This window comes from Carassius auratus, unplaced genomic scaffold (genome assembly GCF_003368295.1).
Source record: "Carassius auratus strain Wakin unplaced genomic scaffold, ASM336829v1 scaf_tig00216332, whole genome shotgun sequence".
NCBI lineage: Eukaryota > Metazoa > Chordata > Actinopteri > Cypriniformes > Cyprinidae > Carassius > Carassius auratus.
Genome location: NW_020528515.1, coordinates 546,460 through 607,407, shown reverse-complemented (window position 1 = coordinate 607,407; position 60,948 = coordinate 546,460). Strand labels below are relative to the sequence as shown.

General features: G+C 37.9%; 5 protein-coding genes and 2 pseudogenes across 5 annotated transcripts; 4 read left to right on the top strand and 3 right to left on the bottom strand.

Annotated features, from left to right (window-relative positions):
* Positions 1–564: 564 nt before the first annotated feature.
* Positions 565–6,344, bottom strand: LOC113097592 (nuclear pore complex protein Nup133-like; annotated as a pseudogene).
* A 754-nt stretch (positions 6,345–7,098) lies between these two features.
* On the top strand, positions 7,099–7,659 carry LOC113097591 (TAF5-like RNA polymerase II p300/CBP-associated factor-associated factor 65 kDa subunit 5L; annotated as a pseudogene).
* A 1,632-nt stretch (positions 7,660–9,291) lies between these two features.
* Positions 9,292–18,070, top strand: LOC113097593 (calpain-9-like). Its single transcript, XM_026262855.1, has 20 exons — positions 9,292–9,591; positions 10,940–11,009; positions 11,771–11,889; positions 11,976–12,109; positions 12,221–12,389; positions 12,470–12,553; positions 12,628–12,713; positions 13,583–13,660; positions 13,887–14,047; positions 14,176–14,333; positions 14,423–14,631; positions 15,171–15,207; positions 15,334–15,414; positions 16,217–16,274; positions 16,357–16,421; positions 16,555–16,623; positions 16,751–16,829; positions 16,914–17,030; positions 17,195–17,253; positions 17,542–18,070. The coding sequence occupies exons 1-20, from the start codon at positions 9,385–9,387 to the stop codon at positions 17,566–17,568; spliced, it is 2,067 nt and encodes a 688-aa protein (XP_026118640.1). The 5' UTR covers positions 9,292–9,384; the 3' UTR covers positions 17,569–18,070.
* An 806-nt stretch (positions 18,071–18,876) lies between these two features.
* Positions 18,877–26,117, top strand: LOC113097602 (protein LTV1 homolog). The gene is made up of 11 exons (XM_026262865.1): positions 18,877–19,042; positions 19,388–19,519; positions 19,611–19,790; positions 20,748–20,835; positions 21,228–21,345; positions 21,506–21,722; positions 21,893–22,020; positions 22,091–22,236; positions 22,448–22,500; positions 24,990–25,190; positions 25,447–26,117. Exons 1-11 carry the CDS (start codon positions 19,040–19,042, stop codon positions 25,558–25,560), a joined length of 1,380 nt encoding a protein of 459 aa, XP_026118650.1. The 5' UTR covers positions 18,877–19,039; the 3' UTR covers positions 25,561–26,117.
* A 569-nt stretch (positions 26,118–26,686) lies between these two features.
* On the bottom strand, positions 26,687–37,346 carry ifngr1 (Interferon gamma receptor 1). The gene is made up of 7 exons (XM_026262866.1): positions 36,894–37,346; positions 30,714–30,846; positions 30,382–30,551; positions 30,153–30,298; positions 29,481–29,649; positions 29,084–29,226; positions 26,687–27,840 (listed from the first exon to the last, which is right to left on the bottom strand). Exons 1-7 carry the CDS (start codon positions 36,958–36,960, stop codon positions 27,535–27,537), a joined length of 1,134 nt encoding a protein of 377 aa, XP_026118651.1. The 5' UTR covers positions 36,961–37,346; the 3' UTR covers positions 26,687–27,534.
* A 16,282-nt stretch (positions 37,347–53,628) lies between these two features.
* On the top strand, positions 53,629–56,815 carry LOC113097615 (small integral membrane protein 28-like). The gene is made up of 2 exons (XM_026262882.1): positions 53,629–54,017; positions 55,632–56,815. Exons 1-2 carry the CDS (start codon positions 53,913–53,915, stop codon positions 56,052–56,054), a joined length of 528 nt encoding a protein of 175 aa, XP_026118667.1. The 5' UTR covers positions 53,629–53,912; the 3' UTR covers positions 56,055–56,815.
* Positions 56,816–57,430: 615 nt separating this feature from the next.
* Positions 57,431–59,593, bottom strand: LOC113097597 (lysozyme C, milk isozyme-like). The gene is made up of 5 exons (XM_026262859.1): positions 59,333–59,593; positions 58,683–58,940; positions 58,076–58,136; positions 57,811–57,858; positions 57,431–57,646 (listed from the first exon to the last, which is right to left on the bottom strand). Exons 1-5 carry the CDS (start codon positions 59,469–59,471, stop codon positions 57,571–57,573), a joined length of 582 nt encoding a protein of 193 aa, XP_026118644.1. The 5' UTR covers positions 59,472–59,593; the 3' UTR covers positions 57,431–57,570.
* Positions 59,594–60,948: the final 1,355 nt, after the last annotated feature.

Here is a 60,948-nt window from a genome sequence, read left to right as displayed (position 1 = left end):
GTAGATGTCTAACCAACTGGCATCTGCAAGCAAAATGCAGCCAAAACTTTTCCGAAACATTTGTGCATGGTTTTAAAAATTGACAAACTAGCGTTAGTTATGCATGAAGTTGAAGCTGAACAGTCCATTAATGACAAACACAAATGAGCTTTATTTCACAAAATTATCTTTTTTGTGCCTTTATAAAATGGTCACTTTAATGCAACTTTGTGCCAGCTCAAAATTAAATATAAGGACCATTTTGCATAGAATCCACTTACTTTGCCATCTCTTACCCTCCTCAGTCCCTACTAGCAAAGCATACCATTGTAATTACTGAATAGAATGCATTTATGCCACTTTAGAAGCACTTCTGTCACCTCTGCAGAGTAAATTTGGCTTAATTTGATATTTTGTTATCTAATGCAATGACGTTCAGACATCTTAGAGTGTGGCCTAACAATCCAGATAATTTTGGGTTCACCATCTTTAAGAAAACACCATAAAACCCAAGCTAACATCTCCATTTGGCTTTGTTATTCCTTCTATCTTAGTCTCGCAGAAGAACAAAAAACCATCAAGAACTGTCTTGCCATCAATGACAGAAATACAGTTTATTTACAAAATTCAAGCGTGGGATCACATGTAGTTATTATTTTTATGAACCAGTACAAAACAAAGTTGGATCATTAATAAGGCAACCGTAAGTAGAAACAGGAAGTAATGTCATATATGAGCTTTCAGGTAGTGCTCATAGTTGGCTCGCAGGAGGAACTCAAAGTACGGTTTTGATTTGAGACTCTCCAGCTCTTCTTGCTGAAGAAGATCCTTCACGTCAGGCAGGTACGACTGCAGAGACACACCTGTGGCCACAAAACACACGCTGACTGTAGAGGCAGCTTTTGCATAGCAATTCAATCACTGTATCTCCTAAAGTTGGGTTGACAATGCTCTGAATGCAAGATGCTATATAGTATACTTAATATCTGCTAAAAGCAAGTTTCAAATAAGCCTAAACCACTTTGAAACCTCAAGACAAGCTTCTAGAACAACTGAGAGTGTGTGATTAGTGAGTCACTGAACCTTCCTGAATGAGTTTCTGTAGGATCCTGATGAAAGTGCTGTCTCTGGCTGCTTCTAGAGGATCGTCGTTATCATCAGACGATGCCCAACTGCAACCAATCATCAGTCAGTCATTGCAGGAGCATTATAGTCAAGTAAAACAAAACCTCTTTGGAGTGAGTTTTGAGATGCTCACCTCTCCTTCCAGTCTTTCTTCAAGGCTTTACTGAAGATCTCTCGTTTAAGGGCATCAATATCAACCGTGTCCTCCTACAGGCGATGAAAGCACATCAGAAACACGTGTGCTCAGAAAAGTCACTTGTTTTTACCGCAGTCGATTATTGACAGATACCTCCTCCAAGTACTCCAGCAGATCGAGAGCTTTCTTAAAGTCGTACTCGTTGGCTCCACGGTTCTCCCTGCAGATGTACAGCTGGAGACGAGGAAAAGACGGACATAAAGTTAGGGAAATGAGAAGGAAGTGCACGAGCGAGCACAGTATTTTTGTGGTTTACTCACTTCGATGAGGTTTCGAGAGCTCAGTAAAGGCATGCTGTCCGGGTCCAGCTGCTTCTCGTCCAGCAGCGGTTTAGGAAGAGTCTCCTGATGAAGCAGAAACCGCTCCTGATCCACTATATCTGCACCAGACGACAACAATTATATATCAGAAATAATTAAGGCTTAATAGTTTACTAGGGCAGGGAAATGCATGTCCGATTCAAACCACAGCTCAGAGTTTCAACTCCCATTATTCTGTCTAAATGCATCATTAGCTCCAAGTTCTGTCGATGTACTAACACTAAAAATGCTCGTTGCAATATGACAAACAGAAAACTCAATATGAAAGAGTCAGTGTGGCTTCCGAACACATGTGAAGTCACATGACTGACCGTTGAGCTGTCTGCGCAGCACGGCTTCATTCATGTCTGACGCCAGAGCTGTGGGTTTGCTGAGGGCCAGCAGGGTCTTCTTGCTGAAGTATCGAGTCTCTGTGTTGGCCTGACTGTACAGGGTACGATGGGCCTGCCGTGAAGAAATCAAAGCATTTATAACACTACGGGTGACAGTAATCATGGGGTGTGCACTTTAGTGTACAAAACATCTAATACAAATGCAATATGTATTTATTTTATTCCTGTAATCTCTTACTCACTGATAGTCCTGCACATGTATGTCATGCAGCCAGCTGAGGTGATCGTGAGCCTGCAGGAAGCTGGCCAGCTGACGGTGCGTTGCTATTGGCTGAGACAGCAGCTTCCCTCGCTTGCCTTTCTCCATGTACCAGCGGAACAGGAAGTCAGCGAAGTTCTACAGGAAACCGGGAGGGCTGAGTAAATGCATTTGGCACAGGAACCGTAAACAACTGTGATTCCAGTATATTTCCTCTTAGAATTGCATTGCAAGAATTTCAAGTTGTCTGTGTGCAATACTCTTTAATTAAACAAAATTAATTCCTACGAATATTGCAATATTCACAACTAATATCCATTTAAAAGCTCCTTCAAACTAGACTTTCCAGAAGCATCTGTTGATAATATAGTAGCGGTTAAAAGTTCGGGATCCATAGGAATTTGTTATTTTCACACATCACATCTGATATATTCCACGTATATTCCACAGCTCCACGTGTGCGTGAGGATACGCCAGGCGCAGGATCAGCTCGGACTCCATCCGCTCCTCCTGAGGCTGAGAGGAACAAATCATGACCCTCATACTGATGGAGAACTGCTCTTGTGTTTACAGTAGGGATTCAACTAGACATATTCGTTAATGCGATACATCACGGTAATTAATATGCACGATATTGTTATCGTGGACACTTCTAAATACCGTGAATAATTATATAATCACAAATTATTCTGAATTTTAAATGCATTTTAAGAATACTATTCCCATCAACTGGTCAAAATGCACAACACCGCTGTATGCTGCTTGAAAGACTCGGTGCGCTCTGATGTAAACAAGCAGCATGAGGAACACCCGAGAGACGCACTGAATGAAAGCACATTCACTCTCCGACAGCAGATGGCGCTAAACTGCAGAAAAATAGCAGCCTTTACTCAGGAAACCCCATAAATAAAGCAGCTGCACTACTTTCTAAAATGTGCTATGGTGTTCATCACAGCCAAATACTTAAATACTTGAATACTTTGACTTAATAGGCTATTTATTTTCAAACTTTTTTTCTTTTTTCATTTTAATCTGGACTACAACATGATTTAAAGTTTTGATTCTTTATTGCTCATTCACACTTTACATTAGGGCTTCATTAGTTAACATTAATTAATTAATTAGTCAACAAACTGCTAATGAACAAATTATTCTGAACATTCATTAATCTTAGGAATCCCAATATTTATAAAACACGTTAAAATCGAAAGTTGCAACTGTGTTATTTAATGAGCTGACATGAATTAAGAGTTAATTGTGAATGTTAACACATTAATTAAGGTTAACCAATGAGGTCTTATTGTAAAGTGAAACCTATTGGTCTTTATAGTTCTTTTGCACTTTAATCAGTGCAAAACTTTTAACTTTATATATTTTTCTGTATTGCTTTATTGTATTTAAATGTTAAGGTATTTTTGTTATAATAAGTTATTTAAATTGTTATACTGTATTATGACCTCTTTTTTAAACTAAATTTCAATACCGTGTTAATACCGTATACCATGATAAAAGTATGAGTAATTAATCGCATCTGGAAAATTTGATACCGGCGTATCCCTAGATGCAACGATACACAAATCATGATTCGATTCACAATTTTTTTTTTTACAAAATGAGATCTTAGACATTATACAGTAAATTAAAATGTGTCCTTTTCTGCAAAAACAGAATGACCTGACGTTAGTTTTGTGAATCTCTACTACATGAACCCAAGAGCAGACGAGCTGAAGGAGGTGCAGGTTCACTCTCTGCCAGCAGGTGGCGCTTGTTAACAGCAATGATAGTGTTTCCTGGGTTACTGCTGTGAACACTTAGTGCTGTGAGGGTCAGAAACTAAACAGGAAGTCCTGTCAGGTGTGTTTACCTGTCCATGGGATGTACTCTGGCTCCGGGCTGCAGTTCTCTGGTGCTCTGTACAGAGATGCTTTGGTCTCTCGGTACTGTGCTGCTGCTTGAAGCATATCCTTCAACACAAAACATTTAAAATTGAGTATTTGTGACTTTAGTTTAAGTCTATATATATAAGCTGTAAGGATGTCAAGCTTTTAATCTTTCATCTTGTGGGCTGCACGGTGGACACAATGATTTCTGAAGGATCATGTGACACTGAAGACTGGAGTAATGATGCTGAAAATACAGCTTTGATCACAGGAATAAATTACATTTTACGATATATTACAATAGAAAACTTATTTTTGAATTGTAATATTATTTCCCAATATCACTGCTTTTAATGTACTTTTGAGCACATAAATGCAGCCTTGGTGAGCAGAAGAGACTTTCTTCAGAAACCTTTCATAAATCATAATGTTTCCAAACTTTTAACAAGTTTCAAGTTTATTCTCTCTCTTTATGGGATACAAATGATAAGTACCTAGATATGTTGATCCTGGCCCACTGATTCAAGATTATCTGAATGCAGGAATTAATAATTAAGAAAGACTGCTGTGCACCTTGACAATGTCATTGACGTTGAGCACCACCTCGGCCCACATGGAGGCATCCGAATGCTGTTTTAAAGCTTTTTCCTCCTCATCCAACAGACACTCAAAGATGGAGGAGATCCGAGACACCTGGAGACACAAATATGAGATAAAGCAGAGAAAAATACATATATTATACATACATATTCATGTATAGTCTGTCACCTCTCTGAAGAACACGTCTGCAGGCGTGAGGTTGGACGGTATGTCGGTGTCGCTCTTCTTCAGCGCTGACAAGAAAAGGCATTGCTGAAGACTGTGAGGAGGATGACAGAGTGTCTCATAGCTTGTGTCTCTGATGAGGAACCTGAAGCAGGAAGTCCATGAGGCAGCGGTGAGCTTTCATCTTATCCTCCAACTGATGCAGCAGAATCAGTGACGTCAGTGTGAATCCAGCGCCCTCTACAGGACAAAACACACATGCACAAACCCACTATTAACAACCTTTACCTTTGGATTTAACATTTCTCTCTCTTTTTTTTTTTTTGATAACACATATGTGTGCCTGGACCACAAAATCAGTCATAAGGGTTAATTTGTGAATAAATTAGCTTTCCATTGATGTATGGATTGTTAGGATTGGAAAATATTAGTGACACAAAAAGCTAAATAATTTTAAAGTTATTATTCTACAAAAAAAAAAAAAAAAAAAAAGCAATATTATTTATTAAATGCATTGCATTTTTAAGATGAATAATATTTTAATGATTTATATTAAATACTTATTATGCAATAATACATATAAATTAACTATGGAAAACAACTGATTTGTGTGTAAATATAATGTATTAATTACATAAATATATGGGGCATTAATAACATGATTTATTAATAAAGATTAATTAATAAAATACTTAATAAAAAAAAACACTTTCATGGTTTTCTTGATTTTCTATATTATCTGCAGTTCTAATTTGGTGAAGTTGTAGTTTATGGGGCCAGATGAGAGGTTTCCTCACTGTCAGGGACAGACTCGGCCCAGCGTGGGTCACATGCAGGGAAGTCGTCCACCAGATCCAGGTCAATCTGTGTCACGACAGCATCCAGCTCTGCACCTCTCTCTCCGTCGCTGGGGAAGAGCTCGTCCACCATCCTCTGAGCTCCGACCGGATCATGACCACAGAGCAGAGCAGAGCAGAGCGTCTGTGAGCACCCGTCAGGCCCGGACTCAGTCACTAACACAAGAGAAGGAAACACTCACCGGCAGAACTGCAGGAACGCTTGCTTCAGCAGCTTAGTTCGGTCCTCCTGAGCCACCGTGTCCATTTTAGGTGGTGTCTCTAACAGGGTACCCTGAAAAGATACTTCCTTAAATAAATCAAAACATTATAATTATATTATCCTTTTAAATGACATTTTTCAATGTATTTTTATTTATTGAATTTATTTTTAGTAGAGACTAGCTCATAAATACTCAAACTGAAATAATTAATAAAAAACTTCAAATATGATAAATAATTTAAATGTATATTTTATATATAAGTATAAAAAAAATATAAAAGCTGTGTTGCTCGTTTCACATGCAAATTGGGCATTTGGGGCACAACAGCAAATTTTTTTTCTAAAAGTCAGAAAATGGGAAGAATTTCACAAAAACTTTACCATTATACTACAACGATTACTACCAGCGAAATGTTTGGAATAATTCATATTTTAAGTGTTAAAAAAATAAATCAAAACTCTCTTCTGCTAAACAAGGCTGAATTTAACACTTTTTATTTTTACTAAATGAACAATGATATTTTATAAGTTATTAAAATAGACATAAATGCTAATAAATAACCATATTTACAAGATTTTTTCAATCTTGTAGGTTGGCACAGATTTCTGGACATTTTGAGTAAAATCAAGGAATTATAAACAAATATTTGAATTGTTTTTTTAAATGCTATTTCATCAAACATATTGTAAATATTGCATTAATTGGTCAAAAATCTGATTATTTGTGTGGCAATATCGATAGACTTCTATTATATGTGACCCTGGAGCATAAAAACAGTCTAAAGTCTCTGGGGTATATTTGTAGCACTGGATAACAATACACTGTATGGACCAAATTATTTCTTTTATGCCAAAAATTTGTACATAAATGTTTCAAAATGTAAGTTTTGATTAGTAATATGCATTGCTAAGGACTTCATTTGGACCACTTTAAAGGTGATTTTTTTTTTTGCACTCTCCAATTTTTTAAATAGTTGTATCTCAACCAAATATTGTCCGATCCTATACAAACCATACATCATTGGAAATATTATTTATTCAAATGTAAAAAAATACCCTTGTGACTAGTTTTGTGGTCCATGATCACATACTTGCAATTATATTAAGCACATTTTTAGGTGGTTTATTGTGTTTCCGTCCTTCTTGAGTTTTTCACGTGTCTTTGTCTGTAATCAGGCAGATGATGAGGACACCTCGGGCAGTGATATTAAAGACCCTGCGCGCTCACATCTGTCCTGTGTACGGCACGGCGTTCCTGACGGACGGCTCCGGCCTGCTGTCCTGTTCGGAGGACTCCAGCATGCACCTCTGGGACCTAAGCAGCTTCACGAACACTGTCCTGTAACGCAGCTACGCCCATCCCGTCTGGGACATCGCCTTCTCACCCAACGGGAAGTACCTTGCGTCGGCCGGAGAGGACCAGAGACTGAAGCTGTGGGACCTGGCATCCGGTGGCCTGTTCAGACACCTGCGGGGTCACAGTGACAGCATCACAAGCCTCTCCTTCAGTCAGGACAGCAGTCTAGTGACCTCCGCCTCCATGGACCACTCGGTGCGGGTTTGGGACATTCACAGCACCCCTGCGACGGCTCCAGCAGCGAGCTGATCGGACAGTACACGAGCAGCACTAGCAACCTCCTCAATGTGCAGTTCATGTCCTGTGACCTGCTGCTGCTGACAGGCACGGCGATGGAGAAACAGGAACAGTGAGAGTCAAAACACCCCAGAATCTGATGAAATGGTTAGGGTTCATTCAGGATAATCCCCCAGTCATCTCAATGGCAGAATGTGCTCCAGTTTATCTGAATTCATCCTATAAGTAAAATGAAGCCACTTATTATTAAGCACCATTGTTATTTGGTATGGTGACATTATGAGAAACCTGTACCGAAGTTCTTATTACTGTAATGCAAAAAAACAAAACAAACAAACAGTGAGATCCTGTATTTGATTCTATTGCCATATTCAATTAAATTGTCATTTGTATAGCGCTTTTTACAATACAAATCGTTATAAAGCAACTTTACAAAAAAATTATGTTTCTACAATATTTAGTAATAGCTTTTAAGTGGTGACTAAGTTTGTGCACGAATGACAGGATTTTTTTAAAAAATTAATACAAGACATAGTCAGCCAGACCATATACAACTGTATTTATTGTATTGCTCTTAATTTGTTGATTGAACTAAATAATTTGGGACATAATTTTCACAGTTTATTTTCTTTAATAGATGTTTTGCAATTAAAATGGCAATATAAAATATTACTTATAAATTTATAATTTACAGCATTTTTATCTTATTAAAGGAAAGACAAAAAATACTACCTTGATTTTCATCATCATCATCATCATCATCATCATCATTATTATTGTTGTTGGCATTACAATAAGAATTTGGATGACAATTGTCATTTTCATAGGGTTTATTTTCTTTGAGCAATATATAAATAATTTTTTCTTTTTTTTTTTTTGGCGAAATATGGTCAAGACATGTTCTTGATGGGTTTTTGTGAGATTCACCTTTTGTGTTTTGTAAAGCCAGAGTGTTGATGTTTTGGTTCATTTTTGTTATGGTGTGTGTTGATGCCTCTGAAGAACATTAGAGGTGAAGCCTGTTGTTTTCATTAAAAAAAACTATATTTTTCATTATTTCCGTGTCTGTATTTTTCAGTTTGGCTAATTTCTGTTGTGACGTTGCTGTTGTTTGTTGATGGCCTACTGTATGTTTAGAAAGGTAAGCACATCCAGCACTGTTCTCCTGGAAGTTCACCAGGAAGCCAGATAAACTGCATTCATCCTAGTTTAGGCAGAAAACAGTCCTGATGAAGCTGTCATGTATCCTAGTTTTTATTCCTCCTGTCACTAGGGATTGAGTTTAATTTTACTGCAAAAAAAACTAAATTCCTCATAAAAGCTAAAGAAAAATACAAACTATTAATATAAATGCCAGAGTTTGTCTTTTGTAGCTCAAGGATGGACTGAATGACGACTTTCCTTGAATCTGATTTTGCAACCTAGTTTTTTATAAAGCAAGGTGAGAGTCTCTGTTTTGGGTTTCCTTTTTGTGTCCTAGTGGTCAGCCACACAATCATGGGATGTTTGTCTAACAGTGACAGAAAAACATGACCTTTGTATTGTTTGGTTCTTTCAAGGAAATGTCTCTGCATCGCTCTGATACTTGTAAATATGTTTCTGTAACATTTCATATTTCTGATCTGATTCCTGCAGTAATACCGTAGTAAAGTTCTCGAGCAGGATCCGATCCACCTCCTCTCTCACACAGGTGTGGCTGCTTTCACCCAAACCAGTTCTGCTCTGGATGGGCGTGACGCCAACCTGACGAGCCTGTCCAGCGTGGCTGAATTCATCTCACACACACACACACACACACACACACATTCGAACTCAAGCTCACAGCTCCAGACGAGCGTCACCAGTGTCCTGTCTGTGGTTTTGGCCCGTTTGAAGATGCCCTACAGCGTGAATCTGCCGAGTGGCTCTGGCCAGGCGACCCTAGTGAACAGCACACAGGCGGACGGGAAGACGTTTGAACAGCTCCGCCTGGAGTGTTTGCAGAAGGGGAAGCTGTTTGAGGATCCAGATTTCCCAGCCGTGGATGACTCGCTCTTCTTCAGCCAGAGGGTCCCGGTTAACTTTGAGTGGAAGAGGCCGGGGGTAAGTGACCCGCAGTAGGCATGATGCTGCGAGATGACATGTTTGACTCCTGGATGAGGTCCATACAGTAAGTAGAGTAGGATGAATTGGGTAATCGGACACATTTATTTACTTTACTGAAATATCAACCAGCACTTGATCATCCAAACAACAAATGAGACCCCAATCACATGAAAAACCACCTGGATTTGATGGAGCATGATTTCAAAGTTTTTTCCATTCATATAAATTTGCACTACGGAGGAAATTAAGGGTGAATTTAATGGGTTCTGATGTAATCTATTAAGTTGACAAGTGTCTAGAACGGTCTAATCTGAAGCGTTTCCTTCTCTGTGATGCTCCTCCTGTACAAGTACGGATGGATGTTAGATGAATGAATAGAAGTGGTTTTACGGTTAGTAATTAATAATGGTTACAACTGTAGTATTATGCACATTCTTAAAACATTAACACCGTTTTTGACCTTCACATCACATGACTTTACCTTTGTGTGCAAGTTGCACGTTTAAGAATGGGATTCTGGCACTTTAAAACCTGTCGTGCAAGTTGAACCCAGCCGGCTGGCCGCCTTGTGAACACACCAGAACTCAAATCCCTGACATTTCACGTCCCTTTAAATGTCAATCACAACAGAGGTCGTATTTGTGCATGAAGGACATTTCTGAAGTCCTGAAGCCACTGGAGACTGTTGCATGCAGTAGGTCAGGAATGCCGAAGGAATTTTGGCATGTGCGGAGTGCATTGTTTATTGTCTTGAGCGACTGAATGGAAAGTGGATGTAGGTTTTCTTCTAGAATAGACTACTTGGTTGAGTTTAAGAACTGGTTGCCAGTAGTTGTAAAGAATGATCTAAGATGCTCCCCACCCCTCCATCATGCTTGTAAACCTCTGAATGAAACTACAACTGCATTTCATTCCAGGGCGTTCCTGCAGAGCGACCTTAGATATGCAGCTCTTGAAGATTGTGGGCTTGCGTTAGAATGTGAACACACCCCACACAGGCATCAAGGGTGGCGTTCACACATCTGTCTCTGTCTCTAATCAAACACTGCATTAGAGCTACAGTAACGGCAGATCATGTGACGTGTTGAATCTTCTGGAAATGTCTGTACAAAAATTGTAAAAACTGTTGTATAAACAACCTACAGTACCCAGCTCTTCTGTCATTATTGCATTCAGAACATCTCTTAACATGGATGGATGGATGTATAGATAGCATGACAGATCATTTTTTTTCTCTGATCTCTTCAATTCTGCAAGATGGATGATAGATAGAGGGAAAGCATACAGAAGGATGTTATTTGATTTGACAGACTGATATTTTCCCCTGATATCTGTTCAAATTCAGGAAATCTGCAAAGACCCAAAGTTCATCACAGGAGGAGCCACCAGGACAGACATCTGTCAGGGGCAGCTGGGTATGTTTTGCTGTCATTTCAGGTTAATAAAATGTTTTTTGACAAAATGAAACCCTAATCTGAGCAAAACACTTCCAATTGCCAAAGAATAAAATAATGCATCAGTGTTGGGGAGAGTTACGTATTCACATTTACATTGATTCATTTAGCAGACGCTTTTATCCAAAGTGACTTACAAATGAGGCCAATAGAAGCAATCAAAAACAACAAAAGAGCAATGAGTCTAAAGTCTCCGTTAGCTTAAATGCAGTACACGTAGCAAGGGCTTTTAAATAATATAATAAATAAAAAGAAAACGGATAGAATAGAAAAAGAATAGAGCAAGCTAGTGATACTTACAAAAGTGATGCATTACAATATTGCATGATTTACATTCCATGAAAAAGTAACTGATTTGGAAAATGGAAAGTACATTACTTTTGCATTATTTTTTGTTTCCTGTGCTGGGTTCGTTTAATAGTTTTTTTAATCCCAGAAGTTATATTTTTGACAACTTTAAGGGCCCTTTCTCACCAAAAGTGAAATTGATCAACTTTAGGCTGAACAAAATGCCAGTGAATAAATGGGAAAACAAAGTAACTTGCGATACTTATTTGAAAAAGTAACTCAGATATATAGTTGTAAATGTAAAACTAATGCCTTACTTTACCAGTCACTTGGGAAAGTAGTCTGATTACATATCTTGCATTACTTGCAATGCATTAAATGCAATGCTTCAACACTGTAATATGATCTCTTGCCCTTCATGTTTGGCCACGCAGGAGACTGCTGGTTGCTGGCAGCGATTGCCTCCCTGACCCTCCATGAGGAAACTCTAAAACGGGTCGTACCTCATGACCAGGACTTTGATCGCGGCTATGCTGGAATCTTCCACTTCCAGGTAAATCCCACTCTCTGAACTCTCTCTCTCTCTCTCTACAGCTTCCCAATGACCTCCAACCCTAACCATCTCCCCTTGTTGTGCAGTTCTGGCAGCATAATAAATGGCTGGACGTGGTGGTGGACGACAGACTCCCGTGTGTGAGGAACAAGCTGGTGTTCGTCCACTCCGCTGACCAAACTGAGTTCTGGAGTGCACTTCTGGAGAAGGCCTATGCCAAGTATGCACTTGAGTTTACAAAACAAGATACGCCTTGACGTCTTGTCATATCTGGTTTTGAGACGTCGAACCTGTTTGCGTAAGTCAATCATCTCCTGCGCTTCTCTCTCAGGTTGAATGGCAGCTATGAATCCCTGAAAGGAGGAAGCACCATGGAGGCGATGGAGGACTTCACGGGCGGCGTGGGCGAGATGTACGAGACGAAGAACGCCCCCACAAACCTCTTCCTCATCCTCAAGAAAGCCGTGGAGAGAGGATCCATGCTCGGCTGCTCCATTGATGTAAGCGAAGCTTTGTTGGATTCAAAGTGAGATCAGCAGCTGTTCCTAAATCCCAGATGTTTGTGTTTTGGTATCATTAGATCACAAGTTCTGCTGAATCTGAAGCTCAAACCACTACCGGTCTGGTTAAAGGCCACGCTTACTCCATCACTGGAGTGGAAGAGGTAACTAAGCATTTTCATAGACTCACTCTTGATTGTCTCTTTATTACCTCTTACGTCTTGTCTCGTCTCCTCAGGTCAACTACAGAGGATCAAAGGTCCAGCTGATTCGTGTTCGTAACCCCTGGGGTCAGGTGGAGTGGAACGGACCCTGGAGCGACAAGTAAGCATCCACTAATGGCAACACTTGAATGAAGTACATTTGATAAACATGATCAAAAACTCATAATAGTAGTCATTAAGAAACATCATACAGATGTCCATACAATTACCTATGTTTCCAACTTATTATTTTTTATGTGATTTCTGGGATGAAATAAGCTGGAAAATGCATGTAAACTCAACTGAGGTGGATAACTTTTTAATTCAACAAGAAAACATGCACAAAAACTATAATGGAAACACATTTACCGAATGAATTCATGGACGCGCAAGAAAAACACTTCTGTGACTCATGAACCTCAACTGTGTATTCAATAGTGCTGTCAAACGATTAATCGTGATTAATTGCATTTAAAATAAATGTTTTAAGTTACGTAATATGTGTACTTATTATGTATCTATAAATGCACGCACATACAGTAAATATTTCACAAATATTTGCATGCATTTACGTGCATATACTCACTTATATTATATATAAATATATTTAAAATATAAATATAATTTTTTTCTGAAATATATACATGCATGTGTGTGTATTTATATATACATTATAAATATACAAAGTACACACACATATATTATGTAAATAAAAACATTTATTGTGGATGCGATTAATCGCGATTAATCATTCCACAGCACTAGATTTAAAATAATTTGGTTTAATTGCCTCACATAACTCAATGTGTTCCCATGCATCAAGCACCTAGAATCCAAGATAACAACAGCATTACTTATTGTATTTTGTCTGTGCGCTCTGGGTTGCAAGTAATTTAATATGTAGAAAAAAAGAGCCACAACACTGCAGCAAGTTTATTATTATTTTATTTCTGATGCTCTTGTGTTCTTTCTTTAAATCTTGATTTCCAGTTCCAGGGAATGGAACGCTATCGACAGTTCAGAGAAGACACGACTGCTGCACAACTCTCTGGATGATGGAGAGTTCTGGTATGTGTGTGACCCATCACATTCAGAGCAATAATAATACACTCTATTTGGTGGTGCCTTTCAAAACACCCACGTGATGTAACAAGGGGCTTTAAAAGTGAACAGAAGAAGTTCATATCAGGTTGATTGCTCTTAAAGAATCGCTCCACATGAGAAGCAGGATGATCTGACTCGGCGAGCTCATTCAGATGTGTGCTGTGAACTAACATGACTTGCTGTGTTGCAGGATGGAGTTCGGGGACTTCAAAGCCAACTACGATAAAATCGAGATCTGTAACCTGACTGCTGACTCTCTGTCAGACGATGTTAGGAAGAAGTGGCAAGTCAATCTGTTCGAGGGCAACTGGATCAGGGGCTCCACTGCTGGAGGATGCAGGAACTACATCGGTCAGTATCATAGACTTCATCATAAAATGCTAACCCATGCTACAGTTTATGCATGAGGCCCAGAAATTGTACTACAGTTGTTTAGACCTATATTAGTGTTGCTCTTGATCTCGGTTTTCCCTTCTCAGACACATTCTGGACAAACCCGCAGTTCAAGCTCCGTCTGGACCATCCAGATGATGGTGACAAGATGTGCAGTGTCATCGTGGCCCTGTTGCAGAAGAACCGCCGTCGGCTCAGGAAAGAGGGGCTTGACTTGGAGACCATCGGCTTTGCCATTTACGAGGTGAGGGAGATGTAATACTGTGTTGGAAGACCTTCATGTAGTGCCTCTCGCTCCACTGAAGTCTGACCTGATCACTCACCTAACCTTAGGCTCCTGATGATCAAGATCACCAGGGGAAGGACTTTTTCCGCTACAACGGCTCTAAAGCACGGAGCCGTTCTTACGTCAACATGAGGGAGGTGTCCGAGCGCTTCAGACTGCCGCCGGGAAACTACCTGCTGGTGCCCACCACCTTCCAGCCGCACCACGAGGCTGACTTCCTGATCCGGATCTTCTCCGAGAACAAAGCTGGAGCCATGTATGTCCATGCAAATACTCCCCAGTGTTATCAGCAGGATTTAAAAAAAAAAAAGAAAAGTTCTGTCATTGTTTGCTCACATTTACTCATGCCTTTCAAAACTCCCATGCTGTTATTTTTCTAAGATTACAAAAGGAGAAATTTTAAAAGAATATTAATGCAGCTATATCATACCGAATGTATGACGCAGCTCCAAAAAAACAATTTAAATACTATGACAGTAGTTAATATGACTCATAGCATTATATTAAACTGTGCGTCAAATAACTTTTTATATAACAGCACGATTATTCACAAATAATCTTAGTTTGTGCATGTGTGCATGCATTTCACTAGCATTGCATTAATCATAAAAGTATTATAATTATAGTGAATTATTCATTCATGGTATTTTGGAAAACTATTTCCATAAAAAAAATAAAGTATTATGAGTCAGTGAGGTAATTCCTCTAAGTCCACTCAAATGAATACTCATTATATCCCGTAGATGTATTTTTTCACCAAGTGACTGAATGATGTAATGTGTTTTGTGTTTGCAGTGAGATGGGAAACACCATTAAAGCAGATCTGCCAGAGGTGAGTTGATTCATTTATAGTCTCGCTGGGAGCTGGGAAAGACTCATTTACTGGACATAAAATCATTTGAGATACGCTGATGTTGAATGCTGAAAGTGTGTGTGTATTTGTGTTTGATTTGCGAAGCCACCGAAGCCAAACCCACCTGAGGAGGAGACGGATGAGGAGAAGGGCCTGAGGAGACTGTTCGAACAGATCGCCGGATCGGTAAGAAACTGATCAACTCCAGTCTGTGTACTGCTGGGTTTCAACCCTAGATGACAAACTAACAATTAATCAAATCCTAAAAATGTGACGTTAAAGTAAACAATCAAATTTTAAATAAAAACAATCAAGATATCAAAAAATATGGGGTTCCATTTGTGCCTAAAGTGAGTCGACCGCTTTGTGCTTTGTTCTATACATTTGTCTGTGTCTAGTCATTGCATACTTGTTCAGGTAAATCAGTATATGTTGTCTGTTGACGTTGTCATCCTGCTGTCGTTATGTTCTGTCGTCCTAATGTCATGATGACAGTACAGACAACATTAAGATGAAAGAATAAGATGACAGTAAGGATGACAGAACAGGCCAACAGAATAAAATAAAATGATGAAACAAAACGACAAGAAGGACAACAGTAAAAACAACAGAGAAAAAGATGGCAGGACGATAGATTAAGACGACTCCAACAGACAACATATACGTCAACTTATACTGATTTACCTGAACAATTAGACAATGACTGTAGACAAAGACAAATGTATAGAACAAAACACAAAGCAGTCAACTGATTTTTTGCACAATTGGAACAGCATAAAAAAATCTTATTTGTTTACCTGCACGTCATGTGACCATTAACTGAGATTGGAGAGCCATGAACATAGCATGTGTTATTAAATTATTAAAACATTAACAAAGGAGTTAGGCTGGGGAAATGTTTGGGAATCCCACAACAGCCCGAGCTCGCCCTCCTCTGGTGTGATTGTGGATTACTGTGTGTTTTACACTGTTTCATGTCTCTGTGAAGGATAAAGCCATCAGCGCCAGAGAACTGCAGCATGTGCTGAACAATGTTCTGAGCAGAAGTGAGTCTGCCACCGTTTACAAGCATTTCAATCCAAAACCAGAAATACCATAAAGAGCTAACATGCAGCTGTCTCTCTGCAGGGAAAGAGGTGAAGTTTGATGGCTTGACCCTCAATACCTGCCACAGCATCATCAACCTGATGGATGTATCCTCTCAACTCATTAGTCTAAACTAACCCACTTCTGCCTCAAGTTTAATCACATTTAATTACATTTTACATCTGATACGTGAGTCTTATTTTGAGCCACTGTTGCTGAGTCTTCCTGAACCGAGTCCAGGCGGATAACACCGGAATGCTGGAATTCGAGGAGTTCAAAGTCTTCTGGGATAAGCTGAAGAACTGGATCGTAAGTTACAGGATCATACATTTACTTGTTAGCTTGTCATCAATGACCATCTTCCAGAACATCACCTTATTTCTCAGAATGAAACCTCCAAAGAGAAAGTGTGAACGTGTGTTGTGTGCTGTTGTAGATGCTGTTCCTGTCTTACGATACGGACCGTTCTGGGCGCATGTCATCCTACGAGCTGCGCAGTGCTCTTAATGCTGCAGGTAAACGTCATCATAGTGAAATTTAAACTGAATCATTTAGAAATCAGTGTTTTCTCTGACCTTGTTTGCGTTTTCTTCATTCAGGCATGAATTTGAACAATAAGATTTTGCAGTTGCTGGGTCTACGGTTTGCAGATGAAAATTTTGAGATTGATTTTGATGATTACCTGACATGCATCGTGCGTCTGGAGAACATGTTCAGTACGTAATGACGATGCATCAACTAAAAGTCTTATCTCTACTTTTGAGTGTATTTCTGTGTTTTTTCTTCTTTATTATTAATATTCAGAACATTCCAACACTCAAAACATGTTGAGTGTAAATAAAACCTGGTATTTAAATCTAGATTTTGACTTATGTTACAGGAGTCTTCCTGGCCTTAGATAAGCAAAAGAAAGGAGTGATCAGTCTGAACATGATGCAGGTGAAACATCACTTTTTTTTTTACCTTTTTGTAGACATAAAAAAGCATTGTTTATATTTATTTGCAATACATGAACTACAACAGTTCTCCACTTTGTCAAAAACGTAAGCTAGTTCTTAGTAGTTTCCTTATTTAACAACGTTAAGGCAATGTTTTAAGGCACATATTGCTTTCAAAATTCATGTTTCATGCATTTTGAGCTGCTTTCATGTGTTTTATTAAGTATTGTTACTCCTTTTAATAACTCTAACATGTCAATGTTATAAACAAATCTTCATTTCTTCACAGTTCCTGATGTTGTCCATGAACATATGAGGATTCAACACAATTCAGCAGGAACGATGTGATGCCACTGGATTTGGCTTATGGTTATGTGGAAAAGATTTTACACGTTTTTGTTTGTTTGTGGGGTCTTTCCCATTGCTATTGACTACAGATTTATCTGAAAGATTTTATATGATTACTTTCTCAAGTGTTGTGTTCTTGATGGCACGTTTACTGTTATTTTTCTGATTTGAGGCATATTCACCATTTATGGATGTTGCAAAATCTGTAATTATTGCAAGATGTATTATTCACAGAGCTGCTAAAGCGCCAAGTTTTCATCTTATAAAGTTCATGCATAAATGAACAAAATCAGGAATATAAATGAATTTAAATGACAATCAATCACTGCAACTATTGTTATTGAGAAGCTGAAATAGAGCATCAAATAACTGAAATATGTTTAATAAAAATCATTGTTTAATATTAAACAAGGTCCAAGCATTTTTTCAGTGATTCATCACCAGGAAGGAAATTTTTTTACAAAATGAACTAAATGGGCAGCATATTACTGGTTAATGAAATTAAACATTTTCAACAAATCAGTCAAACAAATAAATGAATAAACAAAAATGAAAAATATCATCTGATCAGATTAAAACTAACAAACGCGTTTCTTTCTTTTCTTTAGGCCTATATGTTGCGTGTCTTGTGTTTGTTTTTTCCTCTTAATTTGAAATTAATATATTTGCCTGATTGTTACATTCTGTCTAACTTAAGATGAACCAAATATATATATATATATATATATATATATATATATATATATATATATATATATATATATATATATATATATATAGATAGATAGATAGATAGATAGATAGATAGATAGATAGATAGATAGATAGATAGATAGATAGATAGATAGATAGATAGATAGATAGATAGAAAATATATTTGAATAATCAAAACAACAGGCACTGCAACAACGATAAAAACATTCAAACATATTGGAAAAAAAAATACTTATAAGTAAATAAAAGCTAACGTAATATATTTAAGAATATAAATATAAATGTTAACCGCATAATTTTTCATTTGTTAGAAATTTGGAATTTGCAGGCTAGCGTCTTAACGTCATCACCAGTACGTCAAGTCCCTCGGTTAGACTAAACCAAAACTGATTCAGGGGTGTTTTTCAACTACAACGGTCGCGGCTGGTAGCGCTGTCATTTATTAGATAGCTTCAGTATATAATGTTAAACCATATATATACAAATCGTTAACAGCACTTTATATATGAATAATAACTTGTTGTTTATAACAGATTTGTTGTACTATCGCTCCTTCAGTCAATCGGGATGGTATAGTCCAAAAATGGCCGCTGTTGTACACGCGTTTCGAGCTGACGGAAGAATTTCTGTTTGATACTTCGTTGTTCACTCTTCATAACATCGATACCATTACGTTCACTTCATACCTTAAATACAAACGCTTGGATATTCCTTAAACTATAAGAATGGTGAGTAACTTCAGTCTTATTTTGACATATTCAGCTATCAGGCCAGTAAGCGTGTAAATCACGTGTTACACTGTAGCTTATTAAACAACTTTCTCATTTAAACACAAAATACAATGCCTGCGTTCTAAAACAGACTCGTTTCACTCAAGATTTATGCTTTAGGTGTGAGTTACGTTTTAATAACACCGAAAGCAGTCTTATTGTAGTTTTGAATTGTAGTGTTGCATTATGAAACATTTGGCCCAAAACGCACAAAGATTAAATAAAACGAACCCAGAAGTGGATAAAATGAAAAGAACAGATTTATGTGTTGGCCCATTATAGTCGTGATCTGTTTGTCCCCAGCCTCACAAAAAGAAGAAAGCCTTCATCAATAAGAAGAGCGCATTGTCCTTTCACCTGGTGCACAGAAGTCAGAAAGATCCTCTGGCTGCAGATGAGACAGCTCCTCAACATGTCCTTCTGCCCGCTGCCAGGGTAAAACACACACACCCCACTGCTTAAGAAGTGTTAACACTCAAATATCACCCCCTGAACGTGTCCCTGATTTTGGCATTTGTTCCTGCAGGTGGAGGTGGAGAAGAGGAAGGAGGAACAGCGTAATTTCGGAGTGTTTTTTGATGATGACTACAATTACCTGCAGCACCTGAGAGAGGCGCCTCAGCCCGCGGAGCTGATCTCTGCTCCTCGCGTCCGCAGAGACGCTCGACCGAAACCTGAAGAGGATGAAGAGGAGGCCAGCATCCCTGTGAGCCCATTCACCAGCAGAAATGATAATTATATGACACCACTGATTAAATAACTTCCACTTAAATAGTCCACACAACCATGAAAAGACTCGCCCTCATGTCATTCTAAACCTGCGTGACTTATTTTCTAAAGTCATAAGTTTTTGTACTTTTTTAGGGATTTTTCCCTTACCTTGTTACACTTCTGTTAGTCCTGGTAAAAAATGACCAGCCTACAAAAATGATACATTATCACCAAATATTGGATTCTGTCTTTTAATCAACTTATTGTCTTTAAATGACTCAAGATTTTATGCATCTTATGCAACATTTTTGAGTGAGCATTGCCAAAATTATCAACCCAAAAGTGCTTTTTTCAATCAACAACCCAAGTGCATAAGCTCAGCTCATTAAGGCCTATGATCAATCAGCTTCAAAACAAAATACGAAACCTGTGCTAACTGAAAGAAAAGATTGATTCCAAGATTTGGTGGTGATATAACAACAAGAGACAATTGATGAGCTGTTTTTAAAAGGTCACACAAAAACACCGAATTAGGTAAAGGATTTTCAGCACGGGGTTAATTCTTTTGTGTTGACATTTCCAGTGAAATTGAGGAAGTTCTTAATAATAACAGTCAGCTAATAGTTTACATCACAGCTGTTAATCAGGTTTTGTTACTTGCTGATTCAAAATTCAAAAGTTGGTGAAATTAGGGAACAAAGATGTGTACACATCCCTGATTCTTTCATTATTACTTTTGGTAAATTTTCGATGGCATGAAAGATTTGAAAAGTTAAATGTGTTATTAGATAACCTTATGGTTATTTTGACTGATAATATGCATGCAGATAGAGTGAAGGTGACAACAAACAACATTACGGTCCGTTTGCGTCTCCTACAGTTGATGAGCATCGTTACACTTGTGTTTTGATGACATGCTGGTTTTATATGTTGATGTCTGTCGTACATGCAGACGGCCTCAATCAACCTGCCCTCGTCTGTGTTCGCGTCTGAGTTTGAAGAGGAAGTTGGTTTATTAAACAAAGCAGCCCCTGTTTCAGGTGAGATCAGAATCAGTCCTGCTCATGTCTGCACTCACAAACCTTTACTTTATTTCAGATCATACCTCACTGGCTGTCTTGATTCAGTGGTCAATTCATGAAGAAAACCAAAATAAGGCCTCAGACAGGGATTTTATTTAATAGATTTGTTACTCAATATTTCTGAAAGATCATGTCACACTGAAGACTGGAGTAATGATGAAAAAAAAAAACAGCTTTGATCACAGAACTACAGTTTGCAATTTATTGTTAAGTGGCAAAACCAAACCATAGTAAATGGTAATGTGACCTTGAGTTACAAAAAAGAAATCTATTTTCATGGAAAAAGGTTAAGCAAAAGAGCTGTATTTAAAGAGACCAATGCAAATGTAGTTTTGCGTCTTGGTTTCCAGGGCCGCGGTTGGATATGGATCCTGACATTGTCGCTGCGCTGGATGAGGACTTTGATTTCGACGACCCGGAGAACATCCTGGAAGATGATTTCGTCGTCAAAGCCAACGACGTCATGGGGTAAAACTGACAAATGCCAAAAGATTAGCGTGTGCCTGATAGCTTATCGATGATTGGATAAGTTAGATGTAAATTAAGCAAATTAACCAGTGGGATGAATCTGCATAACCCCGCCCACATCTGATGTCATCATCAATTTCCTTTTGGTTTCTGACCTCAGTGATGATGAATGGGAGGACACGGATGAGGAAGACGATGAAGACGAGGAGCAAGATTATGATTCAGAAGGCGGTCTGTCTGAGGATGAGGAAGGTGGCCGGAAAGAGTTCATGTTTGCCGACTGTGAGACGAAGAGTCGTTTCACTGAGTATTCGCTCACGTCTTCCATCATGAGGAGGAACGAGCAGCTGACGCTCCTGGACGACCGCTTCGAGAAGGTCAGCCAGCAGATCTTCCACACATATTAGTGTCTGCTCACATGAAGCACTAATCAATCTTTCACCTAGACACACACTACAATACGGCAATGTGAAATGTTTACAGTTCGCCACAATTGACTGTTTATGTTCCAGTGTCTATGACAAATAGTTGTCTGTTTGTTGAATAGTTTTACGAGCAGTTTGACGATGACGAGATCGGCGCGCTGGACAACGCAGAGCTGGAGGGCTACATCGAACCGGACAGCAAGCGACTGGAGGAGGTCATCAAAGACTACTTCATACAGAAAGAGAAAGAGTGAGTGTGTCACGGATCTGTGTGTGAGAGAACACAGCAGAAGAGCTCATCTCTTTGTGTGTGTGTGTAGATGTCAGAAACCAGATCAGCTGGGTCCTGCAGAGCTGCCCTCTGTGAAAGAGGAAGATGAAGAAGAGGATGGTGATGGAGAGGTGGAGATTGAGACGATGGTCATTGAGCCGCCCACAGAGCGCTGGGACTGTGAGACCATCATCAGTGAGTCTGGATCCATAGAGTCTCTGAAGGATTATGTGACACTGCTAAAAATTCAGTTTCAATTTTATTTTAGAGTGTATTAAAATAGAAAGCAGTTGTCTTAAATTGTAATAATATTTCACCATGTTACTGGTAGTTTTTGATCAGGTATTAAAGAATCCAGACGTCCTGATTATTCTTACCAAGTTCATTTTAATCTTTCTCTCCCAAGGTACATACTCCAACCTCTACAACCGGCCCAAACTGATCCAGGACCCCCCAAAGGTGAAGACAGCTTCCTTACATGTGTCATATTTATTCAATTGTTCACTCAAAAGTAGGAAAGAGACTGATCAGATTCACTGTGAGTAGGGTTGGGTATCGTTTTAATTTGATTGATTCCGATTCTTATTGATTCCTAGTTTCAGTTCCAATAAGATAAAAAATCCATTATAAAAAAAATAGGTCAAACATTTAGATGTCAAACATGTATTCTGTCTTTTTACAAAGCGTTCTGTTGCAGCTGAAAAACATGAGCAAAAATCAGCAGCCTACAAAACACTGCAAGAGGAATCTTGCCCGTGCTTTAAAAAAAAATACCACAGCTAAAACAACTAGATTAATATAAATTTCAAATATTAAATTGTTAAAGACAAGTAAACAGTCAGTAATAAGATAGGAAAAAACAAATCAATTAGCAATATCATAAATACAACTAAACAAAATATCAGGTACAGAAACTAATTAAAAGTTTAAAAAACACTGCATAGTTTTCTTTTTATAAATAAAATAAAGAATAATCAATTAAAGTTATTCAATATATTCAGTCGAGATCATAGAATGTTTTTTTGTTCTTTGATTAACATTAATGACAGGCAGCGCGTTTATTAGGCTGTTGTCTCTTTAAGCAAAAACACTGTACATGTGTTTCTCATTTCTCATCTGTTTACATTCACGTAAGATATAAAACGTAGCTTTCTGTATATTGGTCGACAAATATGAAAGAAGTCAGTTTCGGCTCGGATCAAGCCTTTTCTACAGTTGAAATACACGAACAGTCAGAGAACGGACACGTGTTGCAAATTTAGCCACTTTGTCGCTAGATTTATCGACTTTTCAGACCCCTCCCTATTTCCCTATTTCCATAAAAAGCGACTAGCGACAAATCTAGCAACTTTCTTGGACGAACCTTATTTAGTCTCTCCCCTTCTGCAGCACGAGAGGCACGCGAGCTCTCTCTCTCCCAGGGCGCGCACACGCCTCTCTCTCTCTCTCTCTCCCAGGGCGCGCACACGCCTCTCTCTCTCTCTCTCTCCCAGGGCGCGCACACGCCCCTCTCTCTCTCTCTCTCCCAGGGCGCGCACACGCCCCTCTCTCTCTCTCTCTCCCAGGGCGCGCACACGCCTCTCTCTCTCTCAGCACGCGCACACACCCCTCTCTCTCTCCCAGGGCGCGCACACGCCTCTCTCTCTCTCTCTGCATCTGCTCTTTTTATGCGAGCGCAGAGAGGAGCAGCACTTTCAGTAAAAAAACAAAGATATTCTGTTGCTTCTCACTCTATTTTACATGCCAGTATAGCTGAAATCACAGCACAACCATTGTCTTGTACATCGTATGTGTATTTGATTTCATTTAGACAATGTCGTGAATAGGGTTTTAGTGCAGATTAATGTTAGAGAGCTGGTTATCTAGTCTTAATGGACCGTGTTTCATTCATCAGTATATAACATTCATGCCGTTGTCTGACAACAGATGCATTAACATATATTAATAAAAACAGATTTTTTTAGAATTTGGCTTAATTAAAATGCACTAGGCTATGTGTGCATAGGGAGCCTATACAATATGACGCACTTACGTCATGAATTTCATCTGTCATTCTAGTGACATTAGAGTCTTTTCAGGCGGGGTTGATCCACTTTCCATTGAAAGATATTGGCAACACTGGAACGGGCACAAACCGGGAATCCTCTGTGCACGCGCTTGTGCATCATGTGCGCTGCACACAAACAGGTCGCAAATTCTATTCATTCCTGCACTTAATCGTTTTTAATCAAATTGAAATGCGAACGCAGCAATCGTGAAGCATAATCGAAATGCACGCGTCTTAACGAATATCCGCTGGTATCTTGGACATTTGGAACTGGTTCTAAAATGGAACTGGTTTTCGATACCCAACCCTAACTGCGAGTTACATTTCCAATTCAAATCCACTATTTTGCATGTGAACCAAATTTCAGACGTGGGTTGTGTCTCTGTTTTACCGAATATGTATATAGCACACAGACACAAGCAAACTTGCTAGATTTATAACAATCAGGCAAAAAAAATCAAATGGTGAGTTTGTAGTGAATTGAGCTTGTATTCATATTAATCCTAAGGAATAATACCTTCCATATAAGTAACTTTTGATGCATTTATTAATCAAGCTAATTCATAGTATATGTGACTAATAAAGCACACAGATCTGTTTTCTTTACTTGCTCATTATAATAGTTTGCATGCAATGTCATGACCACAGCACATTTCAGAAGTCATTAGAAGAGAACATGTTTGTTCATAAGGATGGATGGGGTTACATGAGTATAATTAGAGCTTAAAAACACAGAAACACCAAGAGATGTGGTCCATAGTGCAAACAGTACAGCATGGTGCTCGCAACACCTATGGGTTTGAATTCTGCACAAACTGATTTTATCTACATCTTGAATGCAAAGCAAGTTTCATTGGATGAAAGTGTCCGCAAAAAGCTTAATGTAAACATGTGTTTGCAGCTCAAGGAGATCCGAGTGTCCGCTAAGACAGGGATTCCTCTGGACGTCCTGCCGAAACGAGGCCTGACAACCAAACAGGTGGAGAGGATGGAGAGGATCAACGACTCGGACCTGCCCCGAGCCTCCACACAGCCCCGCTCACGGGAGGAGAGCGCAGAGGAGAGGAGAGCCAGGAAACAGGCCATCAAGACGGAGAGGAAGGTGAAATAATATTAAATATCAATCGAACTCACATTCTGTTGCGATTATCTAGTCATCTCTGGTTTATGTCCTGCCAGACATCAGCTAGTTGAGGAGAAGTGTGTTGGCACTTCAAGTTGTCACACCTGGGATTTATTATTTTATAATTAAATTAGAGGAAAAATCTCACCTTAAAAGAGGAAGAATGCTCTGTATTAACCACTCGGCCATATAACTACCTAAAAAGCACTTTTAATTTCCTTCATTGTTGTTTTAGGAGAGGAGGTCAGAGAAGAAAGCAAACAAACTGGCGTTCAAACAGGAGAAGCAGATGCAGGAGAAGCAGATGGTTCATTTAAGAGCAAACGTTCAGGGTCTGAAGCTCTCGTAGGACTGCGGAGATGCTCCAGAGACTACAGGACCTCACTGAAGACACGTCAGCTCACAGGGTTACACTGTCACAGTGTTCCTTACCAGAACTTCTATGTTTGTTTGCCTCACGCTTGTTGTCATGGAGACATAATAACAAATGGAATCTTCAGAAACTGTTCTATTTAAGTTTGATTGTTTAAAGGTAAACAGTCAACAGGAGTTCATTACTTAATGACTCAACATTTGTTGTTTGTACAGGATAGAATTAAAAAAGGGTTTCAATCAGTTATCAGTTTATATACATGTATTAAAAACAATTACTATTTTTTTCCCAATAGAATCCCAATCTGGTTTTAATAAAAACACAATATAAAACAACAACAACAAAAAACAATATTTTTTTCTTTTTAAATTGGCACATTATGTCAAACTATCAGATGCCTGTATCTAGATAGCATGGCTTTATAAATTGGCTTGTCAGTTCATCATGATGAAAATCTCTCGTCTTCTCCCATCATTATGTATTGTGCATAAATGCCATTCAAAGGATTGAACAATAAACAATTTTGACCTCAACAGTTCCTGTTTTCACCATGTAGTGAGCATGTTGAAGATCTGCTACATGACCACGCTCTAATGTGGTCACGTTGTGTCAGAATTACAGCAATTGGCAAAAATGTTCACATCTTTGTTGCAAGCTAATTGCAAGCTGGAAGTGTTTTGTAAGAGCTCTGACATAACACAAAACCCCCAAACTGACAGCGTCTTTAAGAGACTGCTAGGAGCAACTTAAACACACTCCTGTTCAAAGGTTACGGATCAGTGAGATTTTCTTTTTAAATGTTTTCGAAAAAAGTCTCTCCTGCTCACCAAGACTGCGTTTATTTGATAAAAAAAATAAAGTAATATTGTGAAATATTACAATTAAAAAATTACGGTTTCATATTATTAAAATGTATTCATGTGTTGTAAAGTAAAATTTCCAGCACCATTCTCCAGTCTTCAGTGTCACATGATCCTCCAGAAATGAATAGGCTGATTTGCTGCTTAAAAAAGATTTCTGATTATTATCAGTTGAAACCAGTTCTGCTGCCTTATATTTTTATAGAAACCATGATGCTGTAGTTTTTTATGAATACAGAAGGTAAAAAGGAACCGCATTTATTTTAGCAACATTATACGTTTGATTAATGCATCCTTGCTGAATAAATATTCCCCAGTTAAAAATGTTTGGTTCCAAAATATAACCAAACGGGAACCAAAAACTAACGTTAGGGGAACGTTCTGTGTCACTGGATCAGTTCTTTAAAAGGTATTGTACTGACCACAAACTTTTTGAACAGAAGTGTACAGTGTTCTGCTTGGTGTGACATTTTATTACAGCTCATTATAGCTGGTGCATTCATATTTATACAAAAATAAATATAAAGGTGAATTACTGTAATAATAAAGTGTTTTCTGTAATCAACACATCAAAGCCATGCAAGGATCTATTTGGTGTTGTAAATATTCCAAAAGAGCCACCGGAAGTCAGTAATTGTTTTGTAATGGCGGTAAATCCCATGAGATGTACAAGAATGCAGCATAAATCCAAAGACTTGAAGTCACATGACCTGAGAAGTGCTGGTAAAGGATGTTGTAAAACTTTGTTCAAAGGCCACAAGCTAAGACTGTTTGCACAAAAAATAAAGCTACGGTTTGTAGAAAAATATATCTAATGAACAAATAATGCTCAAAATTGGAAGAAAAAGGATAAAGCAATTCCCTAAGTTGGTGTACGAGGAGTTTCGTTTCCAATAAAAGGAGTGCTGAGATGAAGGCAAACGCCAAACAGGTTTTCCATTGAAAGCCCGGGGGACTTCCTTTCATGAGGCATGCGAGGGCTTGTGCTTGTACAAACAGTCCCATCCCATCTCATGTTTCCAGGACACATCTAGACAATAGCTATGGGGATTTTGCAACCATTATGGTGCTTTCCTTCACTTCTAGGCCTCTAAAGCAGTTTGGGTCCGTAACTATCTACCGTATCTCCAGGACTCATCTCCCGTTTTTGCTTGGGAGCATGTGGGCAGTCGTAAAAATCGGACAGGTCACTCTGCTCATCTTCAACAAGGTCATTAGGCCCATAGGAGTTTTTATCTTCTGAGTAGACTCCTTCCAGATCCTTGTTATCGGACAATGGTACCAGCGATGTTTGCTCCTCAGGGTCCTCAACCAGTTCGATCTGCAGATGTGGCTCCACTTTATCTGCCACCACACACAGTGTTTTCGGCAGGTGCGATTGTGTTTCACCGAAATCCTACCAAACCAGAAAGAGACAGTTTAGAGTCACTTATCCCTGTGCAGGAATGCTGCAGGGAAACATGCTCACATAAAACACCAGGACACATCTGACAAATTAAGTGCATGGTTTACCCAAGAATTTCTTTATAAAAGAACAATGAGAACCAAACATAAGATAAACCACTGGTGCACATTCATTCATCTTGAGTCCTTAAACTAAAAATTGTTTTGTAATTAATTATTCTTTCTGAGACAACATTTAATTTCCTTGCACTTTTTCATTTGCATTTTATATATTGTTTAACTATTTCTGTTAAGTTTAAGTTCTATTGCAGATTTAGTCATTTAAGTTCTTAAAATTTATTTTGTTTGTTTGTTTCCAAAACAACAATTCTTTTTTCGTAGTTTAAGATTTTCATTTTATATATTTTTTTAATTGCAGTTTTATTTTTAGCACTTATAGGACTTTTAATTTTTTTGTTTTTATTTCAGCGAGCTTCCAAGGCATCATTTTTAGTTCAACCTTCTAAGATTTTAATCTAATATTTGTAATCTAGTTTCAATGTTTTTTATTTTTGCAGCTTATTTTTAGTAATTATAGTATAATTTTTTCATTTCAGTGAGCTTCCAAGGGCATTTTTAGTTGGATTTTCATCTAATATTTAGATTTTATTTTATCTTAAATGACCGAAAGCAAATATTAATAATTTTAGTTAATAACAACACTGACGGTGACTGGTTAATTAATTGTATTTTTTAAAATGTTTTCTGGAGTACTAAATGGATAGCAGTCATCTTCATCCACCTTTTTTCTTCAAGGCAGAAGTAAGCCTATGGGCGAGACTAGCGGAAATAATGAGAAGAATAACAACATGCAGTAAACGGGAAAACTGTTGGCAATACAAACCAGTGTGTTCATAATTAAGATAATACTTTAAAATAGTATGGTCAAACACACTAATCTGCAACATCAAGCAGCAAAGCAAGTGGTTCTGTACAGCTAAAATTAGCTGGATGTGGATGATGCCAGAAGCCAGATCCAGATTTACAAACACTGTTCATTTGGTAAAAACAGTACATCAATGCTGCATTCCTGTTTGCACAAGACACATTAATATGATAAGAAGACAAGTGGAGGCTAATTATAGTAAAAAAAAGGAAATAATTTAGCATTTGCATAATGTTGTTTTCACTTTGTATCAATGTTTTACTGGAAAAGGTGCACTTAAATATCCAGAAATCGTCAAAAAGCAACTTACAAAGAAATGCGGGAACATAGAGGGGACCTTCTTCTTCATTTCTGAGTTGCACTTCTTCTCTAACAGTATAATGATGCCGGTTATGAACAGCAGTGTTAAAGTGACCCCCAGCACTGGATACAAGTACACCGTGAACGGAGTATCTGGATGGAAGAACGAAAAACATCAGTCAAACACATCGTCCTCAGCTGCGCATGTATTTACTGTTGGGTTTATCATTTAATATCCCTATAGCCATTAGAAGCCAGAAGTATTTAGAAACTCTCTATTACGACTAGCAAATACAATACATAATAAAGTGATCAAAACTACAGAATAATTGTATCTGTCTTTATTTCAGCTCTGTTCACATGGATTATCAGCCTTGTGAAGTGAACAGAAGACAAATCACACTTACATCTTCGTATGTCTCCTGTGAAACAGCTGCTTCTGGGATTGAAAATCCTCTGTCCAATATTTCCAGTCAGACTGAAGCAGTATTCGCCTCTGTGCTCAGAAAACACAACAGACGTCTCACATGATGCATTTTGCTTCATTTGACAGGTTTCACAGACTTTATTCTTCCCCTGTGGAGAAAAAAAAAAATTCATTCAAAATTAGCATTTTGCTATTATTTATGCATTCTGTTACACTACTGGTCAAAGATTTGAGGTCAATAAGATTTGTTTATGAAATAAAATAAAATTGATCAAAAGTGAGAGAAAAATCATAGTTTCCCCGAAAACTGTTTTCAACACTGATAACCAGAAATGTTTCTTTCATTTCAACATTTCTGAAGGACACTGTGACATTGAAGACATCACAGGAATAAATTATATTTTATAATATATTCACATAGAAAAGAGTTATTTGAAATAATAATATGTTCTTTTCTAGATCTGAAGATGTCATTAAATTTGAATCTGTTCCTCACACTGAGAAATCATTTGACTTCAGAGGACTTCAGCTACTTTTATGTAGCATTTTAGTCTTTATTAAATCTATAAATGATTATAATACAGAAAAAGTGAGTTTTTTCGTATTTGGTTGAAGTATTACTGCTGCAAGCAGACAGGAGAGTGAAGGGTACCTGGTCTGTTTCGATACAGTATTTCAGATCCTCGCTGAGGTCACGCAGAGCCGGTGAGTTTCTGTACAGATGAAGAGGGTTGGTGAACTGGACGTGAAGTCTGCCGTCTTTAGGAGAAAGTTCAACCTCAGGAAAATCCAAAGAACCTGAACACACAATAGTACAGTTCTACTGCCAGTATTTGTCATGGTAGATGATATTTCCACTAAAAACACAGGTGTAGACATACACTTAATATAGGCAGCAGCATTTTCATTAAAGCTGAAGATAAAAAAGTCAGATGGGTCTGACTTCTCTCCTCCACGCACAGCCGTCACGGTGACACAGTAACGGTTGTATGCTGGCCGAAACAGCATGCTGGATATGTTTAAATGCAGATTTTTTGTACGATTAGAGTCCCTGGAAAAAAAAAAAGAACAGCAGTTAAGCTCAAGCTTTCAAACTACAAATAAACAAGCTTATGGTTTAACTGGTGTTTTAAAGGATTCACCAGTCAAGAGAAAAGAACCATTTAAGACTCAGTAGCTCTGAAAGCTCAGGGTTTTTATTCAGATGATTTACCTTTCAGTGAACTCATCTTTCACCTTCACCTGGAAGTAAACGTCCTGATGAACCTCAGGATATTCCCATCGAGCTTCGACTCCATAGCTGTCACACTGAACAGACACGCTCTCAGGAGACGGGACTCTCACAGCTGAAAGAGAGACACTATCACATTATTGCTTTTCTCTCGGTTTGCATTCGTCTGATCACATTTCAAATGTGTATATCACATTTCTTATTATGCAAATTCAAACACTGCTCATGATTCCCATTCAGAGTACTGTACATCTGGAGCAAATTTCAGAAAATAAATAAATGCTTTGTAATATAATTAAAATAAAGCCTATTTTTAAAATTAGAATTGCATTGTAAGATTATACTTAAAAGAGACTTAAGCACATTTAATTGTTGGTAGTTCAGTAAAGTAATACAATTCTGTTCTGCACTATATAATACAAGAAAGGTGATATATTCAAACTTATTTGTTTTTTTTAATACTGAATATACAATACAATGCTATTTAAAAGTTTGCACTGTAAAAAAAAAAACAATTAACAAAATATGAACAAATTGCATTGCTTGTTTAGAAAGTGTTTTAAGAGTTGTATATCGGAAGAAAAGTGGATATTTAAGAGTAGTTATGTCAAGTTACTTCAATATGCTGATTTGCCACTCAAGATTATTATTTTTTATTATTGTAATAATATTAAAAACAATTGTGCTGCTTCCTTTTTGAATTAATGAATAAATAGAAAGTTTTAAAAGTATAACATTAAAGTTTACTTTTGATCAATGCGTGCTAAATACAACAAAAAACAAAAAACCTATCAACACTAATGATAATAAATTAGAGTTTCAAATACAGAATAATATATATGGATAGAATATTTCAAATTTTTTCAAATATCTACATATTTTTTCTTGAATAGTTCTGCCCTTTCTTATAAAATTATGTTATTAACATTCTTCAGAAAATAATATTTTCATTACTGTGTCACAGTCATTATAATCAGTTTGATTTTCATCCAATAGAAACATGCGCTGGTGAGAAATAATGTCACCATAAAATAGTCTTCATGCACGTTGACTATCATTTCTTTTCTTTTTTTTTAAAGCCACGGTTTCAGTGATTCCTGAGGTATTGGTTCAGACTGGCCTGACCATGCCATCAATGCTGTTTGTTGATAGTCTGAACAAGTCTTTACAGGGTCTATGACGACCCTTCACAGCACTCTTTCTTCTCTGGTAAAGACAACACATATCAAAGTCCTCTTCCCTTCCCGCTGGCTCTTCTCTCTAAACACCTACGCACACACAAGCTCACACTCGCCGTTTGTTAACAGATGCCATTTACCCTGTCACGCACACTGTTATTACCATCAAACACTGCCAGTTTCTGTCTGATATCAACTTTGAATCTCGTGTTCGGGACTCTTAACTGCTTTTATATTCAAATGTGTTTTAAACCCCTATCAAGTCGACAACCAAGACAACCAAGACCTATTTAACTGCTCTTCTGTGACATATTTAAGAGCATTCAGCATTGCAATGTAATGTGTGGCTCTTGTTTAATTCTCCTGACTCTTCTTCTTCTTCTCACTCATTTTTTTTTATGTCTTGTCAGATACAGGCTCTTTTATGAGAACAAATAAAAAAAAAAACAATGTAAAAAAGTAATTAAGCAGAAGAACTGTTTTAACATTGATGATAATAATAAGAAGAAATGTACTTGAGGAACAAATCAGCAAATTAGAATGACTTCTGAACGATCATGTGACACTGTAGTTTGGAAGACTGCTAATAAAAATTAAAACAAGGTTATTGACCTTTTGCACGGAGATTGATTGTCAGGCTATCTGATCAATCATAATACTGACTCCGCCCTTTTGTCCAACAAACCATTCAGACAGGAGAGTAGATAAACGTCAGTGTACTTATGCTGTGTTCACACCAAACGCGAATAGAGCGTCAAATTAGAGTCTACCGCGTCTGGTTTGCCACTTGAATATTTTGAGATCATTCGCGCGTGAAATTAACTTCACAACAGACGCGAATTCGCATCATGGGGTGGGCTTCTGCCAGCTGAGTTCACGCACCATTTTCAACCGCCATTTTTATTCTGATAATTTTCTAAATATTACTGTTGAAATGTATGAAATGTAGTTTTAAAAGTATTTCAGGCAAGAATGTAGTTGTTTTAAACTCAAATATACGGTTTATTTATAAAGACAGCGCCTATTTAAAAAATGTGTTTCGCCGATTTCGGAGATGAGCTCCATGCAATCAGCGGGAGCTCCGTGATCATAATCCCACCGAGAGCTAGACCTTCTGACATTTGCCGCTGACTCTGATGTCTCTTTAGTGGTTCAAGATAAAATATAATTTGTTTGGGGTAAAACGAAACGTTTCTTATCTTTGGCCTTTATTCAATTTATCTATTAATATGTCTCATATACATAGGTCCTTTTTATTTCTGTCTCTATAAATATAAACATTTGTCATATAGCTCCTTTACAACGCTTGCTCACTGACAACATCAGTCGTTCCTCCATGTTGAATGAGTGACTCCTAGCAGGCTCCTGATTGGTTAACGCGGCGCGAATTGATGCCAAAGTAAAAAAAATTCAACGTCAAACGCTAAATGCACAAAAAGTACCATTCGTGCTTAACACACGTTTCGCGCAAAACGCGCTATTCGCGTGACAATTCACATCTTCCTCGAGACCTCCAGACGCGCGAAAACGCGTCTTTGCATTGACTTAACATTGAAATCATTCGCACCAGACGCTCTATTCGCGTTTGGTCTAAACACAGCATTAAACTTGAAAAATGGTGTGTACTGACGTCTTTCCTCAGTGTGTACTGACGTCTTTCCTGAAACAAGATACCTTCTGATGTTCTGATGTTTATTTCATGCTATAACTAGTAAAGAGGAAGAGAGGATTGCTTCACGTGTGCTGCTTGAACTGAGGCAATACAGTAAACTGACTGTTGCAACACATTAAAATTTCACAAAACTATAGTCATTGTTGCAATACATTGTAGGAAAAATGACACATTTTGATAGATGAGCAACCTGAGACCTTGTTTCTTAACAGAAACCTACTCTCAGTCTTCCTTTATGAAAAAGAAGTTTATTCAAGTGTGCTTTTAGTATACTTCTTTTAAACTTAAAATAGGAAAGTATGCTTTTAGTTTACTTTTTATGTACTTCTCAAAAATATACTTAAAAATGACATTTAAGTATACTTGACTTATACTTACAAAAAGTCTGACTATATTTGAGCTATACTCCGAGAATCCGTGTTTTCATTATTATAAGATAGAGGGCGCTAGTACACATCTTCTGTACATAATCTCCAAAAAAAAAACACAAGTGAAGAAGGAAAAAGGAAACACCAGATAACACAATCATCTGACATGAAACAGCATTAAAACTTTAACGTTATGAAATAAAATGTCGACTGATGAAGAGGTTATAATTATAGTCAAGCTTTGGGGTGTCGATCGACTCCATCTACGTTTTGATTATCATTAAACTTGATACATATTGATACATATTAAAACCTGAATAGGGACATAGTAGTATACTTAAAAGTATGAGGTAAAGTTCACTTAAAGAAAACTTCTAAGTAAACTTGCAGTATAAAACTACTAAGCTAGTAGTTTACTGAGAGACTATACTTCAAAGTGTACAAAGTATTTAATTAGTAAAATATCAGTGTACCTATAAGTTCACTTTTAGTATAATTGCAGTGCAAACTAAAAACACAGAAGTAAACTACCAAAGTATACTTTTATATACTAGAAAACGGGCCAGTTTAGTCCCAAAGAGTAGTGAATCAGTACACTTACATGCATACTACTAGAACATTCATATTTGTATACTAGCTACATAAAGTATACTTAAAAATATACTTGAACTTTACTTAAGTGTACTTGGTCAAATAAACTTGAAGTATACTAGCGGTACTTATTCATAAGGGTTGTCTGCAGGCACATTGTCAGTTTCCTCTTTGCTCTGCGATTTATATGTTTTACTTTTAACTGCTTACAATTCAGTTTTTTTTTTCTCGCAGCTGCATTATTTAAACTGAGAATCTCGTATTCTGACTTTTTTTTCTCACAGTTGCTAGTTTATGAGAAAGCCGTAAATTTTTTATTTATTTTCTCAGAATGAATAGTTTATATCAAGCAGTTCTGACTTTGTAACTATCAATGCCGAATTTACATTGCGTAATTCTCAAAAAATTACCTTGTTTTATTCTTTTTTCAGTGGCAGAAACGGACTTCCATACTAAACACTGGAGTAATGATGCTGAAAATTCTGCTTTGCATCACAGGAATAAATTACATTTTAAATAATAATAAATGGAGCAATTCCAATATATTCCCATAGAAAATTTTTATTTTAAATTGTAATAATATTTCACAATATTACGGTTTTTACTGTATTTCCGATCTCATAAATGCAGTCTTGGTGAGACTGAGTCTTCATGAGTTTTCATGAGTGATTTGATTTGATTAGCTTCATTAGTCATTAGTCACATGGGCTACTTTTACAGTGTTTTGTGTGTGTGTGTGTGTGTGTGTGTGTGTGCACTGAAAAAAATGATTCATTGAATTTACTTTTTTTTTTTTTAGGTGGTTGCAATCAATTTATTTGAGCTAAATTTAAATAAACACATTTTTTTTTTTTATGTAGCTAAAATAAATAGTTTGCAACCACTCACTTTAAAAATCATTTAGTGTAATTTTTTTTCAGTGTGTGTATTAGCTCTCAGACTCGTTTTTCTAGTTTTGACTATTGCCCATTAACCATCACTGTGAAGATAGGTGATATGAACACAAATACACACAAACCCGCCCATTTCTCTCATCACTGGCATTATATTCGGAGAACTCGCAGTGTAAAACAGGATATGTGGTGTCAGTTACTCCCATCTCAGCCAACCTTAATCAACATTTTATCAAAGTAATAGACTCCAACTTCCTTAAGATCTTCTGTGAACTCCAACCCAACAAGCTTCCCAGCCCAAACAAGGTTGTAATGAGATGAATCATAGTACAACATTCAGACAAAAATGTTTGACTCACAGAACCGGGCTGTTGCAGCCTTTTTAAATGGCACTAAAATTAGGTTAAAAATGAATTACGACTGAAATGCGATCTCTTTGTGTAGTCGAAACCTTTATAATGTCCAAATGGAGTCATTTTACGCCTGACCTAACAGCCTCACAATCACATCAGCAACTTCTTATCACGTTCATTCATGTCATTATTCAGTCTAATCTGATTCATAAGGCAGCTGTTTTGTGCTTTAACTTTCATTATGAAGTAAATAAAGGGAGTAGCCTACATTATGTGACTATCATGGTTGCATTTCTGCCTACACATTCACATATCTTTTCAGTGAAGCAAACTTTAAACTTTGAATGATAGAAATGAGTGAAATGTTAGATGTGACCGACGGGACAGTAAAGAGCTGGGGTTGCGTCCCTCTTACTGAGTTTTGACACACCTGTCTTCAGGATTAATCTCAGGCGCAATAAAAACCTGGACCAGGCCTTTGGACCGTACAGACACATAAACCTATGGACTTATCATAAAAAACATCACTAAATGGAAAGATACCAACTCTAAAAGCATAGAAAGTATTAAAACAGTTTACATTATCCAACACACATACAGCGTGTGAACATATTTATGTCAGTTCTTTCATTCCCTGGGAACTGAACCCATAACCTTAGCAATGGGCTGCTACCATTAGATTCAGAAAAGATTTAGAAATTAAAATAATGTTATCATGAAAAATTAAATAGAGCAATATCTACCAGTGTGTGTTGACTTAGCCTTCCTTGTTTGAAAACCATAGACTGTATAAAAACAGATGAAAACTAAAACATTTTAACGCATGTGCCAACCGTATACGTGTTTGACCCAACGTACCCAACTTTAATCATTAATTAACAACATTTAAGAAATATTTAGTGACATTAAAAGGGTCTGTTTCCTCCAAGAATTCAAGTTTATAAATAAATAAAAGCAATATATAAACACATTCATTGATAATAAAACTAAACTTTAAATAAATATATATTTAAAATGTTTAAATATATTAAATTACTAGTATACTAATACTATACTACTAAAAAATAAATAAATACATAAATAAATAAAACGAAATGAAATACTCACCCTCCAAGTCGGATTTTTTTAAAAACAGGATCAAGACAGTGACACTGATATAGATCTGTGTCCGCATTATTCCCGGCGAGTTTCAATCCAGTATGCACATTATACAACTGGAGTAAAAAGTGTAAATCCTGTCGAAATTAGTGTTTTCCAAGTGAGGTGAAGCACATCTTCATTGAGACAGTGAAACGGTGAGACAGCGCGAGGTTTCCAGGGAAGCGGCGCACTTCGGGGAAATGACGTGCGTCTCGAGCACTCCCTCAGGCACGACACAAAAAGACAAAGGTGTTTACAGGTAAAAACAGTTGTCGCTCACTCTCTTACTCACTACACTGAACTTCTCGCGTGTTGAGGCTTGATTAAAACTCTTCAGAAACAATTAGAGTTATGAATCATTATCGTCTAGACCGCGTGTACATTCACTCGCCTTTAATTCGCAATGCGGAAGGTTTTTCCTTCACTACTGTCCGTAAAGGATCAGATTTCAGCTCTCGGTTTAAAATATTATTATAGTGCCCTCTGATGTTATATCAGTGCATTACATGTCATATATACAGTGGCATGCGAAAGTTTGGGAAGCCCTTGCAGAATCATTGAAAATGTGAATAATTTTAACAGAACAAGAGAGATCATAATAAATGCATGTTATTTTTTTATTTAGTATTGCCCTGAGTAAGATATTGTACATACAAGATGTTTGCATATAGTCCACAAGACACATTTTTTTGCTGAAATTATTAAAATAAGCCCATTCAAAAGTTTGTGAACCCATGGTTCTTAGTACTGTGTTCTGGTACCTGATGATCCTCGACTGTGTTTCTGTTTTGTGATGGTTGTGCATGAGTCCCTTGTTTGTTCTGAACAGTTAAACTGAGCAGCGGTCTTCAGAAACATCTTTAAGGTCCTGCAGATTCTTCAGTTTTCCAGCATCTTTGCATATTGCATATTTGATTTTGAGATACATCTTTTCACACTGAGGACTTTTGAGGCACTCAAACACAACTATTAAAAAAGGTTCAAATGTTCACTGGTGCTCCAGAAGGAAACAAGATGCATTAAGAGCTGGGGGGTCTTTGATTAAAAGCCAGGGGGCCCCGAGTCCTTGATTTTCATTAATAAGCATCTAAAGGTATTAACTGGTATGCATTTTTTAGCTCAATATATGAGAACTTGTGCACTAAAGTCTAGGCTAGGGCTTCTCGATTAACCTGGTCCTGCATCCATGAGAGCTGTACATCAGACATGGAGAGAGAGAGAGATTACAGAGCGACTGCCCCTTCACCTCTGCATCGCTTATATAACACATCAGAGCTGGATCGGTCTGCAACAGACATTGTATAGCTTTTGGATATATCATTCTCAAAAATTAAAGAAAAAAGTTATCTTTGGATACAAGGTTGAGTGAATCGGTTTCATTAATGCTGCAACAACAATAATCAAACTCACTCTCTTATTGTGCAGCGTTTACATTTGCATCGCCTGCGGACCGAAGCGACCTGCAGGAAAGTGTTGTGTTCGTCACATGTAGCTGGACAGGTCATCATCAAGAGTACAACTACGATAACACAGATCAGCTACTAAGATGAGCAAGTTAACAGTCAGGTATTGAGATGAAACCCTGAAGTGCCGATCAAACGAACACAGACATAAACACAAGCACAAAGAAACAGAAAGCGCTGAGTTAAGCCTCTTAAAGCATCACAGCTGCTGTGCTTTGAGGAAGCAGATGTGGAGTGAGTGTGAACTAACAAGGTGACAGGTGCACCGGCACAACCACACGCTCATGTGGATTTCTGCTCAAAGGAAATGTTTGAGGCAAATACACCTGCTTTCAAAAGACCACAAAAGCTGTTTGTCCAAAAATGAAGAATTGTTGAAATGTATTCTTCCCCAGGCAGTCTCAGATCTAGATGAGTTTGTTTCTTCATCAGATTTGGAGAAATGTAGCATTGCATCACTTGCTCACCAATGTGTGCTCTGCAGTGAATGGGTGCCGTCAGAATGAGAGTCCAAACAGCTGATAAAAACATAAAGTAATCCAAAGCACTCCAGTCCATCAGTTAACATCTTGTGAGGCAAAATGCTGTGTGTTTGTAAGAAACAAATACGTCAAGACAATTAATAAAATATGAGTCCTAATATTTAAAACAAATAAAATAAAGACAAAAATAACATAAGCATGTTTTTTATTTATTTTTGATTTGGAGTATTTCTTTTGAGTGAGGTGAGTCTTACATTTAGTAGGAATGAAGGGTGTCTGTGTAATTTCCTTTTTTAATTGTTGTGTTTTGGATTACTTTGTGCAGAGAAGTTTGGATTGGGTTAGGGTTAATAAAGGGTTGGTTGGCTATTAATATCCTTTTTTATGGGTAGGGTTATAATAAATATAATAATGTTGATTTATTATAGCTGGAGATATCTGATTTGGTTGAATATGATTTCTCTCCTCCTCGCACAGCCATCACAGTGACATATATAGTGCTGGATGGTTATAATATCTTTATTATCTGCAATAGCCAACAGCAGCTGACCACATTTACTCTTGCTGCTTTTGACAAAACAAAACATAGTTACAGCAGGTACAGAAAACATCAGAAAGTCAAGAGTTAAATTGCCCAACTAACGCAAACACTTATCACCATAATGGTGACATCAACTAAACTATTACTTACAAACAGACATCAATATCTAAACCTCTGCCAGTCTCAGCAAGAACATTTGTTAATATTTGACAGAAATAAAATCAATCTGGTTTGTAAGTGAAGCTGGTAATGCTGTTTTTGTAGTTATTTACTCTGGAGCTTGACATCAAACAAATTAGAATGCTGTGGAAAACATTTTTTTTACTAATTCAACTCAAAATGTGAAACTTGTGTATTAAATAAATTCAATGCACACAGACTGAAGTAGTCTAAGCTGCAACAACAATAATCAAACTCACTCTCTTATTGTGCAGCGTTTACATTTGCATCGCCTGCGGACCGAAGCGACCTGCAGGAAAGTGTTGTGTTCGTCACATGTAGCTGGACAGGTCATCATCAAGAGTACAACTTTGATAACACAGATCAGCTACTAAGATGAGCAAGTTAACAGTCAGGTATTGAGATGAAACCCTGAAGTGCCGATCAAACGAACACAGACATAAACACAAGCACAAAGAAACAGAAAGCGCTGAGTTAAGCCTCTTAAAGCATCACAGCTGCTGTGCTTTGAGGAAGCAGATGTGGAGTGAGTGTGAACTAACAAGGTGACAGGTGCACCGGCACAACCACACGCTCATGTGGATTTCTGCTCAAAGGAAATGTTTCAATAGACCACTTCATCTTGAGTGAGAGCATTTTAAACAGATTTTTCAGAAGCTGTTTGTCCAAAAATGAAGAATTGTTGAAAATGTATTCTTCCCCAGGCAGTCTCAGATCTAGATGAGTTTGTTTCTTCATCAGGTTTGGAGAAATGTAGCATTGCATCACTTGCTCACCAATGGGTGCTCTGCAGTGAATGGGTGCCGTCAGAATGAGAGTCCAAACAGCTGATAAAAACATAAAGTAATCCAAATCACTCCAGTCCATCAGTTAACATCTTGTGAGGCAAGATGCTGTGTGTTTGTGAGAAACATCATTAAGACAATTTTCTTTTTTTTTGCAGCTAGAATATGAGTCTTAATTCCATAATATATTTTTTAAACAAGGACAAAAATAACATAAGCAGGGTTTTTATTCATTTATATTTTTTTTACATTCAAACACACAAATTAAATAATTCCTCGCGCTCTAATAAATCAAACACACACACACATGCACGCACACACTCCGCCCCATTTACTTCTATAATACCCTTTTACACAGAAAAGCCACTGCAGATCTTCAAATAGCTGCAATATGTTGAGAGCTCAGCGGTTGGTCTGACCTCCAGCAAAACACAGGTCAAGGGCACACAAACACAAACACTAAACCATCAAATCCCTGCCAAACGTCTCCACCCTCCCTTACTGCGTCATACAAGCATCATCACACATGCATTCACAAGCAGGAGCTGGATCGCTGATGTAAAAATGAGTCTCAAATGTTCTGAATAAACGTTATTTATATTTCCAGGACGTGCTGCTGTTGGGAGTTATGAATGCTCACGGGCAGAAAAAATCAACATGATGGCATTTCATTCACAGAGACTCACGCTGCACGAATTATGGTGTCTTTCCAGAAGAAACTCCCTGTTATCATCAGAGATCCCTCACAACTAGTCAATCAGCAGCATCCCAAAAGTGTGTCCTGGGATCAGCTTCATGATCACCACCAGCTGAACCTCACTGCAGCCATCAAACAATCCTCACGAAAACAACATTTAGCCATTTGCTGAAGACAATCTGAGTGCTTTCCTCATACAAAACTCACTATAATTCATCAGATTCATAATTTTCAGTTGGTTGATGACTGCAATATAGCATATAATATTTGATATAGCAAATCTTAACCGCGTTGTTGTTTACATTATCGCAAAATGCAACTATGTTATCAGCCAGCTCTTTATATAAAAAATATTAAACTTTATTCAGATACATAAAATGCAATATATACTACATAGCTATACTTGGTTGCTATCATTACAAAATGCAAACTGTATTATCTCTAAACTCTAATCTGCACTTGCATGAAGATATTATATAAATATATGCTTTGAAACTATGTGAAAAGCACTATATAAATAAATGTAACTTGACTTATTTATCTAGACACCAGTGTATCACATAAATTGGGGACTTGACTTCTGACTTCGGCCAGAAGATGTCAAAAGCTAAAAATATAGCATAAAAATATTAAAATAATCTGAGATGTATTTTTTGTTTCCATCTTTATAGCTTTTTTTTCTGATTCACCTTTCCCTGCACAGCTCAAATGAATCAAACATGTTCTGGAAAAATGCACAATCACACACACACACACACACACACAAGCACACACACACACACACACACACACACAAGCACACACACACACACACACACACACACACACAAGCACACACACACACACACACACACACAGATGAATATTGTTGAGAGTGAGACAGATGTCCAGTCTAACATCTGTTTGTGAATGTTTATCCTGATTTAAAGAGAAGAAAATAAAGCTCTATTTTAACAGTCAGAAATGACATGAAATTATGCAAAGGAGAATAAGATCTGATTATTTTATATTCTTCAATACAAATCAAATACTTCTTATCTTTAGTAGACACATAATTATACACATGCACTTTTTAAGCCGAAAAACATTGTGTAGTTTATACATAAATTATGTAAACAACTAATATATATACATATAAATATTGTATATGTCATTTTCAGAACTGAAAACAGCTTAAAACAGATCCAGATAAATTAACTTGAGGTCATTTGCATGGAGAGACAAAGATATTATAGTAGAATTAAGGACAGTGTGTGTAAATCTTCTGTAAAAGTGTTTGCGTAACAGAACGCAGTACTTCTTGCAATAAGACCGAGAGAGTGAAAGCACAAATGAAGACTTTGTTACGGCTTTAAAAATGAGACAAGGGCAAAACAGCATCATTGAGCTCACTCAACAGATTCTCTCTTTAAAGAATCCACAGTGAAATGCTGACGTTCACAGACAGCATGAAATGACGATGGTGTCACCTCAGGGATTCTGTGAAACATTCGATTAGCAGGACTGGGTCAGAGATGATCCGTGAGTGACTCAGACCTCAGATTCAGACGCTGCTCTGGGCTGGAGTGAGAGGAGAGGAGAGCGGTGACCCCGTTCTGTGTTTGACATGGCAAAGCCTCATGTGTGTGTGTGTGTGTGTGAAAGGCTAACCTGTCAAGCTAGGATTAGCATTAAACATGAAACACACAAGCTGAATAACTGAAGGCAAAACATGCAGCAGTTCAGAGTTAAACTACTCTACTTCACACATTTCAAGGAAGTTTTATGTCAGTTTTATTTTTTCAAATCAATTCATTTTGCTTGCTTTTTCCAGTGTTTTTATAGTTTCAGATTAGTTTAAGATTTTATAAATTATTCTAATGTATAAAATATTTTATTCTCTCTCTCTCTCTCTATATATATATATATATTCGATATTTCATATATTACACAATGTATGTTATTTAAATTATTTGTTAATTAGTTTTTAGTTGTTTAAAAAAAAAAATTCCCTTGATTTTTTTCAGTATGTTTCTGAATTAGAATACAGAAATTTGATACATAAAAAAATATACAACTTATTTTGTATATGAGGTATTTTATATATGATTAATATTATAATATTCATTGTATATATATCATATATATATATCATATTTATTTGTATATTATGTATGTTGTATTCTATTTATATTTCATTTTTGTTATTTATTCAATTCTAGTTAGTACATTAAAATGTGTTTGTTTTTTTCAGGTCAGGTTTTCACATGAAGTGTGTGTTTTTAAATGAATGTGAGGTTCACGCTGTGCTGTTTTGTCTGGTCATGTGATTAAAGCGTCTATTCAATAAACCTCTTTTTGGATGATTGCTTTATCCACAGGACGTCCAGCAAACTCTCATTACCAGTGGTCAGAGAAATTCTTTGGAAAACCTTCACGTGTGCGTCAGAGATTTCGATCGAATTACACAGAAATGTCCATATCTCTAATTAAAAACGTGGCTGCTGCTAAACCTGAAATGTTCAACCCCAGCCGTCCCCTGTAAACCCAGATATTAGGATTGTTCTGCTTCTGAAACTCATCCGTCTAAACAGCCACTTAATACAAAAAAACTAATTTTATCACCTTAATGTCAATGTAAATCCACAAGACTTTCTTTGCTATGGTTTGTATTAAGCTTAAGGTCAAGATCAGGTTGAAATAGCTTCTTAAGAGAACAAAAACGCCACATTTTCACATTCTCTCTTTCTAATGTTACAGTATTGTTTATTATCAAATGCTGGTGTTCACGTGAAAACGTTTGAGAAATCAGAATGAGTGCTTATTTAGTTGTTTTGGAGCCGGACCTCAGACATTAATAAACCAAATGTACTGACAGTGATCCACGGTGTATCAGTAATGAGCTTTGGTCCTAATGAGACTATCGCCAGTTTTAGCACTGATTGACTGTAGCTCAGCTCAAATGCCCTGCCAATCATTTCACATCTCCAACCAACCAGACTAATGCAGACCTTTCAATCTGCATGGTTCTGTTGATTTTTTCTCTGTGTTTTTAGCAAGTAAGAGTATTAGTTTCATTGTAAGTGTGTCAACCATTTTTTTGCCTTGAAATCTTTAATGATTTTTATGAAGTAAATGCATGAATACTTTTTATATTATTAGTAATATTTAGATGAACACTTACTAAACTTAAGCAACTTGCTTGATTATCCATATGTGAATTTTAATGTTAAAATGAGCATCAAATATAATCGTCAGCCTTTTGAGGAATGTTTATTTGTTCATTTCTCAATCGTCACTGTAATGCATTGCATTATCTTGTTTTTTGTTGATCATAAAACTGAGCAAATCAATATCATCTTACTAAGACATTATTGTGACAACTGATATTTATATGTGTAGTGGGTTTCCTTCTGCGTTGTGTGTTTTGATAATAAAAGAGACTTCACACCATGATGCAGTTGTCACGTGGTTTACTCTCAGCGACGTTTCTGTATCAAAGTATAACAGACATCAGCAGGTAGTAACAGAAGAATATCAGGTCTAGCAGTGCCTCTCATCGCAACGACATCCCGCGAAAGAGAGCATTAAAACATACAGGAAAAGAAACCAATACTATAATGATCCATTTACATACCTGTATCAAAGTATAACAGACATCAGCAGGTAGTAACAGAAGAATATCAGGTCTAGCAGTGCCTGTCAATCATTGCATAGTGTTACACTGTACACTTATATAACAGCAAATACATTCAAACCTCTCATGGATCATTAAAGTTAAACAGACAAACTTCACGCAATCACTAATGTATAATTCATAACTGAATAACTCTGTTTTACCGAAGTATGCATCGTTATGTAATTAATTCAGCAGCATACTGCACGTGTAATGGCGACCATCACATGAATTCACACTTCGATTAAACATACTTTTTACAATGTTACTAACTTGGACTAGTAATCCCATAATAAGGAAAAGTTAACAAACAAACTGATTTCGTGCAAAAAAAAAAAAAAAAAAAATCAATAATCAGTAAGTAATTTAATAGATTCAAACACTTTTCTGAGGAGCTGATAAAATATACCTCTCATCGCAACGACATCCCGCGAAAGAGAGAGAGCACAGGAAATTACATCAGCCCTTCCCTAGCGCTAACACACGACGTAACTCACGTAAACGGTTGTTCCTAAACATTTTATATAGATTAACAATTCCAAAAAGAAAATCAAACTAATAAAAAAAAAGAAATACAAATTATATATGTAAAAAGAAATAAAAATAACAATAGTTTTGTGCTTGTGATCACATGACTTCACTGTGAAATTATTCCTGATACCAGTTTCAAAATTAAAGCCTCTTGTATTAGTACTATTAGTTAATAATAATTTCAATAATCTAGTGTAACAACATTACACTTGCCACATTCACCCCCACTGTTTTACACTAGATTATTGGACAAACCAACATCTTGACAGATCAGCGTAGTCATTTCACATAAACCTCCTTAGGTAATACAGCTCTGAAGCCATCTCATTAAAGATTCAGATAAACCAAGGGTAGCTAATCCCCAATCTATCATTTGAAAAACCATGCCATATACATAGTTAGAATAATGACATACACCAACAGTCGCTCTGTATGCTCAGTTTCTTAAGCAAACTTGTGTGTTATAGACCATTAAAGGTATTTCCACCCAGATCAAATTAACAGGTGCACATTCCATCAAACACACAAAAACAAGACATAAGAAAATAAGATTAAACTTCCAGTACAGGAAAAACTCTTTGAGTTGACATTGTTTGTATCAATCTACGCACAGGTTTAATCAGTCTACCGAATCTTGTCCGTGTTCTCTGCTGTTCACCAGATTCTCCTACATTATGACAAGAATATGTAGTGTCTTGAGAGGAACCCCCAGGTATCTCTCTCACTATCGCAGAAACATCACAAACATGATCAACAACAGGTGTGACAGTTTGGGATACAGAGTCTTCATTCTGAACATCCGATATAAGTGATGTCCCATCATTTGAGAGAATGTACAAAGACACTGAAGGATTGGACATTCTTTCAGAAATTTCCTGACATTCTGCCCCTTCGACCTGTTCGGTTTGTTGTTCCCCTTCATGATCACAAATCTCATGTTCACCACTTTGAATTACATTATCTTTCAGTTCACCAGTATCCTTTCCTGTAACTACATCTAAATCAGCAATCCATTGAGAAGTCCTGTCTACAGTGTCACTTTTCTGAATGTCAGTACTTGACGAATCACAGATCGAACTCAAGTCACATTCTGAACTCACTGAATCCTCCCAAGCAGGCAATGGAAGAAAGTTAACAGGCATTAACAGGTTCCGATGCACAGTCTTGACACGACCATTTACTGGGTGGCGAATCTTGTACGTATTCAAAGAACAGTTCTTACCCACAACAATGTACACTGAGCTTTCCCAACGATCCGCTAACTTTCTTTTTCCTTTTTCCCCTTTGTTTGCCAGAAGGACTCTATCACCCAACTCTAATGAATGACCCTTGCACTTGCGGTTATAATACTCAGCCTGTTTTTTCTGCTGCTGATGTGCATTTTGTTGTGCAAGCGTCATTGCCTCCCTCAAATCCTTTCCCAGAGACTGAACATATTTACTCACATCAACGGTCTCTCCATCCAAAATGACACTCTCAAACAAAACATCTACTGGCAATCTTGGGGTACGACCAAACATCAAAAAGAAAGGTGGGTAGCCAGTTGTCTCATGTCTGGTGCAATTGTAAGAAAAGGTCAGCGTGTTCAACATCTGAGGCCAATTAGCTTTAGACCTTGGAGGCAAGGACCTTATCATATCACCCAGGGTACGGTTAAACCTTTCAGTTTGACCGTTACCCATAGGGTGATAGGGTGTAGTATGAGATTTGGAAACACCAGACAATTTCAACAATTCTGCAATCAGAGAACTTTCAAAGTTTGCACCCTTGTCAGAGTGGATTCGTGCTGGGAACCCATATATACAAAAGAAATTGTTCCACAGAACACGGGCAACAGACTTTGCAGTTTGATTTGGGCAAGCGTACGCACATGCAAGTTTTGTGAAGTGGTCGGTTATCACCAACACATCAACTGACTTGTTATTAACATCCTCAGCCATCCAGAAATCGATACAAACCAACTCTAGTGGCGACGTTGTAGTTATAGACACAAGTGGTGCTCTAGCCTCAGGCTCAGGAGTTTTACTCAACACGCATCTCTTGCATTGTGACACGTACAGTTTTACGTCTTTCTCCATAGAGTTCCAGTAAAATCTCTGCCTCGCCAGCCAAAGAGTGCGGTGCTGGCCCTGATGACCAGCGTCATCATGCACCCCTTTCAGGGCCAAACCTCTTAAAGCTGCTGGCACAACATACTGATAGGATTTATTCTTGGTCGCAGGATTTTTAGATACACGGTAAAGTATACCTAACCTGATTACAAATTTGCCCCACTGTCTGAGTGTTCGTACAGTTTCTTTTGACTCGTTAACCTTTTCTCTCCTAGAAGGACGTCTAGCTCGCTCCACAAAGAACCTCACCCTACTAATCACTGGATCATAAGATTGCTTGTTGAGCAGCTCATCATGGGTAAGCTTACTGAGTGGGCACTGTGCCTCATCCTCCAACCCCTTCAAATGCTGAACATAAGCAACTGCTCTAGCTGCTGCACCTTCCTCCCAGTGACGATGAGAACGGAACACAGCTGACATCTCCTCACAGGACACGTTCCCTGTAGCAAAACTCTGAACCAGGTTGGTTACTCTATGACACTTCTGAGACCCAGACATTTCTTCAACAACCTCCTCATTCGTATGTTCACAGGACAAATGAAACATATCCTGCACCCGCTCGACCCCCAGCATCTCCGCTTCATGCCTCAAGATGTCATATGGTGTTCTAGTCAGCCTGTGTAGAATCCTGGAAGCAGCAAAAGGCTCTCTGCTCAACGCATCAGCTACAACGTTTTTCGATCCGGGTATGTATTGTATGTCAAATTCAAAAGGGGCCAACTTTGCAACCCATCTCTGCTCACAGGCATCAAGCCTCGGCTTGGTCAAGATATACTTGAGCGGGTTGTTATCCGTCCAAACCGTAAACCTGTGCCCACGAAGCCAATGACTGAATTTGTCGCAAATGGCCCATTTCATAGCTAAAAATTCGAGCCTATGAGCCGGATACTTAGACTGAGCGTGATTGAGTGATTTTGATGCAAAGACGATTGGTCTCGCAGTCGCATGACCCTCCTGAACTTGGGAGAGCACGGCTCCAAGTCCACTCGTAGAAGCATCAACTGACAGTATAAATGGTCTTGAAAAGTCGGGATGAGCAAGTAAGACCTGATTTACCAGCACAATCTTAAGATTCTTGAATGCCACTTTGCAGTCATCTGTCCAATCAGCAGGAGTGAGCTTACGGTCAGCTCCTGTCCTTTTTACAACACCCCTCCCTTTCCTAGGTCTCTTCTGACCAGACATCAGCTGAAAGAGAGGCCTCGCAATCATAGAACAGTTTTCAATGAAATGTTGATAGTAAATAACCATGCCGAGAAATGACCTGATTTTTCTCACAGACGGGGTCATACCATCAACTTCCATCAAATCCTTCTCTGAAACATTCACGATAGCCTCTACTTTCATAGGATCACTAGACACTCCTTCCTGAGAGACAATGTGTCCCAAAAATTTGACTGATCTACGCAAAAACCTACACTTGGAGGGTGAAAGTTTCAAGTTGTGATCTCGGAGACGTTGAAACACCAACTCCAGTCTCTGTAAACTTTCTTCCTCAGTCTTACCAAAAACTAACAGATCATCTAGGTAGCAGAGCAAACTCAGAAAATTTTGATCACCGAAAATGGTCAACATCATTCTCATAAAAGTCGCAGGACTGTTGCAGAGGCCTTGCGGTAACCGGTTGTACTCGTGCAAACCCAGAGGGGAACTAAAAGCTGTAAATTTCTTATCCTCTTCATGCAGAGGAATGTTGTAGTACCCAGATGTTAAATCCATGGTACAAAACAAAGCATTCCCCCCCAATGCCGCTAGAACGTCTGCTTGGTGAGGGAGAGGATGTGCGTCCTTCACCGTACGGGCATTAAGCCACCGAAAATCAGTGCACAATCGTAAATCACCGTTTTTCTTCCAAACTAGTACTAACGGTGACGCAAACTCACTGGATGATTTCCTGATTATTTCCATCTGTTCCATCTCATCGAGCGTCTCCCTTAACTTTTGATAGTGAGCCGGAGAAACTCTGCGATACGGTAAGCGGAAAGGTCTGTCATCAGTCAACCGAATGCGATGACAGAACCCCTTCGCTTCACCGCAATCCAATGAATGCCTAGAGAAAACGCACTCATATTTCTTTATCAGATCAATGAGCTTGCCTCTCCAAAAATCCGACACCTCACAGTCATTTAAGTTCAAGTCTTTGAGGCCCATCTCATCCAACCGAATATCACTGAGGTGCTTAGCACCAGACACTGAACTCTTGGCTGATAAACTACCACAAGAACTGCCGCTACTCATGGCTACATTCTGGAAAACTCTTCGTTCTTGCACATGATCAAAATCTTCTAGAGCGATGCATGGGTAGACACCAGCCAACTTTGCATTCTTGCGCAACACAATTTCAGAGTTCGTCGGATTTATCATTTTCACCGGGAGCCAACCGTCACCCCACAAAGGCGAGATTACTCTACCGATAAGTACATTACGATGGACGCAGCGAGAAGTACTTGGTTCAATCATAACTGTGCTGCCCACTGAGAGTTTCAGCCCTGGTGGCAGCCGACCCCAGACAAGGTGCTCACTCATTGGCTGCAAAACCACAGCAGACTTGGACTTTAAAGTACCAACCTTGTCAGGGATAGTACTACCTCTCCACCTCTCGATGCTCGAAAGCATACGCAGAAACTGACAGTCTTCACTAAGATTAGATTGATCTGGTTTATCTACAACTCTCCAGAATCCCTCGTTTGATTTCATCTCTCTAAGCAGAGGTTTCAGCACATTGGTACCAATGATAAGCTGGTCCACCTGTCCACTCACAATAAGGACTGGGACACTAAAACTAAATCCATACACCTCAAGTTTCAGATCACAAATACCTTCAGGACTAGTCTGCTTCCCGCCGCACCCCACCAGGACAATGTCTGACGGGGGAAATAACTCCTGATCCAGGACTCCAGCTTCTCTCAGTTGAGGTACCACGTTGGCACTCAAAGTAGTCGCCATAGAGCCACTGTCCAGCATCCCCTTAAGACAAACTTTGTCCTGTACAAAAACACTAGTATAAAACAGACTGTCATTCTGCATTGACTGAATAGTATTTTGAAAAATCACAGTTTTATCTTTGCTAACACTCTCACAATAAAATGAATAAACCGATTCAACATCAGCATCCAAGGAGGAACTTTCATTTTGCCCCACATTGCCCTCCCTCCAATGGAGGCTCTCTAGTTTCCCTGAGGTGCGTCAACTCCTTGTCTGCCAGGATTTTCCCTGGGCATGATTTTCTCACAATTAAAGCTCATATGCCCAGAAGAAAAACACTTAAAGCAGAGATTATACATCTTACAGTGAGCAGTAGTACTGTGATCTTTGCTGGTACAAACTCTACATTCACGGCTCTGTTTGTTAGAATTCTTGGGCCAACCACCACGCACAGATTGAGCATTGCACACAAGAGCTATTATCGGTTACTGGTGAGGCTGATTCTGACCTATGAGGAGACAGAGAAGTTGTCTCATCAATTGGCTCCAGAACCTTGACTGTTTGTTGACACGCAATTCGCTTTGTCACTTTCTGCTCCCTAAGCATCTCATCCAATCTCTCTTGGACCTCAGAAGCTGTCCACGACTGTGCAGGTTTACTTTTGAACACAAAAGACAGATCCTTATCAGGGCAATGTCGTATAAACATCACAGCCAGTTCTCTGCTTCGATTTTCTAATGTCCTTCCCTCCTCTCTAAGACTTTGCTCAGCCACCTCAGCTGCTTTGTTCAACCTTATCCAATAATCCAGAGAGCTCTCATTGGAGTAAGGTTTCACAGAGTAGAAATCGGCTAAAGGCATTCCTGAGCTACTGGAATCACTAAAATGGTGTCTCAAAACTGTGAACACAGCATCAACAGTTGGAGTAACTATTCTGTTGCTCAGCCAAACCTTAATGATGTCCCTGGCCCTCCCCATTAGTCTATTCATTACTTCTTCAACCCTTTCAGATTCTATCACTTCTTTTTTGTTTAAGTACACTCGCATCAGTTCTTCCCACTCCATCATGGAACACTTATCTGTACCATCTCCACGATAATAAGGAGGTGCAGTTATCTCAGACTTCAGTATTAAATTCAACTTGGAAGCATCGATAATGGTTGCATTCGGTATCTTGTTGTCAGAAATGTTAGTGTTTTCTCCAAAACAACCACTAGATGGCAGATTTGAATGTCTAGTCTGCAACAAACTGTCCCTGATAGCTTCACCAATTTCAGATCCAATTTGTCTGATGAGGCTACTCATGTCACTTGAGAGTTCAGATTCATGTTTTGTACACTCTGGGCTACCAGGTTTTGTTATTGGACTGCAGCTTACGTCGAGTCTAGCATCTGACAATCTCAGCTTTCCACCCCTCCCAGTGCTTGCATACTCAGGACCCATAAGCTGAAAACCACGGTCAGGTGTGGTCAGGAGCGCACCCCTTCCTCTACCAGCCATCATGCGGTGTTCAAATGTGAACCTCTCCTCCTTGTCATCTGTCATAACGAATTATCTCAATTTTCCTAATAAACAAATAAATTTGATCGGAAATTTGAAGTCCTTAATTCTTTTCCAGAAAAAAAAAGTGTCCCTTTTTATTTTTTTTTGAAAGAAAAAGAAAAAGTCAAGAGTCCAAACCAGTCACTAATGATCAGCTCCAGTCCCGCAGATCACGACGACGTCAGCACAGTCCCAGGAAAGACGGTCACACTTTCAGCATCCCAGGCGGTCAGCTACCAGCAAACCAAACGGTGGGTCACGGCACCATTGTGTAGTGGGTTTCCTTCTGCGTTGTGTGTTTTGATAATAAAAGAGACTTCACACCATGATGCAGTTGTCACGTGGTTTACTCTCAGCGACGTTTCTGTATCAAAGTATAACAGACATCAGCAGGTAGTAACAGAAGAATATCAGGTCTAGCAGTGCCTCTCATCGCAACGACATCCCGCGAAAGAGAGCATTAAAACATACAGGAAAAGAAACCAATACTATAATGATCCATTTACATACCTGTATCAAAGTATAACAGACATCAGCAGGTAGTAACAGAAGAATATCAGGTCTAGCAGTGCCTGTCAATCATTGCATAGTGTTACACTGTACACTTATATAACAGCAAATACATTCAAACCTCTCATGGATCATTAAAGTTAAACAGACAAACTTCACGCAATCACTAATGTATAATTCATAACTGAATAACTCTGTTTTACCGAAGTATGCATCGTCATGTAATTAATTCAGCAGCATACTGCACGTGTAATGGCGACCATCACATGAATTCACACTTCGATTAAACATACTTTTTACAATGTTACTAACTTGGACTAGTAATCCCATAATAAGGAAAAGTTAACAAACAAACTGATTTCGTGCAAAAAAAAAAAAAAAAAAATCAATAATCAGTAAGTAATTTAATAGATTCAAACACTTTTCTGAGGAGCTGATAAAATATACCTCTCATCGCAACGACATCCCGCGAAAGAGAGAGAGCACAGGAAATTACATCAGCCCTTCCCTAGCGCTAACACACGACGTAACTCACGTAAACGGTTGTTCCTAAACATTTTATATAGATTAACAATTCCAAAAAGAAAATCAAACTAATAAAAAAAAAGAAATACAAATTATATATGTAAAAAGAAATAAAAATAACAATAGTTTTGTGCTTGTGATCACATGACTTCACTGTGAAATTATTCCTGATACCAGTTTCAAAATTAAAGCCTCTTGTATTAGTACTATTAGTTAATAATAATTTCAATAATCTAGTGTAACAACATTACACTTGCCACATATGCATTTATATAAGTAGTCTGTTACTATTATAAAAATCTTACTGATTTACATGACCAACTATCAGAATTTCTTCATTTCTGGCCATATAAAAAACAGCAACTGCACTAAATTGCATATTTTTTGTTCAGTTCAGGCATCTGAATAAAATAGAGGTGCTTTTTCCTCCTCAAGTGTGAGCTCATTATTCTTACTGTATCATCTGATGCAAAACATAAAACTTAAATAAACTGTCCAATTAAAAAAAAAGAAACGATTTTTCTGACTAGTATTTCATATGTTTGGCTAAACGGTTAAGTTTCTCCTAAGCAAAGAAGTAGGCTACAGTATATCTTAAAGCAACAGATGTCTGAACTGAAGCATTCCTAGATGTTTATCTAAACACATGTGAAACTCTGAATGCTAAGGAGAAGCCCCGCCCATTTCTGCCACCACTGCAAACCGCAGCAGCACTTTGACTCATTTGATTGACAGCTCCATCTTCTCTATCCCCCTCCGCTGTTTATTAAATATAGGCCAGCTGTGCGCATCACAAATCCCCAAATGATTGCCTTTCGGGTCTTTTTTCGCCTCGTGCCATTGGCTGACCACTGGCCTGATTTCCGCTGATCTGCATGTGCGAGCATGTGAGACAGTACTTAACACACACAAACTCTGGCTCTCACACTCACATTCAGAGAGACACAAGATGCAGCTGTTATCCTACTGCGCTCTTTAGACCGCTGCTGGCCTGACTCTCTCATCCTCCATCAGCCGACGCTCTTCTGTCAGCAGAAGCATGCAACGATTGCTGGACAGCAGCTGGATAAAGTTTGGACCTGCTGGAAGAGATGACTGGGTGTCTGGGTCCCCATCGCCGCCTACTGCAGTACAACGACCACAGGTTAGTGAACTATCCCAGTCAAGACGAAAGCTGGGATTCAAGATGGACAGAAGATTGATTAGTTCCAAAAATGAAGGTTCCAAAGTGGTGATGTCATAGAAGAACCATTGAGAGAAGCTTTCAGTAAACAGTTCTTTAAAAAAAATGTTTCTTTGTTTGAAGAACTTTTAAATAATCCAAAGAACCTCTATAAAGAATGGAAATTGTGCAGTTCCATTTGTGTGAGAATTAAAGTCATTGTTACACTCTGACATTTGTTTTGTCTTCAATTTTGATGCTGTGATGACCTGAAGCTCAGTTGTGATCTCCACAGGGGTTCATTTAAGGTGACAGTGTGGTTTGGCGTAAATGAAGGGGTTTATAGGACCAAAATATCTAATCTAGCTGAAAAGCAGCATTATGTGATTAGTAAACGGTTGGAGAAGCACTAGATTTTAGGATGCAGTCAGGTTAGGGTGGAGGCGCTGGTTCTGGATTAGTAAACAGCTGTATTTATTAAAGAATGGTTGCTTTACTTCAGTGCATTCAAGAAGATAGTGGATCCATCCCTGGATATGCTGCATATATGCTATAGGTTCAACAAATAACTTTTACATTGTTTTATTTTCAAGACAATTTTTCACTGTAGTCTCGATATGGCTCTGTACTTAAAATTGTGTTTTATAGGTTTTTCAAATCTTTCTGTTGTTTCTTGTTTCATTAAAGCATCCTATGGTTTTCTCGTGAGCTGAACAAGACATTTAGTTTAGAAATTAAATTAGTTTGTTAGGGTATATGAAATTTCAAAAGATCAAAGATCAGTCTTCATTTTTCTATCTAGTTTCATACATTCAGATATCATCTCACTACTAAAAACAGCTGGCTACTGTAGATTTTCTTCCAGATTAAAAGCATTTTTAGGCACTTTTCAGTTAGTCAGGCTGTCAAACCAGCTGGTTGTCCAATTAAACCAAGTAAATCCCATCACGTGAGAAAACAGAATTATTTCATGAGGTGGCAATTGTGTATGAATTTAAGAAAAAAGCAAAGTCCACTATTTAGGTTGAAATGTTATTGTACCATTTTTTCAGTGTTGAACATCATTGAAGACCAGCTTAAACCAGATCATTTAAACCAGGAAGCAATCAAAAAGAGCTATGATATGTAAGTGCTAAGACAAGACACAGCCTAATGCAGTACATGAAAATTAGTTTTATTAAATTATATAATAAATAACATGAAAAAAAAACAGAAAAGAAAAAGAATAGAGCAAGCTAGTGGCCTTTTTTACTTTTTTATTTATATAGGTAAGGCAAGGCAAATTTATTTATATAGCACATTTCGTAAACAATGGTAATTCAAAGTGATTTACATAAAAGAAAGTACAATTATTAAAAATGTACTTATTTAAAATGAATTTAAAAGAGTTAGAAAATGATTTTACATAAAACAAAAAATAAGAAACTATAGTGCAATCAGGTTTTATTTAATAGAAAGAAAACAAATAGCTACAAAAAATTGAGAAGCTAGTTTTTTTTTCTTTTCTTTTTTTTATGAAAACAAGCAGATAGTAAATGAATAGAATACAAAAAATATATATTTTTAATAAAAAATATGTCCTTTACGTCCCTATAGGGTTACCACTGGAATGAGCTTTCGAGCCAAAACGACGGGAAATCGGAGCTTGTCCTGTACATCATCCTCCCGCTCGCCACGCTCCTCGTGTTCGGTGCCGTGTTCGTCCTCGTTTACCGGAGGTTCAGGCAGAACAAGCTCGGACTGGCCAACATCATCGCGCTGGACCTGCAGGACCCGGAGCGCAACGCCGAGATCCTGTCGTCACTCACCGGGAACGCGGAGCGGCTGAACAGCACGAGCTCGGACATGTCTGACGGGGTGTTCCTCATGGTTTACCTCCCGCCGCCCTACGAGGACACGCTGACCAAGATCACGCGAGCCGCGAGCCTCAGCAGCGGGAAAGACGTCGAGTCCATCACGATCGAAGACCTCGAGGCCAAACTGTGTCCAGAGCTCGTGTCCAGCGGGGAGTTCGTCTGAGAAGCAACGAAGAAGCTTACTAAAGAGACTCCGGGGCTAGATGTCACAGAGCCCTGCTGCTGGGGAACAATTAAATAATAAGACCATCCCAAAAAATTACAATGGTTTCCACTACATACATTATAAACCATTAACTTTTAACCATTTAAACCATTAAAAATGGTGTAGTGTGTGTTTTGTGACTTGTTCCATAAAGATTTACTGGTTTTAACAAGCCACCAATAGAAGTTTTCCATTATAACCAGTTAAACCATTAGAAATAGTGTGATGGTGTCTACTGTTTTTTTTTTTTTCAGCAGGGAGTGAAGATGACACAAGGGCTATCTCAGTTTTTTGTTGTCCTCTTGTCTGTCCGTTGATTTCTAATCTATTAAACTAAAATAACAGAGAAAAACTTAAAAGTATGTGCCTGACTTTCTATACTTTTTTATACTTTACCATAATAGAGATCTTGATATTCATATTAGTTTCACATTACAACAATGTATTGTATACCACATGGACATGAGAGTATAGTTGTGCTTGTATTTACAGTAGGCTGAGTAATCACTGTGTGTTTTACTTTGAACTATTGCCTAGTTAGACGCACTTTGTGTTGTACCACAATTTTTAGTAGAGACTATCACAGTATTATGTCATGTTTTTATATCTGCAAGACTGCATCAGTCATAGTTTGCATAAATAATTAGCACGATGCTGGCAGGTTTTGCATTATCATGTAGTCATCTAAACCATTTCTAATAAAGACCATATTAAAGGCTGCTAAGTGTCACTGAACTTTTTGCAGGCATGCAGTTTTTCATGCAATCACATTGCATATTGCCTTCATACTTAATATATGTCAATTGCATATCAAGGTACATTGAAAAAAAAAATACAATAGCATGTAACTATTATTTTTGTTATTATTAGATATTATCAATATTAAAATCAGGAATCCACATTCAAAAGATCCGCTTAACACCTTTCAGTCTCAGAAAAAAATGCACAAAAGCTGTATCTGGGGCAGTACCCTTTCAGAATATGTACACTTTTTAGTTTACTGCCCCAATGACAGCTTTATCAGAGTTTGCTGGAAAAAATCTTGCTTGGGATTTTTATCTAATTTTTATATTTGTAGCACCAGAGAAACAAAACAGCTGCTGCATGTACATGTAAAAAATGGTTATTTAGTTGTTCTGTCTATACATTTCTCAGTGAGAAAAAAGTCTGTTGTTTATCTCAGTACACAATAATCAAGTGTGTGCTATTGCTATAATTACAAGCACGCCATCTAGTGGATGTTCTATGTATTTAGTATGTTGCCTACTGAATACTGGCTGATAGTAAAAAACCTTAACAAGGGCCTTAATTAAATTAATGAGAACAACCTTGCGTTTCAAATGGATTTAATGACTCATACAGGCTAGTACAAAACACAAGCTTGTGCTGGGATTTTGTCGTCTTGCAAGAAAGCTACAAATATAATTGCACCTAAATGCAAAAGTAAAGGAGGGGGCTAATAGAGGTCAGGACTTTATGGTGTTTGACAGATGGCAAAGTACGAAGTGGCCTTCATGGTCATACACTCCGGCTGGTGGATCAGCGAGATCCTGTCAAAGGAAAATAGGAAACATGATTTTTTTTATTTTTATATCAGTTTAGTCAAGCCAGTGATATTAGCTATTGTAGTTTTAACATACTTGCATGCAAACACAGTAAACTCATGTTTTCCATTAATTGCTTTATTGAATTGGTTCTTGTTTCATTCACTTACATTTTATGGATGTGTCTAGCAGTTTCGGGGTCAGGAATCGGATACGTTCTGTTAAAGTCAGATGAACACAATTTCAGGACACTTGCACTCACCTGCTTTATGAGGATTCACTATTTATATAATTTCTACATGGAATAAATATTAATACTACAGTCTGCAAAATGAATGTGTAATGGATGTATAATGTTGTGTCACAGTTAATTAAATCATACTGCACTGGATAATATCATTTTCTGACATTTGTGTGTTTTATTGAAGTACTCACAGTGCATTTATAAGGGTCTGGACACAGGCTATGTCATCGCTGGTGTTATCATCAATCAGCTCTGAAAAGGAGAACAATCACATTTAATTTTAGAGAATATTTATGCATATGAAAAAGTCTCTTCTGCTCACCATATATTTGTTTAGATGTACAGTAAAAACTGAAATATTCTGAAATAATATTACAATTTAAAATAACTGTTTTCTATTTGAATATATTGTAATATTTAATTTATTCCTGTGATGCAAAGCTGAATTATCAGCATCATTAATCCAGTCTTCAGTGTCACATGATCCTTCAGAAATTGTTCTAATATACTGATTGATTTGCTGCTCAAGAAACATTTCTGATTATTATACATTTTAAAACAGCTGTGCTGCTTCACATTTTTGTGCAAGACATACTCTTTTAAAGGATCCTTCAATGACCAAAATGTTCAAAAGAACAACATTCATTATCATAACATTATGCATTTCAGTCACTTGTAATCAATTTAATGCATCCTTGCAAAATATATGTATTGATTTCTTTCACAAGAACCCCAGACTGGTTGTTATCTTGCCGTATCAACCAGTCCATCATCTCTTTCTAGATTAAATATACTCACTGTCGCAGGACAGTCTGCAGAGGTTCAGTGCACGACTCTGAGCAGAGTTGCACACCACATGGTCACTGAGCTGGAACAAGCCGTACAGGGTCCAGACCTCATCTTTGTCCTCATCACTTTCATTACTGGAAGAGCCGCCTTTATTATTTCCTCTGGGAGACCTACCACGACGAGGACCGCTACGAGGCTCTTGTGGCTCAGGGATCGTCTTAATAGCGCTGGTATTGAAGCCAGAGGTCAGCTGGACGTGACACACGACTGTAAAGAAAAGAGATTTCATTCATTTCAGCCATTTTTGAAGAATGTTCTGTTGCATCCAACTTAAAAATGAAACTTTCACAGCATTTTGGGTCCAACCTTTCAGCGAACAGTTAGGCAAAATAGGCATTTAATTTTCTTACTGTGAAGAACATTTGTAAAAAATAAAATAAAATAAAAAATACAACCTTCTTCCACTTTAAATATCCCTTTATGGAATGGAAAGATTTAATGGACATTTAATGTTCTTCATGGAACCTTCAATGCAAATAAAGAACATAGTGTGTTCTATGCTATGCTCACCTGCAAACTACTTCAACAGTACAAGAATCTACACAGAAGCAGTGATAGGTACAGTTTATCTAAAGCTGGGGATGTAAATAGAGACTCACTCTGTGCCAGCACGTCTGCAGAATTGGGGATTTGAAGAGTAAGGCCTTCTTCAAGCTGCTGCTTCAGCTCACATTTACTCAAAATCACGCCGTCACTCACGCCGACTGCTAGAAATAAAACAACCACAACTGCCAACATCTTCACGTCTGGATGAATCAGTTTTCAGGGAATCATTGTAAGCGTAGTGTAGATATAGACCCAGCTGTTCCCCTGAGAGAGGCCATCTGTGTGTCAGTGGGTTATGTGAAAGAACAGTTTGAAAGCTTGTGTGTCAGCGCGTAGGAGGTTTTAAGGCACTTTGTGTTCTGGATGAAATGTTTTGGCTTGGTTTCAGTGTTTCTGGGTTGCACAGAATCAAGTTCTATAACTAGGGAAAACACAATGAAGTAAAGAGCATGGTCTTTTGAATAGTCTTTGTCTCAGCCAGGATCGGATGTCACGTACGGGTTATGTGACGACCGCAAGAAAGACCCGGACAGACTGACTGGTGCATGAGACAATGCTGGGTGGACCTGTGAATTTAGGTTCAATAAAAATAAAATAAATTCTAGGAGGGAAAGCATTTTGCTGTAATACAGTGATGCAAGCAAAATGTGAGTTTGCTTTGTTCTGTATCAGCTTGATTAGTTTGTCTGTTACCATGCAGGGTGGAAAGAGTGCCAATGCATACAGGTCAGGACGTTTGGGATTTAAACTAGTGCGCATATAGAAACACTTGACACACCTTACCATGATATAGGTGCATATAAGAGACCAGAAAAATGATGTGCTGATAAATTAATATGTACACTTTATGACCACTGTTTGCACAGTCATATATATATATATATTGTATTAGTTTATTAGTGAATAAAGAATCTAGGCCTATGCTCATGCAAAATGCTTGCACATAAATTTGCTCTTATCTCTGTTCCAATGTTGATTAATTCAAATGATCAATAAGTGTGAAAAAATATTAAGAAATAATCAAAAGAAAAAACATTGAATAAAGGGTGTTACCATCGAAACAAAACAAAAATACTTTAAAAATACGTGATTTCCAGTGTGATCGCTGATCGGAAACAAAAATAAGCGACAAAGCCTTATGGTATAATTCGTTTTTTTTTTTTTTTTTTTTTTAGTAAAGAGAATTTAAACTGTGAAAAACATGATTAAACATTACATTATCGTCATGTTTTTATTTTTGTATTTTATTTGAAGTATTACTGGCTCATAACAAGATTAGAATAAAACCAATCACAGTTATAGAGATAATAACAAGTCACGCATTTCTGCAAGCCTGATTTGTCCATGTTTTTATGTTGCTGCACAAACCAGTGGCACTTTAACCCACCAGAAATAACGGAAGGAAGGCTTTCAGGGTTAAGAAAACCGCAAACATCTCTAGACAGTTGATAAGCAGGTATTACTCCAGTGCTGACCAGGAGCACCCAAACCCGTTGCGACTACCTTCCATCTGGAGGTCAGGTCTAATCTCATTCCTGTTTGGAACAGGTGAGAGTTCATCCAGGGGGCCACAGACTTGATACAGCAGTGGTCTACCCTAGGCGTGGGGTGGAACACGTGCTTTGAGCCCAAACTGAAGGTGCTGCATGTGAAGCAGGCCCAGAGGAAT

Bases quoted from the DNA above. Each gene is read 5' to 3' on its own strand.
- LOC113097593 (XM_026262855.1), top strand. From the start codon at position 9,385: ATGCCCTACAGCGTGAATCTGCCGAGTGGCTCTGGCCAGGCGACCCTA. The intron at 12,554-12,627 runs GTAACTAAGCAT...TCGTCTCCTCAG, and splicing joins CCATCACTGGAGTGGAAGAG to GTCAACTACAGAGGATCAAA. The intron at 17,254-17,541 runs GTGAAACATCAC...ATTTCTTCACAG, and splicing joins TCAGTCTGAACATGATGCAG to TTCCTGATGTTGTCCATGAA.
- LOC113097602 (XM_026262865.1), top strand. The intron at 19,791-20,747 runs GTGAGCCCATTC...TCGTACATGCAG, and splicing joins AAGAGGAGGCCAGCATCCCT to ACGGCCTCAATCAACCTGCC. The intron at 25,191-25,446 runs GTGAAATAATAT...TTGTTGTTTTAG, and splicing joins CCATCAAGACGGAGAGGAAG to GAGAGGAGGTCAGAGAAGAA.
- ifngr1 (XM_026262866.1), bottom strand. From the start codon at position 36,960: ATGCGGACACAGATCTATATCAGTGTCACTGTCTTGATCCTGTTTTTA. The intron at 30,299-30,381 runs GTATGTCTACAC...TTGTGTGTTCAG, and splicing joins TGCTGCTGCCTATATTAAGT to GTTCTTTGGATTTTCCTGAG. The intron at 29,227-29,480 runs GTAAGTGTGATT...TCTTCCATCCAG, and splicing joins CACAGGAGACATACGAAGAT to ATACTCCGTTCACGGTGTAC.
- LOC113097615 (XM_026262882.1), top strand. From the start codon at position 53,913: ATGCAACGATTGCTGGACAGCAGCTGGATAAAGTTTGGACCTGCTGGA. The intron at 54,018-55,631 runs GTTAGTGAACTA...ACGTCCCTATAG, and splicing joins CTGCAGTACAACGACCACAG to GGTTACCACTGGAATGAGCT.
- LOC113097597 (XM_026262859.1), bottom strand. From the start codon at position 59,471: ATGTTGGCAGTTGTGGTTGTTTTATTTCTAGCAGTCGGCGTGAGTGAC. The intron at 58,941-59,332 runs GTGAGTCTCTAT...TTTTCTTTACAG, and splicing joins TGCAGACGTGCTGGCACAGA to TCGTGTGTCACGTCCAGCTG. The intron at 57,859-58,075 runs GTGAGTACTTCA...TGACTTTAACAG, and splicing joins CAGACCCTTATAAATGCACT to AACGTATCCGATTCCTGACC.